At 45.6% G+C, this 71,735-nt stretch overlaps 1 protein-coding gene and 2 long non-coding RNA genes across 3 annotated transcripts; 1 reads left to right on the forward strand and 2 right to left on the reverse strand.

Moving 5' to 3' along the window:
- Window positions 1-540: 540 nt before the first annotated feature.
- Window positions 541-38,005, reverse strand: LOC140702307 (uncharacterized). The gene is made up of 3 exons (XR_012081428.2): window positions 36,964-38,005; window positions 9,651-9,839; window positions 541-9,535 (listed from the first exon to the last, which is right to left on the reverse strand). It is a non-coding gene; the product is annotated as an uncharacterized LOC140702307 (long non-coding RNA).
- A 7,286-nt stretch (window positions 38,006-45,291) lies between these two features.
- On the reverse strand, window positions 45,292-51,560 carry ZIC3 (Zic family zinc finger 3). The gene is made up of 3 exons (XM_072981154.2): window positions 49,585-51,560; window positions 47,874-48,037; window positions 45,292-46,692 (listed from the first exon to the last, which is right to left on the reverse strand). The coding sequence occupies exons 1-3, from the start codon at window positions 50,822-50,824 to the stop codon at window positions 46,501-46,503; spliced, it is 1,596 nt and encodes a 531-aa protein (XP_072837255.2). The 5' UTR covers window positions 50,825-51,560; the 3' UTR covers window positions 45,292-46,500.
- A 207-nt stretch (window positions 51,561-51,767) lies between these two features.
- On the forward strand, window positions 51,768-53,764 carry LOC144584491 (uncharacterized). Its single transcript, XR_013538767.1, has 2 exons — window positions 51,768-51,835; window positions 53,334-53,764. It is a non-coding gene; the product is annotated as an uncharacterized LOC144584491 (long non-coding RNA).
- The last annotated feature ends 17,971 nt before the right edge of the window (window positions 53,765-71,735 follow it).

Consider the following 71,735-nt stretch of genomic DNA (forward strand, 5'->3'; position numbering starts at 1 on the left):
TAATTCCATTTTTTTTGCTGCAGCAGACTTAGCACGGCCATCAAAGTTTCAAAGAAACTCTGAGAAAGCACATTTATAGGGATGAAAACTTTTGCTTTTTTAAATTTCTTAAGACCTAGGAACTGCTGGTTTCTTAGTTGTGTTTCGGAACTAAGTGTCAGTAGTGGTATAAAGACTGTTGTTTTAAGATTGATCGGGTTGCGGTGTTTTCTGTTGTACTGAAGAGGCCATCAACAATCATATGTATATTTTTATCCCTCTGCCGCTCAGCAACCGAGTGTGAAATCCTTCATCTTCACCTCTTGATCTACAATGCTCCAGAAGTCTCCCTGCATGCTCAGAATTATGCAATATGTTTTAGACAAGGGATCATTTCAGATTGTTAGCAGAGCTACTCTATCATTCCGATCTGTGCCACGAAACCAGGCCATTAACATATTCATGAAACTGTCTATTTATTCTCAACTAGGAGGATAATAGAAAAATAACACTAATTGTTTTGACAGCAGTGTGCTTAAGAGTTATCTGAGGCAGTAAATGTTTCTTTTCAAAGGGGTGAGATGTTCACTTGGGGGGGGGAGAGAGAGAGTTTATTTCAGAATTAAGCATATTGATAGCCCATGGCTGCAGAACAAACCTAAGGAGAAACTTCGGGGGAAGGCATTAAAAAGCAAATCAAATTTAACTTTAGGAGCTGGCTGAACATTTTGATTCATTTTGGCTCAGACAGATTCCTTTCCCCCCCCCCCCCAGAAAACCTTGCTTATGTTTAAAAGACTCCATTGTCATTTTGTATCAGTCTTGTAGTTAATTTATTTAGGGGGGGAAATCCAAAGATAACTGGGCACCAACCCAAATGCTATAAAAATATGCAAAGCTTCGAATACTATAGGATTCTTCATCAGGCTACCCTCTTGAGCTTGAACTGAAAAGCTTGCACATTTTTGTGTGTGTGAAAAAAATCAAAGCCACTTTGTAAGTTCAGAAGTATGTCTTTATAAAGGAGTGGATCTATCCTGCTTCATGATTTTACCTCTTTCCTTTTCAAGGCATCTATTCTAGTAACTACAGGTGTATCTTGTATCAGTGAGTTCCGTAAGACAATAATGCACTGGCTGAACTAATTTCCCCAGATAAAAATGTCATGTGCAACATAAACTAACATGTTCAACCAAAATGAAGCTAAAAGCCTTCTCTTCATTGCCATTATTGTTATATTCCCAACACTGTTTGACTCTAGCTAAGAAGAGCCAGCCTGTACAAGCTGCAAAGTCCCAGGGCACCTGGAGAAGAAGGGAATGGTAAACCTCTTCTGAGTACTTTCTATCCAGAAAACCCTGAAAAGGGTTTCCATAAGCCAGAATTGACTTGACAGCACACAACTACTATTATTATTAAGAAAAGAGGCAAAGCATTAAGCTTTTTAAAAGTAACTCATTCTCACTACTTGTTACTGTATCTAAAAAGTAACTAGTTTTGTAACTTGTGGCATTGTGCCATACTTTTGAAAGCTTTATTGAGTTTTAGGGGCTTTAGGCCTGATAAGAGGAGAAACAGTCTCTCTGTTTTGGGGGACAAGGCCTTCCTGCCTCCCGACATGTCTTCCAACCAGTAGAGAGCTATAGAGTCCACTCTGCCCATGTGCAGAGGAGGGAGTTGGGTAGAAAACTAAGATGTAGTTGACTTCGTCTCAGGTAACCCAACCCTCTCCCCCTTCCAGCTTCAACAAACTTCAGCCTCCACTGGAAGAGCAGGATAAAAATTAAAAATTTCAATTTCAATGCCTTTAAAATGCTTTCAAACAGTACCTTCAAGAAGTAACTGGAATATAACTGCGCAATATCTATGTGTTACTTTTAAAATGTAACTTTGTTATGCCTTCTTTACCTCCCTAAGACTAACTTGTTACAGGTTACTTGCTTGTAACTTCTAACTTCTAACAGAGATAAGCAAGAGGTACATCTGGTTCTACCAGTAGAATTTCCATCATGGGATTTTGGACTTGTAATTATCTAACAATAATGATAACTACTCCACCCCCTTCCTTAAACTATACAGTGGTGCCTTGCTAGACGATGTTAATTCGTTCCGTGAAAATCGCTGTTGTATGAAAACATTGTCTAGTGAAGCACAGTTCCCAATTGGAATGCATTGAAATCCATTTAATGTGTTCCAGTGGGAAAGAATCATTGTCGTTTTGCGAAGATCGCCCATAGGGAAACCAGTTTTGCGAACCGCCAATCAGCTGTCAAAATCGGCGTCTAGCAAAAAACGGTCCAGAAAACACCCGTTTAGCGAAGCGCCAATCAGCTGTCAAAATCGTCATATTGTGAAAAGCGGTCCCCAAAAAAACCGTCTTGCAAAGCATGGACCGAAACATCGTCCAGCGAAAATCGCCCATAGGGAAAGCCATTTTGCAAAGCGCTATAGCACTCGCAAAAAAATCGTCTAGTGATTTCCTCGTTCTGCGAGGCAATTTTCTAGTGAGGCACCACTGTATAAGCAAAAGTTGTTTTGGGGTAACCAGGTGCGTTTTTCTGCCCGGAAGAACTGTAAGCATCGTTCTATTCTGGCAAACGATGCAGATTTCTGTCTCACAAGACATTAATTCAATGCACTTATTTTTTGCAACAAGTTGTGGTGCTTTATTAAAGCAACAACATCAAAGGCTCTTATGGCATTCCTTTTAAGACTAAAACATTTCGTTTGCCATATGGTTGCGTGAACTGTTGCCCACTTCATCAGATACATGCGTTTCACACTGTAAAGTTATGCCAAAGATCAAGGTTTTTAAAAAATCCCGCAAAGAGAAAAGCCTTTCATTTAGAGCAAAAACAGCTTTGTTTGAAGCTCTACCCAACAAGTAAGGAAACACAGACCACGGATCAGCCCACCTGTCCCTCTGAACAGGGGTGCATGGATTCCTTCCTGTATTGCAACTTGAGTATAAACACCAGAAATGACAGCCACTCCTTGCTTCTCTAAAGGGGGGCACTAAACATGGTAAACTCTTTGCCCCCCCAAAATGGATCTGGAACTGTACATTTGTTCTTTATATATGTTGAAACTACCAAAGCCTGTACTCCATTTCAGCTTTTCCAGACGAGTGCTGTGTAATAGAAGAGCAGTGGTTTCCACCCTTGGGTCTCCACCAGATGGTCTTGGACTACAACTCCCAGAAGCCTTCACCACAAGCTGTCCTGGCCAGGACTTCTGGGAGTTGTAGTCCAAGAACATTTAGGAATCCAAGGTTGGGGATCACTTGTAGAAGGACCCTGCTGGCTGAATTAAGTATCTGGCTGAAGTGCCAGAGATTGGGAGTTCAGTTCTCCACTGTGCACCTCAGGAGAAAAGCCATCCTGCATCGCCATGGGTAAGATGCCAGCCCCAAAGGGCCCCAAGAAGAAGGGAATGCCAAACTACTGCCGAGCACTCTAGACGTGGGAAATCCTGCAAAGGGCTTCCAGACGTCAGCATTGACTTGATGGCACCATCATTTGTTGTTGTTGTTGTTTAGTCATTAAGTCGTGTCCGACTCTTCGTGACCCCATGGACCAGAGCACGCCAGGCCCTCCTGTCTTCCACTGCCTCCCGGAGTTGGGTCAAACTCATGTTCGTCAATTCAGGGACACTGTCCAACCATCTCGTCTTCTGTAGTCCCCTTCTCCTCTTGCCTTCACACTTTCCCAACATCAGCATCTTTTCCAATGAGTCTTCTCTTCTCATGAGATGGCCAAAGTACAGGAGCCTCAGCTTCAGGATCTGTCCTTCCAGTGAGCACTCAGGGTTGATTTCCTTTAGAATGGATAGGTTTGTTCTCTTTGCAGTCCAGGGGACTCTCAAGAGCCTCCTCCAGCACCACATCTTTATCATTATCAGATAGGACATGGAGTTCCTAGTGGCAGTATACTACAGGTGTTGCTTCAAGATTGTAAGAGTCCTTATCTTCTGTGTTTCCTCCTAGACTTCAACATCAGAGACTCTATCCTGACATTTGATGTTGAGAATTCTCCAAAGATGAAAACGACTGAGATTTCTTGCATGCACTGATAGACAAGTCTCTGTCTGAAAAGTAGAAAGGATAGAACAACAGCTTTGTACTTTTCCCCCTGAACAGAAAGATTGGTTCCATGTTGATTACACACAGAGGATCGAAAAAGTGATGGCTTTAGAGAGTCATGAGTTCACTCCATTGTCGATAAGAATGCAATGGGAGACAGTGCTGCCAGGATACGTGAACTTACCCGCTGCAGTAGAGGGTGTTCAAACAACTTCAGAACTGGTTTCTTACAAGGTGCATCAGAGGAGGCTGCTACATCACCACTGTATTATCAATATTGATCTTCAACATTATTACAGAAGAAGGACAATAGGTGAACTTCTTAGCTTCTCAGGAAGTGTGGTTACATTAGGAGCAGTCATTGGCAAATAAAAGCTCACACCCTGTGGAAGATGAGCTTTTATTAATGGTCTGTAGATGCCACTGATCAGTTTCATCATCAGTGTGATAGTGAAGCCCAACAGCAGTGTTTTCTTCCCTGTAAGCACCTCTGAATCTTGTGCAAACGTAAGACTGAAAAGACCTGGAGCAAGAGCATAGCCTTGTTACACCATTCCTAATGGGGAAGGGATCAGAGAGGATGCCATTGTTGATGACATGAGCTTGCATACCATCATGAAACTCTCATACGATATGTGTGACTTTCTCAGGACGTCCACATTTCTTCATGATTTTCCACAGACTCTCTCCTTTCAAAAGCTCTACTCAAATCGGTGAGAGTTGTGCAGGGGCTGACACGTTGCGCTTGACATTTTCCTTGTAGCTGTCAAACGGCAAGGATCACGTCGGCAGTCCCTCGCTCGTTCCAGAAGCCACATTGAGTTTCTTGGAGGAGGCTTCTCTCCAAGCGTCCTAGGAGGCGACTCAGAAGGAGTCTCGCCAGGAGAATCCCAACAGTATTTAGAAGTGAGACGCCCCAGTGGCTGTCACAAAGTTGACGGTTGCCTTCTCTTTGATGCAAGTAGACGATGGTTGCATCTTTGAAATCCTGGGGGATTTTGCCTTCTGTCCACATTTCTTGAAATAGGTGTGTCAGGTGGAGAAGTTTATCACCCCCTTTTTTATATACAGATCTCCACTGGAATAGCACCTGCCCCTAGGGGGTTTTCATTGGTTAATCGCCTTTCATGTTTCCTCTAGAGAGAGGGGGAGGTCCATGAGACTGTTGATTGGCACTCATGGTAGCCTATCAATTTCCTCCTCTCTAATTTCAGAGGGTCTGTTCAACACATTTTGAAAATGTTCAGCCCATCTTTGCAAAACCTGTGAATCCTCTGTGATCAGCACACAGCCGTCAGAGCTGAGGGGGTGACAAGCCCACAGCACGGGGGACATAGACAGTTTTGATGGCTTCAAAGCATTTATTACTTTCTCTACTGTCAGCAAAGTCCTGCATCTCCTCTGTCTTCCTGCTAAGCCACCTCTCACAATTTAAATTGCAACTCGTGACAAATATTGTTGAAAACAGCTGTATTGGCAAGTGATCTGTTGAGTTGATACACTCTATGTTGTTGAAGATTTTTGTTCGATACATTTCGTCATCAGCCTCATCAAACCCTGATGGACAAGGTTTGTAAATCTGAGACAGTGGCTCCCAATCTTGAGTCCCCAGATGTTCTTGGACTAAAACTCCCAGAAGACTTCATCACTAGCTGTGCTGGCCAAGATTTCTGGGAGTTGTAGTCCAAGAACATCTGGGGAACCCAAGGTTGGGAAGCATTGGTCTAAGAGCTTTGATGGCTGTGGTCGACACGGTGTTGCAGAGTAGCATATGTCTTTCCAAGGGTAGCCACTCCAGAAGAAGGTGTAGCCCTCACTCTCTTGTTCTAGTTGACCTAGAACACATTTCACTAAGGGTAACAATGTCAACATTATAGCGTCCAAGTTCTCCGGTCACATGTGCTGTTCTCTTCTCAAGTCTATGATTCCTGGTGTTGTCTAGACGGAAGTGACCAGTCACATCCCAATCATAACTAAGACAGACTCTCTTCTTTTATTTTGTGAGTTCCTGCCACAAGGTGTGAAATCCAGGTCACTAGCCAGAAAGTGATGAAAACAGACAATGCAGTGAGCATCCCGAAAAGGGCTTCTCTGTCCCTCAGGAGGCTGTTGAGTTCTGCTGCGGCTTTCATCCAGCTGAGACCGACCATACACCCTGAGCCCCCTGTATGCCAGTCCACAACGACAGCTTCCGGTTTGTCCACACCATTGCCACAGGGCTTTTTCAAACAGTAGGGTAGTAAGAGGTTGAGGCGAAGAGACTGCTGACTTGCCCCCAATTCCTGGAACTGCTGGAGAACTCAGGGGTTAAGGCCTCTGGCTGCAGAGTCAGAGGTTGGCGGTTCGATTCCCCACTGGGTCTCCTTGACAGGGGCTGGACCCAATGATCCAGAGGGGCCCCTTCCAACTCTGCCGTTCTAAGGCGTTAGGTATTATTACTTTACTTGTGCATGAGAAGTAAGCGAGGGGGACTTGTAGAGCATGGGCTGAGTGCCCAGTAAGATCGGTAATGGAAAGGGAGCTCATAAAGAGTCCAACAGATCAGTCATTAGGATTATTTTCCCCTCCACACACACATAGACACCCCATTGCTACAAAATTACTATAGAAAGCATTCAATCCAGTGATCAAGTCTGCAGTGGTGTTCTACTTCTTCCTGGCAGGCCAGCTTTCCACAGGAAAAGGTGTTACTGACGTAGAGAGGAGTCACACATGCCATTCTGATGGGCATCTTTTATATCGGTATATTTAATAGGGTCAGACTTGCAGATCTAAATTACGTTCCATTGGCGCAAGTAGTCCTGACTCCCGACGGCGTCTTGGTGCCGAGTTTTAGAGCGATCACACTGGAAAGATGCTCTGCCAAGCCTTGCTCAGACACACGCAACACAGACCCGTTTTCCTGCCTTTCCCAAACTAGCACCTCTCATCAATTTGGGAATTCGCTCTATTCTATTTTCACGGCTAAGCCATAAATCAGAAACTGTCTTCTGCCACATCCATAGTTACTGAGGAGGAAAAAGCAGAGACACCGGGGAGAGAGAGGCCGGCCAGTAAAGGTTCACAGAAGAGTGAACACGGGGTAGGAAAAGAGCAGGTTCCTCCTTAGAGAATGCAGTTACTCTTTCTGCCTGGCAAGGCCCTGGGAAACCTGGAGATTTCAAAAGCAAGCTTTTTTTCCCCATGATTTAGAAGAAAGAGGAGGAGGTAAAAGTGTGCGGGAGAAAAAAGGACATCTCCCAATATAACTAGCAGGCCATCTTAGTTTGCAGACAACACAGTGGCATGGCACTCCCGAATTTTGTCCTTTGAATGATCTGCTGGGTGAAAGAAAGAAAGAAAGAAAGAAAGAAAGAAAGAAAGAAAGAAAGATTATTTATTTATTTATTTATTTATTTATTTATTTATTTATTTATTTATTTATTTATTTATTTATTTATTTATTTGCAAAGTGGACCAAGTTTGAAGGGCAACAGGGTAGATCTTGGATGACCGTTGGACAATAAAATCAATTGACTGTTCATAATTGGGAGGCCAGAGGTTAAGAAACTGTCAGCCACAAGGCTTCACCAAAGAAGGACATGACAGGGACTGTAGGAATATATATATGGATATGAAGCATATATGCTACAGCCATGCAGTGAGGAACATAGCCTGTTAGGCAGAAAGTGTTAGACCTTGGGTATTAAACAGAATAATGTCTCTAGTCCTCGTTGTTCCGGTGAGAAAAATCCAGAAATAGGTTATTATTTGCTGCTGAGAGGTTAGATGCCAATGTCTCAGGAAGTAGACACTGATCCATGAAAGCTCATGCTATAATTGATCTCTTAACCTCCAAGATGACACGGGGATGTTTGTCATTCTCGTGGAGATGTCTAACGTTGTTACCTCTTTGAAAATAATCAGAGTAAAACCTAACATAATGACTTTCATCAGCCCTTCACACGATCCTCATTTCCTCCTGTTTTCATCACTAAGTTCAAGTTCATCAAGAAGGTTCCTCTGAAGGAGACCATTTTGCCCTGTTTCCACCTCACTCCAGCTTTGGTTCGGACATTGAAACACCCTTGGTTTGCTCAGCTGGAGTGGCTAGTGGAGAGAAAGAAACCACTTTTGATTCTATGGATGAGAGATTTACTCAGAATTTAGAAGCGACAGTCCCTTACGAAAGATGTTTAAGCCAGCACTGCAGGGTGGATGAGCAAGGTCAGACTGTTGCCTCCACCAGAGCAGGCAGAATAATGAGTTCTTTCTCAGGTTGGACCAGATTTGAACTTTCATACTGCTCAGCTCAGACTAGAGCAAGAGAAGGAGGAGATAATGCTGAAGACAGGTCAACAGGACATCTCCCTGCTCCCGAGAGTGACCAGGGCTGAGACACAAGTTCCTATGTGGGAATCCGTCCCTCCAAGATTTTCTGAAGTCCTTTAGCTTCTAGCATGCACCATCTTAATATATTCTGAGAGAGAGAGAGAGAACTCATTTCTACATTGAGTTTCCCTCTAACTTCACCGGAGATCATTCGGTACATTTGGTGGGCTACTGTTTACCCAAGCTCAGTGCTGCAGTAGAAGTGCTACTCTTCCACGTTTGATGGTTTTGTGACAGCAGACTAACCCAGCTGCCCCTTCAAAACATTCCTGCTATTTTAATTCTCAACCGTCCACAAAATCTTGTGCCAAATGAAACTCTGCTGGTTTTGTGCAACAGACCATACAGGCTAATCCAGCCCATGCCTCTAATAACTTTCGGGAGTCAATGATCTGATCACGTCTTGGTCATTTTCCTGGAGATCATTTCAAGCAATTCTTCTTCCTCAAAACTTCCAACGTATGGTTCTCAGGCTGCCCTACAGAACAATCTAGAACGAGTCTGCTCTACTATGAGCGTGGTTTTCAGACTGCTCACTGTCCTAGAACAATGAAAATGGTTTTCTACAGAGACAGGTTGATGGACCATCAAAACTAGGAGTTCTTCCCCAGCAGTTCTTATTTTTTGGTCCTCCAGATATTCTGGACTTCATTTCTCCGAAGCCAGTAACAAGTAATGCATGTAGCTGTAATGTGTTACCTTTTGGGGGGGGGGGGGGTGTCAACCAAGAACTTCCCAAAGTAACATAACTGGAGACAACATCTCTGTTGGTGTAAATAGTAACAATCTGAGTCATTTCTAAAGTTCCTTTTAAAAGGTATTTTTAGAGAAGTGTTCGCAATTTATACTCTTTTCAACCCAATTCTAAACGTTTCTTGAAATGACAAAATGCAATTTAAAAATAAAGAGCCACAAAACCGTACATAAGAAATGACATGCAGCAAAACGGTGAGTGTGATGAACCACATCCTTATACCCTCTTTCTGTAACCTACAATCAAGGAGACGCCTTACCTATGCTGTGTTGATCACTTTTTTGTTGTTTCCAGGTCATAATTGAAAGGTGCAAATTTGCCCAAATGGGCTGTGGTTGCTGATCCTCGGCCTATGAGAGATAAGAAGTTGATTTTGCATTGTGGAAGATATGCAAGAGAAGAAATGCAAATCACTGATTCAATGCTAAAAGACCCACACATGTTGGCAAACTAGCAAGATCTTACTGTGTTTTACTGAAAGACCAGGGTCTCCTGTTGCGCCTTCCATGTTTGTAATTTGTTTTTGCGGTATTTTTTTTTAAGTCCATGTTATGAATCTCTCTTTTTGGGGGGGAGGCACAGAGCCATCAGATGTTGCAAAGGAGATTTCTTGTCATTGTTATCCTTCTTCTGCTGCTTACATTGTTCCCAAACCTAAAATAAGAGACCCCAGAAAATGTAAACAAGTGCTTTGAATTGAGGATTTCCATCCCACCCTAATTCAGCTCAGTTTCCTCTTTCTAGTTAATCTTAAACATACAACAGACTTACCCTATCAGAAAGAGTCATTGTTTCTTGAATTTGCAGGAGACATTAAGGGAGAACAGCAAGAACGGTCTGCCCAAATATCAAATACCAGTTGAAATCACAACTCTAGGCTGAGTCTAATTGCTATTCACTGCTGGATTTTAGCCACGCACCCCAATCCTATACATTATTGCTGTTGTTTTGTGCTATCAAGTCGCCCTCGACTTACGGCAAACCCATAAATGCACAATCTCCAAAGTGTCCTCTCCTCAACTGCCCACCTCAGCTCTTGCAAACCCCAGTCTGTGGCATCCTTTAGCAAGTCAGGCCATCTTGCATTGGGCCTTCCTCTTTTCCTGCTGCTTCAGACTTTGCTAGCATTATTGTCTTTTCCAAAGAATCCTGCCTTCCCATGATGTGCCCAAAGTAGGACCAAGAAGTTGCTATCATATAAGAAGAAAGGACATCTTAGCCCCGTCATTGCCCAGAATAAACACACTCGTTTCAGTTTATCTATTACGTATTTCTGGCGGCCAGCTCCCAACATCCCCAACCAGCATGGCTGACAGCCAGGGATGATGGGAATTGGAATCCAATAACATCTGGAGAGTCTCAGACCCCCATCTTCTAAACTACACAGGAAGTATCAGGATTTTTTTAAAGGATGCTACAGAAACATCCTTTTATCATCCCAGTGATGCAGCTGGCCATGAAGGAGCCCTCCTTAGACCATAAGCATTCCTGCCTCGGCTTTCTGGCTGCTGTCAAGACTGGCCTGAGCCAAATTGCTTTGCCTGGATTCCCACTGCCTCCCGCCCATCACCCCAGGTAGCCCTGGGAAGAAGCCAGCATCCACCAGCGCATCAAGGGCCAGCTCCTCCACGGAAGGAAATGACATTTCAGTTTAATGAGCTGGCCGGGCAGTTGAAGCAGATAAACAGGAGTGAAAAGGGTTAAGTGCCTGTCACAATAAAAACCTCAAGGGCACTTGACCTTTTAACATCGCACTCCTCCATCCGACCCCCACCCCAACATGCCTCTCCTTGGGAATCGGCATTTTGTGGGGTTCTGTTTCCTTCCTGCAGCATCTCCAGGCCTATATGGGGGGGAAATCCTCTATTGGTTGCTTAAAGGACAAAAGGGGGGATTGGATATCCCTGGGAGACCCCTTGAGGTGCTGTTTCTTGCATGGAGAAATTTGGGGGTTGGGAAGGGAGAGAATACGAGCGAGGGAAACTTGGGCGCAAGCGTGCTTAACTCCCCGACTTCAGGCTTTCCCTACAACATCTGCCCCGGTCTGTTTTTTCCGCCAAGATTTGTGCAGAAAAAAATAAATATATTCACTCGGTGCCAGGCTGAAAATGATACTGGACCTTAATCTCAGGAGCATCAGATGCAACAATGTTCTGACAATCGTCTGAGGATACCGGTTGCGGGCAAAAAAAAAATGCCCAGGAAAAATGATACATGAACTAGGAAAGACATGCAATGGATGGGGGGCAATGCATTTAAAGATGCCCAAGAATTGTGGACATCTATCAGTACTACGGAATTAGATTTGTGAAGCTGGCTGGATAGCTCAAGGGTTTAGATCTCTGGCTGCAGGTTGAGAGTTTGATTCCCCACTGTCCCTCCTGGGAGAAAAGCCAGCCTGGGTGGCCTTGGGCAAGCTGCACAGTCCCAAGGTTGCCCCTAGAGGAAGGGAGTGGTAATACATTTTGGAGTATTCTCTCCCTGGAAAACCCTGAAAAGTGTGGCCATAAATCAGAATTGATTTGACTGCACACTATTATTATTGTTATTCTTACTATTTATTGGGATTAGATTTAAGAGAAGATGCTTTCATGGTTCTCCTTGATGCTTTTAAGTGAGTGCTCCCAATCACTGGGTCCTGTGAAAACAGCCCTTTAGATAAAGGTGCACTGGCAGGGAGTAATGGGAATTGAAGTCCTTCACAGTTGGAGGGCACTCTGCTTAGAGAAGACTGGCATAGAAGTTTGGCATCTATGAACTAGATTTTTCCCCTCTCTTTTCATGCTCTCTCACCCGGACTTAAAAAAAAATTAGATAGCAAAGCTTAATAAAAATTTACTCCGAAGAGATTTCTAATTTTTGCACCGAAAAATAAGGAGATGCAGGAAGGCAATGACCTTTGACTAGTTAATTTAGACCTGGTAGATTACAGCTGGCTTTATCAGTGTTCTACAAAGCCTGGGGAAAAGGAGCTGACCATAATTACAGCTACAGTTTGTTACTTTTGATTTTAAAAAGTTCAGTTGTAATAGAGATCATTTATCACTGAAAATATTAAACGACTCCAGAACAGAGTAAAACAGTTTCTGAGCACTCAGAATGGACCTTCAGCTTCCCCTTTTAAGAACCAGTGTAAAATCTGAAATCAAGGGACATGTCTTGGAACACTTTCTAGTTCCACGTGAAAACTTCTGCTGGAATAAACAACCATTTCTGGACCAAGTCTGGAGGAGATTTTCTCTGATTCAGACAAATAGGAAACTATGCTTAGAGGTCAGCTGTCAAACTTCCTTCCCTCAAAGCCAAAACCAAAACAGTAGACTATTTAATCACATCTCTCTAGTTTGTCTCTGGCTGCAGCTGTGGGCATGCTTCTCTGAACCAAGGGGACTGATATAAGTAAAAGCAACTCCTGCCCAACAGAAGCTGCTCAGGGTGAGAACCAGGAGCTGCAGCAAGAGTTATATACAGCCAACTCAATCCCTATTGGTTCTTCAAGTCAGGTGATCCACCTAGTCTACAGAGCTGCAATACCTCCTTTGTCCACTGCCATGAGTGGAGCTGTAGTGCGGGAAAACTTCAGAGTCCTGTGGATCTGAACCGTGTCCCATCCGAGTCCTTAAGCCCAACCGGAGTAAAGACCTTGCTTTCCACCCCAGGCAGTGGGCTGGATTCCATCATTTTAAATCCCCTCCGTGGAAAAACATGTACAAGATAAAAATGTAAAATAAATATGGGCGTAAAAAACTGAAGAGAATTTTAAAACAGACCAAGGGAAGTGAAAGGAAATACAGCACCTGCCCAGTTAAGAGCCCCCACCAAGGCAAGTGAGATCAGAAGCTCAGGATTTGCCCGTGGAAAGGACCACAGGGAGACAATCGGGGGAAGGCAACAGGAGTGCAAAATTTGCAAGTGGAGTAAAATGCCCACACAGATATCATAAAACATAAAAAAGGTTGGGTAGCAATACAGAAAACCCTACATAAAGAAGCTAATGGACATGTGGAATGAGATAAAAAGCCATAGTCCCTGTTCAAACCAAGGAAGATAGAACTGAACCTCTTGATGGATTCTTGTTCAGCATTTTTTAAACCTGGCAGTCTTCCTCAAGTTACTTAGAGCAACTACACATAAACAGATCTGCTGAACCCATCTAGAACTCAGTAGCACTAGGATGGTGCTCTTTGCTGCACAGCATCATCCTACCACTGCTCATTCATGTGGATGGCTTCAGCAGGTCATGGTATCCATCGATTTAGCTGGACTCTCCCTTTTTTTTGTAATTGCAACCCGTTGGCTCAGCTCTCACTCATCAAAACCAATTTTAGAAAGTACACAAGCATACTTTCCAACTTTCAACAATCATAAACATCTTTCCAAACCGCAGAGAATCATGTCTGTGCTCTGTACAAATTAATATTTAAAAGCCTTATGCATGTATTATCTCAACAATGGGGGGGGAGTCCAAAACAAAAATACGAGCACAGATTTTCCCATTGTTGTTGGTGGTGGGTATTGAATGCTGCTCTTGGTGAGTAATCTCGTCAACTTGAGTGGTTGCTTGTATACGTATTTATACAGTATCAATGCTGATACTGAATCAATCCAAACTGAAAGGTTCACTAAACAGGAACGTTTAGATGCTTATCTATGGTAGGATGTCCTTTCGCTGGTGCAGCTCGGTGGGGTGGAGCACCTGACCAACTGAGATCACCGAGATGGGGTGACGTGCCCCATGTACAGCCTTGGGCAGTGTGCATTGTTCCAGAGTAGAGAAGCTGGTAAACCACTGCTAAGTACTTTATGCTAGAAAACATTATCATGCAGCAGACATGACTTCTTGGTGCATCATCTTCACCACCACAATGATCAAGACCTCCTTGTCACCTCCCAACATCTGTTAAATACTAGCCATGGAGGCCCTCTGGGTATCTAAAGAAAATGCAGGCCACAGAAGCTTCTGCAGAACAGATCTGAGTCCTCCTTCAGGTCCCTCATTATGTGCTTCGTTGTTCTCATCCGTCCCAACCGGTCTTAACTTACAGGGTTGTTCAAACACTGCAAGGATGAACAGAGGAGAGCCAGCAGAAAGGAGATCCAGCAGAAAGGAACCTTGGGCCCAGCAGTTTGCCTAAGGGCAAAATAACTGAGCCAGTCTCTACTGAGTCCAAAAAAAAAGTCTGTGCAAGGTTGATGCCATCCTTCAAAAGAAATTGCCCGAAGTTTCTTACTAACATTTCTCCTTCCAATCTTGCAGAGGAGAGAAGCTACCAAATGGAAAAGCAGCATTCCTTAAGAGGATCTTAAATAAATGGGCCGTGTGTCACACATTATAAAGGGATTAAAAGGGAGCAATAAAAATCTCCTGTTTAGAAATGGAATCCTGCTTTAACACCTCTTAGACAAGTCATTTCCTCTCCCATAGGTTCCTCCCTCTGCTGGTAATCTTCCCCCTTTTGTTTCGGCTCCCAAGTCCTGATCGGCAATGCAGGCTTGCCCAAGTGGAAGCATTGTCATTCCAATGGCAGGAACAAATGGGAGAGAAGAGGAATGTCATCTCTTTTGTGTGGGTTCCATTAATTTTGATGGGCCCCGGGCCACAGAATTTCCTGCTGGCTTCTTTCCAGAATAAGCTTGTTTGCTAGCAAACTACCAGACTTCTTCTGTTTTGGGATGTCATTTATTAGAGAGAATATGTATTGATCTATGATTAACAGAAGTATCGTCTCCAGATCTCTTGAGCTATTAGTTCCCCTCTCTGTTCAGTACTGGTTTGGCCTCATCTAGAGGACTGTGTCCAGTTCTGGACACTGCACTTTAAGGAGAAGGCCAAAAAAACTGGAGCAAGTCCAGAGGAGGGCAACAAAGATAAACAGGGGACTAAAAACCAAGCCCTAGGAGGAAAGACGGAAAGAACTGGGCATGTCTAGCCTTGAGAAAAGACGGAAGGGAGATTGGACGGTCCTTTTCAAATACTTGAAAGGTAGCCCTACAGAACAGGGGCTGAACCTGGTGTGCCACTGAACTTTATATAGGAAAATACAGGACCCTTGTATTTATTTCAAAGGTTTAGGAACCTACTTTTTAGGGTCACAGCTGCCCATTCAGCACCTATGGATGAACTGCAGAAAACTGTGAGACACAGTAAAACACAAGAAGAAGAAGAAGAAGAAGAAGAAGAAGAAGAAGAAGAAGAAGAAGAAGAAGAAGAAGAAGAAGAAGAAGAAGAAGAAGAAGAAGAAGAAGAAGAAGAAGAGATGCTGATGCTGATGCTGATGCTGATGCTGATGCTGATGCTGATGCTGATGCTGATGATGATGCTGATGATGATTGATGATGATGATGATGAAGAAGAAAATCAAATAGCAACATACAGGTAACCAGCTGGGTCCAAACTTTGTGATAAGTCAAGGTAAGTATATTAGTCTTTGAGCTTTGATTGAAGCCCTCAATACTAATGAATTAACTAACTAACTAGAGTGGCTTGATAACTCAGTGGCTTAGGTCTCCGGCTGCGGAGCCAGAGGTTGGGGGTTCGATTCCCCACTGGGCCTCCTCAACAGGGGCTGGATTCATTGGTCCGTAGGGTCCCTTCCAACTCTGCAGTTCTAAGATTCGTATTGTAATCTTGCAAATCCTGGCACAGTATTTCTGGCTATTCTTGTTGCTACTCTCCTACTGGAAGCTGGATGTCATCATGACCATCATGACTTGAGATGCGGGAGCTTCAACCAAGGACCTTATATTGCATCCAGTCCAACCTCCCAGGTTCTTCAGTTGCTAAATTCTTCCTTCTGCATTTCTTTCCTCTCCATTTGTCAGTGCAACCCTGGTAATAAACACCACTGAACAGAGACATCAACATGCCACTTTTTGCTGGCCCAAATAATTACATGTCACGGATACATTAGACCTTGCTCCCAGGACACCACATGGGACCGTGCTGCTCATCTTGATACACATACACATTCCATTAACATTCATGATAGCTATTCACATTTGTGAAAAAGACAGGCAGCCTCCAGAGATTATGAGCGGAGAGAACTGTGTGAGTTTGCATATAAGATGAAACACAATCATGATTTTTTTTTCCTAGCATCCTTTTATCCTTCCAGGAAAAAAGACCTAAGATGGATCATTCTTCTTATTCTTCTCCTACCAGAGGTTGGGCATTATCATGGCTTGAATCTGGACGTGGAAGCTCTAAACTATGATACTGGGTTCCCAGGTTTCTCAGCCAAAAAAAAAAAAAAAGTTCTTCTTCCTGTACTTCTTGCTCCAATTATTTCACCTTGAATAATCAGCTGGTAACAATCTATACTTCTCATTATCAACATTTCTTGGCCCTTTGTTGCTCCCTTAGTATTCCTTCATTGGTCACTCCCTTGATCCAGGAAATCCAGCATCCTATGATCAATCCATATTTCCATCTTTTTGTTTCTCTAGCTGTCAGTGTTAAAGTACATGATTCCTTGATCTAAAGCAGAACAACAAGTAGCATAGCGCTGGATTATGCTATTCTCAAAGACAACCTTAAATTTGGATGCAGTTTTGGTACTCTGTTCCCAAATTCTGAAGATCTCAAGATGAGCACCTTTTCATAGAATCATGGGAAGATGGAGTTAGAAGGAACCTATAAGGCCATAGAGTCCACACACATCTCTATCCAATGCAGGAATCCAAATCAAAATATAGATATGATATGTATTCTCGAAGGCTTTCACGGCTGGGATCCGATGGTCGGTGTGAGTATTTCAGGCTCTTTGGCCGTGTTCTGAAGGTTGTTCTTCCTGACGTTTCGCCAGTCTCTGCGGCCGGCATCTTCAGAGGACTGGAGTAGGAACTCTGTCCATGCTCTGTTGCTGTTTGTTGGATAGCAAAGGCCAAGAAACGTTGATAATGAGAACTATAGATTGTTACAGATGATTATTCAAGGTGAAATAATTGGAGCAAGAAGTACAGAACCTGGCCAAAGAGCCGGAAAAACCCACAAAAACCAATAGATAAGAGATGTTTGCCTAATTTTCCCTTGAATGCCTTCACCACCTCCCAAAGCGATGGGTTCCATTGTTGTACTGCTCTAACAGTTAAGAAGTGTTTTTTTCCCCTGATAAGAAGTGTTTTTTTTCCCCTGATATTCAGCTGAAATCTAGCTTCTTGTGGATCCACCATCTTGCTTGTTTTGCCTCAGGCACAAAATGCATTGGGTTGGTCAGAGCGGATAGCCTTAGATGTTTCCCTCATAGGTTGTGGAACTCCCACCAAGAAAAGGCTGGATAGTTCTACTTTGAAAAGAAATAGTAATTTTAGCTCAGTACCAATGACCTTGTGCATATGCAAGTAAGAAATGTACACACAGTTTTGCAGTTCTGTCACTCCTGTATTTCTGTCTGGTATGGATTACTTCAGAATCTACAAACACCGACACAGTCTTTAGGACAGTTACTTTGAATATCTTTCCTTGGTGCCTTCAGCCAAATGTTCTTAATTCTTTCTTCTTTTTTAAAGCTCAAAATAAAAATAACAAATGCATTACCCCAAACATAAACATTCCAAAACAAAACAAAAATCAAGTTTTTCTAATTATTGTCATACTAAAAGGAAACAGAACCTCGTTTTTTATATACAAAGGGCCAAATCTCACAGAACTCCATGAACTCCAGCATTAAAGTCTCCGAGGAAGGAATCCTCCGGTCAATTCTCAGCAAGTCTTGAATGTTCTCTGACACACACACACACCCTGTGTGAGACCAAAGATGCAAACATTTGAGCTTTTTCATAGAGGTTCCTGCATTTGTATGAAGTAATATTGTGCAAAGTTGTCTTCTCAAAACTATTGTCTTTCCTCTTCCTCAAGGCAAACACACACACCACAAATTTGAAAGAAGAGGTGGCGGAGTGGAAAGACACAAATAACCCATCCTAGGCTAATACTTTTCCTGGTCCATGGCACTAGTTCTATCACATTTTGCACTTCTTACAGAAACACCGAAACCTGGTCTTGAAGATGTGCAAAACTGTCCACTTCTGACAAAAACTCTGTTGCATATCTCACGACCTCAGGCAGCGATCTCTGTGAATACCAGACTGGACTTCTGCTATACCAACATCATGATGCTAGAAAATCTCACCTAGAAAGTCAGTCTGGCTCCGTGCCTGTAGAGATCCAGGTGGGCAGCCAAAACTATAGTCCTCCAAAAGGGCCTTGGTCTACAAAAGTGGTTTCTGACTAGGCGTTAGGAAGAACTTCCCAACAGCAGTGACACAGGCTTCCTTGAATTGTGGTGGATTCTCCCATTTTGGAGATTTTGCAAACAGAGGCTGGACCATTATCTCTCATGAAAGCTTTAGCTATGGATTCCCTGCATTGGCTGGTGCTTGGAATCAATGACCGTTGAGTTTCCTTCCAACTCTCCAATTTATGATGCAACAAGAATTGTTTCAAAAAAAATTTTAAAAAAATTTAAATCGATCACTAAAGATTGTTTAGATCTCTCTCTTTTTTTCCCCCAGATTGCTTTCAGGCAGAAATGTGATCAACGTTATAAACAAAGAACTGAACATTTGTCAAGTCCTCGGCAGGCTGCTAAGCCAAGCCAAGGGACTTTCTTTGGCCCGAAGGGTCAAAAGTTGTCCGTCAAAACACTCACACAGAAGATGGCTTCCTAAATACAGCACTCATTGGGAACGGCTTGTCCATTTTTGGCACCAAGACGAGTAAGACAGAGCCGGCTAAACTTAGCCCTACGTACGTGCTAGGATTGTTCTCTTCCACTGAGCCACGGATATAGCTCCTGTGCCTATGTTTTCCCTTTAATCCCCCACTCGCACATACTTTGGCTTCTCCTTCACACCTGTCTTACTGCGGCCAAGGCTGCCGAGGCCGCGTCCCAGCGCTTCCAAACAGCTCTCCCCCACCCCACCCCATGGCTAATGTTGATGGAAAGGTTCAGTCAGCCAAGCAGCTCCAGAATGAAACCCAGGGCAGTGAACTCTGCGTGACTCGGCAGGACCTGCAGAACTTCAAATTGGAAATGACATAACGGCTCAGCAAGAGCCAATGGCCATCCCGGTCTTTTACTCAGCAGAACAGGGCTGTGAACCTCACCAGGAAAACACTTACTGATGTGAATCGAGGCAGTGAATTCCAGTGGCAAGCTCGGTATAACAAACATGCCACTTTCTTCCATCAGCCCCGATCCTTCTCCGTTGCCCCGATGAGATCTGATTATCTCAGCGCAGCTGTCATATCACTCTCCCCTGGCAGGGTGAGGCCCAAACCTAACTTGTTCCATGCATGCTTCCCTCAGAAATAAATTTTCGTGCGAGAAATATTGCCTTGAGAACCCCCCCCCATGTATATTTTTTCAAGCACTCAGGGTGACTGGCTCTGTTTATAGTGTTCTGATGCTGAGTGCTATGAAGAGTGCACAGAAGCATCCGCCTAATAGCTGCATGAAGCTAAATTCATGTTTCTGGCTTTGTGTGCTGACTTGGCAAGCCTGAGCATCCCCGGAAAATGTGGATTTTGTAAGGTCTCATCCATGGACATCATGCAAAGGACATCGCAGTTTCCGATGCGGTATAGTAATTTAAAAAATCCATATTGGCTTTGTAAATGAGCAAAGGCAAACTCTTTCCTTGTGGAGGCAATGTGGAGCACTCTCAAAAAGGAGAGCAAGGTATTATTTAATTGGGTAGGATCTTGACTAATGAAGAAATAGATCAGCGCCACTTAAATATCTCACATTGGGCACCACTGTGTCTCTGGACCAGCCCTGTATGGGATAAATATAATTGTTGTTGACCTTTTCCTTTGGGGCAAGGGGCAAGGCACATATACAACTTCCTAAAACAGTAATGTATTGGCAATTAATTAAAATGTGGATCATATGCAGGGCATGCCTTGGGGAAATGTCATGTCCCAACAAGACATCTTCAACTCAGACGCTGAGGCCAAGATGTGGTTGCACAAGGAGTAGCTTGGAACTTGACTAGGAGAGGCTCAAGAGAGGTGAAGGAAGATGGTGGCCGCCAGGCAAGCCTGAACATACATACCCAGGCTCATCTGATTCTAGAAGCTAATGAGGCTTACACCTCATGAGTCCTTGAATGGGAGACCTCCAGGGGCCACTAGGTAGAACTAGGAAAGAGACCTGCCTGAAACCCTGGGGAGACATTGCAACTGTAATTAGAAAGCATCATGAGAAATCAAGACCCACTGGAAAAGACAATAAGGCTCGGAAATGCTGAAAGCAGCAGATTTTCCATAAGCTGGGGAATTACTCCACCTTACGCCGAAAATATTGTAGCTCTACAGCTGAATCAAAACCACCCAGCTTGGACATGGATTGGGGTCAGGCTGGAGTGCATTTATCCAGATGTCATGTGACCGCTGAGAAAGAGACCGCACACAGGACCACTCCCCTGGCACCAAGCAATCTGAACAACCTAAAAATAATTCTTGGCAAGTGGAGGTGGTCAAAGGTACTTCACCATTTGCCATATTTGGTTCTCCTCCTTTGCAACTCCCCGTTCCCCAGAGTCTCATCCTAAGAATGACAGGGCCTTATCTATTCCCTCCTTCATTTCGTCAAGCAGATCTTTCCTCCGATGAGCTCAAGGAACCGAAACCAGTCCTCCTTGGCTCTCACAATAAACTGGCCACCACGGGGTCTTATCGCCCATTTCTGCTGCATTGTACTCCAACTTTATATGGGTTATAATGCAAAACATGTGTAAAAATCTGTCGTGGAAGAACTGGAAGACGCCCGTGTGGTTTGAGTTAGGGCATTTTAAAAACAGAGTCCACACACGCAAATATCTTATGCAAATGAACATAACAAAATGCTTTTCCTCTTTGCATTGGCTTTGTTTTTGGTGGGGGGGAACGGTGAAGGATTATCCCTCTAATATCCAAAGAGCTGTGGATGGAGTGCGAGGACACTGTCTGGAAAGCAGGATTTTATGTTATTATTTGAAATAAGCATAGCTAATGGTCCAGTAACAGACGATGGAGGGGTCCATTTCTCCTCTGATTGGTTTAAAAGAAGAATGATTAGGGAAAGCAATCCTTTTATTAAAAAAAAAGGTGCACCCTCTCTGTGCACCTTGTTTTGCAAAGAAAATGGAAGCTTTTTGGCCACCACTGTGAGACCAGATTCAGCAAGGATAATTTTTTTTAAAATGGTTTCAGGAGGCAAACAGAAAACAAATCCATTCATTGCTGCTTTAATCAGCAAGGCATTATGCTTCTCAGCTCCCAGAGATGTATAAGGTAATGATGCAACTGATTTCAGGCATTTTAGCAATAATTGTGCCAATCATTAAGAATGTGGAACACTTTGCTCATATTAAATGGGATATACACGACCTTAATCCAAAGTTTCTTGAGGGTGAGATCTTTCTGTCTGACCGTCTGCAGTTCTATAGTGCTTAAACTGTGCATGCTACTACTAGAGTTTCATGAGTAAGACTGGGAAAAGGAGGAATGAATGAAGCCAAGGGCATTCCACATTATGTTTTCTAGAGAAATCCAATTACTTGCAAACAGGAACACATTACATAACTTAACGTGCCAAAGGGAACAGCGTGGCAGGAAAATCCGATTGTAAACAGGGCATTCAATAGGTAGAATACGTGCTACACATTGCAGTGGAATAATATTCTTACTCTTAGAGCTGCTGAGCTGGAAGGGACCCTCTGGATCATCAAGTCCAGCACCTCTCAAGGAGACCCACTGGGGAATCGAACTCCCAACCTCTGGCTCCACGGTCAGATCCCTAAACCCCTGAGCTATCTAGCAGTTGTTAAGGGTATTGAGCAGTTCTTACTACTTTACTTTACTGAATAGCTCCCATCATCTACGGAGGGACAGCGTGAAGAAAAGGTGACAAGAGAATTAAGCCAGATTTGTGAAGAGTTAAATATTAGCTCTGACCTGGGACCTAAATATTAAGGTGGGGGTGCAGCCATTCTTGATTCTGTCTCTTAGCAGTGTTTGACGCAACCCCTCAGACCTCTTCAGCACCATGCATTCCCTGGAGAGCCAGCTCCCCCCCCCCACAATAACTTTCCTTTGCTCATGTGGGTCACATCCACCATCCGGCCCAAGATTCCTCGCTTTTGAGTCATCCAGTCAAGGCTGCACACCTCCCATCTCATAGACAGCGACCATGTGCAGAGTTTACGGGTTGATTACTATGTCTTCTTTCCCTTCCCCACTTCCTGAAATCCATTTTGGTTGCAATCCAGGCTGAACAAAACAACTCAGAAGCCCTCACAACTTTGTGATGTTGGAAGACGACCCCCATGCCCCATGGTTGAGGTTGTGATTATTTGCCAAGGGCAGACTCATCGTTTCTGCATATAGAGGAAGAGGCACCATCTGACCTTTTGCTTCAGACAGTGAAAAGTCTTGGGTGGCCTTTTCTCTTGTGTGTCAGATCAAATCAAAACCACCTAAAGGACCATATGCTGCTCAGGGTCTGAGATTTTGAAGGATGGTAATCCTGTCAGCCCCAAAACCATCACTGGTCCAGTGGGAAGAAGACATGAGACAGGGCCTTATCCACAGCTGCTCCCAAGTTGTGGAGCTCCTTGCCAAAGAAGGCTAGGCTGGCCCTCTGATGCTCTCTCCCTTTAACTGGCAAAATCCTTCTTTGCATGCAGGTTGACCGGCTGCTGAGAAAGGGCTTTTAATGAATTAAGTACTTTTAACTGATGTGTTTATTAATTAGTGGTCCTGTAGTGAACTGCTGGATAGCTCGGTGAGTTGGGTCTCTGGCTGCAGATCCAGAGTTTGAGAGTTCTATTCCTCACTGTGTTCCCTTGACAGGGGCTGGACTGGTTGATCTATAGGATCCCTTCTTGCTCTGTCGTTCTAAGATGATGAAGGTGATTATAATGCAGATCTGCCAAAGTGCTCCTTGCATCATTTTTGAAGGCAAATGGTCTCACGTTAAGAAGTCATTACAAACAACTGCATGCTCAGTAGTGTTGATCACAACACATAATGCCAGCGTTCATTTCTTAACTTGAGGAGTAATTCCCCATCAAACGTTACACTGTTAGTAGGACACCACCATGGGTTCGGAAGGATTCGGGCCATCAATTTATTCTGTTTGATATCTTTTTTGGATTTATCTATACCTGTATTTCAAGCTTGTTGTGAGCCACCATGAATCCAAATTCTGCGGAAAGAAAGAATTTAAACAAACAAACATGCAATTGTGTGCCTTCTTGGATCAGAGAAGCTAAAACACAGGAAGATGGGTTGCCAGAGAAGATTTCTTGCTCTTTTCTCCTAAGACATCAAACATACTACCTCCTGGGGAGAAAAATCCCATTCTATATTGTGAACCCGGGTCACTAACGTAGCAAAGTGAGCCTCTTGCATGAAGAATGGCATCATTCTTAAACTGCCTGGATTCATTCCCTGAAATGAGCGTACAGCTAAATCCACACCCATCCAGCACCCCCCCCCGCGCCTCATCCCAAGCCAGAATGTATCTCAGATCAAATTAACCTTTCAGAGGAGACTTTGCTGGCTTTTGATCTATTCACGGTGCCATCAAGGCCTCTTCACGGCAGAGCAAAATGGCTTAGAGAAGACCGAAGCCATCCCCAAAACAGAAAAGAAAAACCCTCCCCATTTTTGCACTTGTTCAAAAGAATAGGGGAGCAAGAGGGCTTCACATGCTGGCTGACAGATGGAAGACAAACGGGTCTTAAGATCCTTGATCTCTAGAGTAAGTGTCGTGGTCCTTTCAGAGAGGCGTACATCTCTGTTTTGATGTTGACCTCAAAAGGGAAGAGTCCTGAGTCAACAGAAAGGTCAAAGGGTAGAAAACAGACCATTCCAGGGAAAGGATGATGATACCCCTTTGAACTTGGGGGCAAAAACCTATCAGGTCCTCTGCTGTCTGATAGGCTTCCTGACATGACACGTCGTACAGAGAGGAAGTGAGGGCTAAGCTGCAGAATCCCCATCTTCAGGCGTGGGAGATGAGAGTCGGAGGCAGGGTGTCAGCCCAAAGCAAACACAGCTTCCATTCCCTCTTGGTCTCCCTTGTTTAGCTATATCGAGATCCAGAGAACAAGACACATGTATGATTTGTAAAGCACAAACAAACCACATGGGAGCACTCAACAAACAGAGACATGCCGCTGACTCTGAGTGCCTTTGGGAGCATCAAGTGTTCACACAATGCTTCTTCCACAAGTTCAGGTGCCCTTCATAAATCTCTTTTTAAAATATATGTATATGGGTGTTGGGGGTTTTTTTCTCCTCTTAAGATTTTACAACAGGATCAAGCTACATTCCAGCAGAGGGCGGGTTGATGGGAGCGGGCCACACCCCGGCTATGAATAGGGCCAGCAGAATGTCAGGTTGGGAAGGGCCAGTTTTAGCCACTGCTGCATTCATGGGACAAAGGGAATGTAGGCGGAGGGGGGGAGGCTGCCCTGGATTTATCTTGTCCAGAATTTCCAACAGGGACTAGCTGCAGGAACTGCCAAAAGTTTCAAGAAGTTTTTCATTTCCCCCCCCTCCCCGTGCACCCAGCCTCATCTGGATGTGCTGTTAGTTGAATTTCTCTGTGAAAAGCCAGTGTTCTGTAGTTCCTTGGGTTTGAAAAGATCTTGGCTGGATAAAGTTGTCTTTTGGACTAATACTCTCCAGCCAACTGGGCAAGCTGTCCTGTCTAAGGACTTCTCCCAAGTCAGTATTATAATCATTTTAGAACTGCAGAGTTGGAAGGGACCTTATAAATCATCAAGTCCAGCCCTTGTCATGGAGGCCCAGTGGGGAATCGAACTCCCAGCCATTGGCTCAGCAGCCAGAAGCCTAAACCATGGAACTATCCAGCAGTTCGGTTGTGACAGATCCCCTCTGGACCTAGAAGTACCAATGCGCAGAAGTCTTTTGGTGGGAAAAGATTGCCATAACTATGATTTCAAAATGATTTGTTACACAACCACATGGCAATTCACAGGTAAAATTACGACTTAGGGCTATAAGATGTTTTCGGGGTTCCTGTTTGGACAGGTTCTTTTTTTTTATTTGTGTGTCCTACCTTGAGAATGCAGCTAAAGTCCTCTGAGACAGACTGCCTTTACCTGTGTTCTGCGTTCTGGCTAGGAAAGCTTAACCAAAGATGGTCCAGCTAGTTGGGCTAATGTCACGGATAATGCCGTTCTTGGACTGGAACCACCGCGCCACAAAAAGTTATCGATCAGACCCTCCTTGGAACCAATCCTCACCTCACACGCACACTTGTATTTGAGACAGATTACCCTTTAGACCTATCTAGAACAGAGCTGTTGAAATCAACGGGACTTAATTTAGTTCTGACAAGACCCAGCCATTTCAACGAGTCTACTCAACCAAGGGCAAATGGTAGGTTTAGGGTTCCGTTTCTACTACAACTTCTAGACTCGCTTGTTTTGATCTACTGTGTGCTCCTCCAAAATGTTTGGTACTGAGCTGTTTACAAATTCAAGAAAAAGAAATAATATACTTCAGCATCAGGGCACTGCCCCTTTACGATCCCAGTTTATTGTGGATTGATATCATGCCTTCAAGCCTTCTTGCTGGCTGGCTCTGCTTGCATTTCTATGCTGCCTTTTCCCTGGCTAGGATATTCCAGGAATTCCAGCTCACAAATCATTGAAAAAAAAGAAGATCAATCTACTCTGGAAGAAGATTCAACTGATCTCAGCACCTTCTGATCTCAGCAATGTGTCTGTGTGTTGCTTTAAAGACCTTGGAGCTCTCCATGGTCCTGCACCTTGACTATGTCTATAGGTCCAGCAGTCCCACTTTTTTTGGTCTTCTGCCGAACAGTAAGGGATGATTCTCAACCAAACCAGGACAGTAATGCTGGCAGAAGCTTGCAACTTGTCCTTGTTTGTCTTTTCAAGGATCTACAGGTCAGCTTCCAGTTATTTTGCTGCCTTTGTAAGAACCTATGAGTCAGGTTCCTGGAAACATGAATGCCTATGGTGAGATCAACCAGCAAGAGCTGGAGATGCTGATGTTGTGGGGTTGGTGAAGCCAGTCTTGATCCGAATGTTACCAGAGCTCTCCAGAGTGCTGAACCACAACCCTCTGGTAAGGTTTGGATGAAAAGCCAGAATGCATTCACCCCCTCTATGAAATCTAAATCACCAGCATTCCATAACTCCAAGTCAACTAAAAGCTCTTAGTCTCACCCTCTGGGGTCTCTACAATCAAGAGAGGCCTCTCATCTGGGAATTGGGAGGACCTACTGCCAACATGAGCAATAGTGGACTTGATAGAAAAAGAGTGATGTGGCACTTTTAAGGCTTACAGATTTATTACAGCATGAAACCTTCATGGGTTGCAGTCTACTCCTTGAGATGCATGGACCTGCAGAAATGGATTATAGAATTTGAATGTCCATGTGCTAGGGGGAAAAAAACTATCTGTCTTTCTGGTTTTCTTTCACAGGGCTCTGTGACAGTGACAACAGATTGAGAACTCTGCCCTTTTGGAAATTCCTGCAATGGTGCTCATATCTTGGTGCACCACCTCTTTCTAAGCTTCTCTGAGAGGACTCTGAAGGTGACTTTAAGTCAAGGAATAGAGCTTCTCTGCAGATAAGTAGAAATTGCATTATAAAATGGGCAAATCATATTTTAAAGGTAAGAACTGGCCAATGGGAAAGGGGTGTGGTTTCGATAGCTTGGGACAACCAGTATCCACATTGGTTTTCCCCGTAAGACTTCGAAAGGTTTAATAGAATGAACTTGATCCAACTGAAATTCAGGTTTGCAGGCAATAGGAAATCCATGTCTTCCAATACAAAGAAAGGGAGCTTTAAAGGAAGACAAATTAAAGCGGCAGAAAAACGGTTGGGGAAAAAAACATTACAAAACAGTGTCCGTTCTGTGAAGCAGGCTGTCTGCAGGAGTTCTGGTTTCGACGCATGCCCAGATGGTTGCTTCCTTTCTTCTTTTTTCAGGCGTCCCGTGCCATTGGCAGAGTCCCATGCGCACAAACATCGTTGGAGGCTCGGCTGTGATCAAGGAGAGATACAACGCCACAACAGATGCTGCACTAGGTGCAAAGACAGACAAGAGAGTGTTTAATGTATCAAACGATGCTTCGTCTCTCAGACATGCCGTTTGATTGAAGGGCTGCCTAGGCTGGCATCAGATGTGGGAAATTGGATTGTCAGCAAAAGATAACACGGGGAGTCCTGCATAATAGCAATTGATGAGTCAATTAGAATGAGTGATACGACTTCCAGACAGATCTTCCATTTAATGTTATCAATGGCCAAAGATTAACCAAGGAACCAGCCTCCATGCTCTGGGGAGCTTTTCTCTTTCTGAGTCCTCTGGAGATGGAGCGGAATGATGTGAAATTGTCCGGGTTCTCCGTGGGGCTTGAAGGCTGTTCCAGCTTAAAGACTGGAGGGGGGGTAAGAACAGCTTGGGAAGGGCACCAACCAAGGGTACAGCCAAAAGAGAAACCTGTTAAGAAGCTGCTGGTTGTGATCAGCACTTTGAACCCCCAGAGCTCCGCTTTGAGGAGGACGGATCCATCATCAAGGTTGCAGCCTTCCATGGGGCACTGCCTGACCCTCCGTCACACCGGGGTGCCAAGATTGGACAAATATCCCCCGGTTGGCAAGCCTCCAATATTGTCCTAACTCTGTACATGGGGAGGGGGGAGGACTTCAAGAGTACAAGCAACTATTTTGCCCAGATACTCTGCTACGAAATTCAGTATTTATATCTAGTGGGGGGGAAAGTATAGGGCCTATGGCTTAGAAACAGGTTTTTGTGGGGGTTTGGGACAATCATTCCCAGAGTCCATCAACAGCATAGTAGCCAGAGGGGTTTCTGGAATCCAGAACTTTGGACTCCCCCCCCCAAAAAAAACCCTAAGATTTCTATGCACCAGAATGAGGATCAGCTGTGATCAGCTCTCTCGTTCTACACAATACAGGTTGGGCTTTGCACAATGCGTTGTTCTCCATCATTGTAAACTGCATTCCAATGGAAAGCAAACAGGGTAGGAAGAGATGAGGCCCTATAGGGCACAGGAGGGTTTTTACCTATTTGCCCCAGCATCTGAAAGCTGGGGGACTTGCCATTCTCAACAGAGAATAAAGATGCTAAAACTTAGCTGCATCATAAGAATGTATGCAGCTGAACATACTGTACAAAGTGAAACATTGGTGTTGTTAGTTCATTTTATCTCACCCTGCAGCCCACTAGACTGACTGATCCTCAGATCCTAGAACTGCTGGATAGCACGATGGTGCGAATTGAGGGAGGGTGCAGGAGCCTTCCAGGGCATCTGGAGTTGACAAGAGTTCTATGTTGCAATTACATTATTAGATAAAAGTTTGCCCATCTTTCTAAACCCATCATCACCACGTATCTATGTTGTGACCCATGGGTATGTTTAATACCCCTCTTCCCGCGGAGGACCTGGAGTCATGACAGTCCTCAAAAGCCCATGCTCAAAGACACCAAAGTTGTCACCAACCAAGAAGGATGACTGCCACTGGATAAGTGTGGTTTAGTAGCCAGATGGATGATAGGACCCTTGATGTAGTTACATATATCCTAGGACATGAGCAGGGTTGGTTGTACATGGGGAAGTGAGGCATCATCCGGAACAGTAAGACAGTGGAACTGATGCCCTCAAGAGGTGGTGAGGGCTCCAACACTGGAGGCATTCAAGGGAAACTTAGAAAACCACTTGGCAGATATCCTTTGATTTGTATTCCTGCATCGAGCAGGGGGACTTGATAGTCTTGTAGACCCCTTCCAACTTCACGATTCTATAATTCTAGAATCCACCTGATCCATAATACTCCTCCTGGCCAGAAGGGGCAAGGATGCAAGGTATTCTTAGACCATACATGGGAGGAGGTTGGGTAGTAGACTAGACGTAGTTGGCTGTCATTCTGGTGACCCCATCCTCTGCCCCACCAGATGGCCAAGACACCAGTCCCCATTGGACATCTCTCATTTTACCCCCACTCCATCCTCCAAACATCCTCCACTTCTTCCTCACGAGTCCTTGGAAACCCATGATCCGCAGACCTTCACATCCTCTTTGCCCTGTAGGTCAAGTTTTAGGCTTATGATCATATCCACGACAACGGACAATGGGTGAGAAGGACACTGAGTCCCACAGGAGAAATCCACTCAAAAAGCCATTATCGCTCACATTCATTTGCCTCATTGTTCCTTCTTCCTTTCTCTCATCATTCCCCCCCCCCTTTAAAACTAGAGGAACTGCATCCTGCCGACAGCTATTATCATTCCTAGGAATGAAAATGTTCATCGTGAGATAATGAAAAACAGACATTTAGCAACAGTTTCATTTTGCATGTTTAAATATTCATAACCCTCTTCATAAAATCACATGTTTGCATTCCTAACACACTAGCAATTGTGTTTATGAAATGTCATATTTCTTGCATGCTTTTTAATTATGTCACTTGCTTGGGGTAGAAACAAATCTGACTTTCACCATAACCAAAGCGTTGTGGGGTGTGCTTTTTTTGTATAAAAGATTGACCAGGACGAAGAGCAGAAAATGACGGGGAGGGGGTGACCACTCTGCCCAACTCAGGACATTGAAACAATTCCACAAATTCAGCTTTGACTTCACAGGAGGGATTGATCCAGAGATTCCATGCATCTTCAGAGACGTGATGCTGCTAGTATGAAGAGATCTCAAAGCTTAGATAACTTGCATTTTAAAAACCAAAACAGGAGTTCCTCCGCTGACATAGTCACACCACGACTTTGGAAACTGTAGTAAAAAAAAACCTAATGTAAATTTCCAAGCTCTGAGAAATACATTTGTGTAACCAAGGAGAAGTCCTTTTAAGGAGAAATGCAGGGCCACCTACGCCGGATTTGAGGTGTTGTGTTTTTAATTTCATTTTTTGTGTCCGTGCCATTTCACTGTTTTTCTATGTATGCCATCCAGAACAATGCTGTGCACTAATGGGGTGGGGGTGGGGTGGAAAGAAGGAAAATAAATAAATAAATAAATAAATAAATAAATAAATAAAGAAAGAAAGAAAGAAAGAAAGAAAGAAAGAAAGAAAGAAAGAAAGAAAGAAAGAAAGAAAGACAGAGCAAGCAAGCCTTCAAATAAATACTGCTCAGATCTTCCCTGCTTACCCTCTGCACATAACTATATCAGCCATTGCATATCCAGAAACATACTCACTGAAATCCAGTAGTAAGTTGCAAATAGAGTAGGCCCATTGAATCAATGGAGCTTATGGGGGAGCTGACTCACCAAATCAACACAATACAATGAGACTACTCTGGACTTACTACTGCAATTTATGCCTGCGTAGCTCATGTCATGGGCAGGAAGGTAGTTTTGGAATTTAAGGTTTGGAAGCTGTGGGAGCCGGAAGGAGGAAGTCTTTAATTATATATATAAAAAATCTCCCTTTGCTTGTAGTGTCCATCCCACAGCAGCAATTTTCAGTAGTTAAAGACTTCCTCCTTCCATCCCAGGGCTCCCACAGCTTCCAAATCATGCAATGAATTACACAGGACTCAGAAACGTTCAACAAAATTGAAGCACCACAAGCTTTTCACCAGTGGTATCACACAACTTCGCGAGGTAATTGTGTTCACCTTCTGTTTTGCTCCCCCTCATGCCTTGGTCAAGGAAATGACCACACATCGTCCTGCACACCCTGCAGTGCAAAAGATAACAAGAGCGGGGGGGGGGGATCAGTTGGGCAGTTGGCATGGCATGGGAGACTCAGAGCCTGGATACATTACGTGCTGGATTACAACTCCCAGAATCCACCCCAGCTACACACAGTGGTGGTTGGATTCCATGAGGTGGTGTCAAAAAACCTCACACTCCCAAAGCCAGTAACAAATGACGCATTGAATACCTTTCCCCCCTTGTTATTGTTGCTGATCAGGAACTTGAAATTACCGTGCAAAACACAAGCAGTTAATAAAAACAGATGAATCACATCAGAAATGCAATTTCATTTTTCCCCCAGCTAAAACAATACCATGAGGTCCCCCCTCCCTGTGGTATCATGCATCTAATTAAGATCTGAACGTAATAACCTCCCGGCCATGTGTTCATGTGCATGCCAAAAAAAATTTTTTTTAAAGGCTTTCCTATAATATACAGAGCAAAAAACCAAAGGTAACAAACTATGCCGTGTCCCCAAGCAAGGCACCCTACCCCTCGTGGCATAGAAAGAGTGAGAAATTTACTCTAGCTTAAATGTTTATTCATGGAAGCTAACCCATCCGGGGCAAAGCTGAAATAAAGCAAGAATTACATATGCAAGCACCTCGACAGCACACTCTCCTGGGGAATTCTTAATCACTTTGGGTCAGAACTACAGGTTACATTAAATATGTGCAGCTTTGTTTTTCCTTCTCTTTTACCCAGAGGTGGGTGGGGGGTGGGGGGCTGAATCAGATCATGACTGTGCTAAGTAGGAGGCAGGGCAAATCCTCCCCCTCCCAGCAAATTGCACGCACACACCCAGCACAGTGGTTGGCAGCACTAAAACGATCTCCATAACAATCATCATCTTAGAAGGGCAGAGCTAGAAGGGACCCTGTAGATCATCCGGTCCAGCCCCTGTCAAGGAGCCCCCCCCATGGGGGAATCGAACTCCCAACCTCTGGCTCAGCAACCAGAGACCTTAACCACTGAGCTATCCAGCAGTTCATGAGCACCAGTGCTTTGTTGCTGGTTTTTTACTCTTGGCAGCTGCTACACAGGAGGATAATAGAGGAAAGAGGGGTTGTACGTAGGCAGAAAAAGGCCACGCTTCCCCCATACTTATCCTTTGCAAGACAGAAAACAGGAAGAGATATCTAGCTGATCCTAGGCTCACAAGACAACTTTCTTACATTTGCTGAGAGATCGATTTACTGATGGAACTGTTCTGCTGGCTGAGATGGACATGCACACTCATCATTCGTCCTTCATCCCTCAAAAGACCCAGGATTCACATCAGCAACAACCACCTTCAAGAAAGAAGGCTAAAAGTGAACCTCCGAGTGGTTCAAGGCTTCTTACATTACCATGGAGTCATGGTTAGCAGCAATCCCGCTACAATTCCCAAGGTCACAGATTAATGACAATACCAAGTCCATCACTGTGCCACAGGAAAAGGTTTCTGTCACAAGCAAGAAGCGTCCACCGTTCATGTTCCAGACCAAATTTCACAGTTTAAAACAAACCCACGAGCAAGGAAAGAGTCAGCACCTTGGGGCTCTCTTGAGGAGAAAGGCTGGGTAGAAGTATTTGGAATGGATGGATGGATGGATGGATGGATGGATGGATGGATGGATGGATGGATGGATGGATGGATGGATGGATGGATGGATGGATGGATGGATGGATGGATGGATGGATGGATGGATGGATGGATGGATGGATGGATGCTTCAATTGCAGATTGATCATGGATTTTCAAATCACAAAGTTTAGCCCAGTAGAACCCTGTCTGAAACATCACTATGATACCTGCAAGTACAGTTGCACACAACGCCAAAACCTAGGTATATATATATATCTACATGGGTGATCTTGGAACCATCACTTCAAAAGTCTGGAGACCCCAAGTTCATAGAGGAGGCATCACTGAGCTAAGCATCACCATACTCCTCATCCAAAATTAGCCAAGCTTCCCATGGACGTCTGGCTGGTCATATCCTGTGAACACAGCCCTGGGCTTCTGAGCATGAAAACAGTCCCTGAGTAGCTTCACAGAGTAGTTCAGCTGCATAAATATCCAGACAGAAATAACAAAACCTAGAGTTGCACAAGAATCATACCATCCACCTCAAGGATCTACTGTGGCTCAGAACTTGGTCAGCATCAGCAATAAAAGTTATGCTTGTGATCTCAAATGCCTTCGTACAAAAATAACTGGACCAACAAACAGCAGATGTGCAGCAATAAGTCATGATAGCTCAACAGAACCTCTCAGTTAATAATGGGGCATAATTCTGTTCTAGACAGAGCTTGGAAAGCTACTCTCTTTTTTGAATTCCACAAAAGATCTACTAAATCAGTGGGAACATAGTTACTCAACACCTACACATACTCTGCAGATTCAGTGGGTTGTCTCTGGTTGGAACTTATTTAGGGCTTGGTGTGTAGAGGTATAGACCCCATAATATCTCTTCGGAACAGACTAGGTGGCCAGACCAGACACATGTTTCAGCCCCAAGTTCTTCTGGTCTCAGATTGTGGACCCAAAACATTAGGAAACTGGACATGGTTAAACTGGTAAGCCTGTGATTTAGAGTCTCATTCTCAAGGTTTCAGGATATATTCTTTAGACATGCTCAGAAGCACTCTTGTCTTTTTCACTATCTTGCATGTTCTGAATCTATTATTGGTGCCAATGCTGGTGGTGGTGCTACTGAGATCCACACACTGGGTTTGAAGTCATTCATAGGATCTCTTCCTTGTCTATCTGTCGGGCACACACACTACAGTATTTTGCAGTGGTTGCTGAAGGCATCGTCCCGCCTTGTGCCATCACATGACTCCATCCAAATGCCGGAATTTGGACCTGAAATTTTAGGAAACAGGACACCGTTGACCTGATCATGATCTGGAGAAATTCTTCTACAAAACCCCATGTCTTGAACACTGAAACCTTCCATATCTATAGTTCTTGTAGGTTTTTCAGGCTGTCTGGCCATGTTCTGGAGGTTTTTCTTTCTGATGTTTCCCCAAGTCTCTGTGGCTGGCATCTTCAGAGGACTGGAGTCAGAACTCTGTCTGTGTTCTGGTGCAGTGTGTGGGATAGTCTACTTTCTTAAAACAAGGAATGGCAACTCTTATAGCGCCAACAAGCAACATTAACATTGTCACAGGATTCATAGAACCTCCATGAAAATATATGCAGGTCCATACAGGGTGCCTAAATATTCCATGAAACCACACACAGTAACTCTCTAGTTTAGTCCAAACAGCTGCTCTTCCACAAAAGAGCACAGGCACAAGTACAACAACTGGAAATTGTCTAAGACAGACAATCCATCATCCCCATCAAGCTTAGGTCAGTTCGAACTCCGTAAATTTCAATCTGTACTCATGTACTCATCCATCTGGACAAAACTCCATCAAGGCAAAGAAAAGCAGCCTCCTTAGTCTGTTTTAGCAGAACCACCAAGTGACTCCAACCTCTTTGAGGACTCCTGTTATTTATTTTAGCAAGAATTTTCACTTTGCCATCCAGTGCACCAATCTCTGTTGTTTCTGCAAATCGATTCAGATCTTAAATCCCTCCCTAATGACACCTTCACAACCCCTAAATCCCCATAAAATAAATAGCCCAGCCAAATAATAATAATAATAATAATAATAATAATAATAATAATAATAATAATAATAATAATAATAATAATAATAATAATAATAATAATAATAATAATAATAATAATAATAATAAAAATCCCAAAATTGATTCATTTTTCTCATTTGCCATAAATGCAAGCCCAGTCATTTCAGTCTGTTAATAGCCTCCAGGGCTCCAACGTGCGTGAGAAGGCAAAGGGGCAGAGTCAGCCATAGAACCACTTCCTGAGTCTTCCAACCCAGATGACAGATTCGGTTGGAATTGGCCTTCCTACCGGCTCTGTCTCTTGCCATCTTGAAACAGGAGGAAGTAACCCCCTCTGCCGCCAACAAAGTCCAGGACTAGAGACAGGAGATGTCCATCAATGACCGTGGAAATCTCAGAGAAGGGACTCCTAACAGCCAGTATTTCCTTGCTTTAGACACGTCCAAAGGACACCCACTCTTCAACTTGAACTAAATATTAAATACAAGAAGTTGCCTTCAGTATTTGACATCTAAAACAACAAACATTTGCTTACAACCTGCGGGTCTCCCCAAAGAGGGCAGATATGAAGCAGTGCCTACCAGGAGGGGGGGGGGCTTGAGTTACGGGTCTCACTGTCAAGTCAGACTTAAGTCTTCTCTTAAATCACACTGGAGATTCAACTTGAACTCTTTTTTTTTCAATGACTCAGACTCGACTTGGAACCCATCCACCTCTCCCTTTTTTCAGGAGGGGCAGGGTGGAATTGTTTTTAATAGGGACTCAGACTTGGGACTTGAGGCCAAAGACTCGGCCTCTGGACTCAGACCGACCAACTTGCCAACATTCCAGCTTGCGACATCCTCAAAGAAAGGATGAGCCTTTAAAGTACTCACAGTGCAAAGAGGGGGTACATTCATTCATTCATTCATTCATTCATTCATTCATTCATTCATTCATTCATTCATTCATTCATTCATTCATTTACCCACCCCTACCTTTCTCCATTGACTCAAGGTAGCTGTAGACTTCCAGAGGTTCCCACACAGCTACTGCTGTTTTGTTTTTTCTTTACCCTTGGCTACACAGGTTAGAGGTGGTGGGAGATGTAGCCTAGAAGCATCAGGAGGGGTGCACTCACCCCGTCCCAACCATAAAATATCCCCCACCCAAATATAGTTGCCAGATCACGAGGCAGAGCAAGCTCCCACTGCGTGGATTACAAAGGAGAATGTCTCCAGGTTGAGCATTTCTTTAAAAAAAAAACTCCATGGAAAACGGAAGCTCTTTGTTCTGGCATGGTAGTGACTCGGATGCTCCACGTCTGTGGCCACAATCCAAGACAAGAGCACAAGCCATGCCCTTCACTCTTGGTTGCACCGCGGCCACCGTCTCCCCCTCCAAGCTCACTTGGTCTGCTCCGGTTTCTAGACCAAATCATTGATTCTCAGCTCAAACCGAACACCCTCTGTCTCCTTCCACAAGCTGTGTCCAGAGAATCCTCCCCCCCCCCCCCGAATCGGTCAATCCCACTGCATCGCTGATCAGCCCGGCTCAGCTCCAGTTGCCTTTTTTTTCCTTCCCCTCTCCTGGCTGTCTGCCAAAGGGGGAAAGCAGCTGCTTGAGAGGCCAGGCACAGCCAGAGGGAAAAACGGCTTCCCTTCCTCGGCCGCGCTGTGCGCCATGGGGTATCCCAACAAACCCAACCGCCATTTGGCTTGAGACTTTGCAAACTCTGTCCCTCCCTCCCTCCCTCCCTCTCCCTCCCTCCCTCCCTCTCTCTCTCTCTCTCTCTGAAATGTTATGGCTCTTACGTTGACCCAGGAACAGACAAAACAGCCAAGAAGAGAAGCTTTTGAGAACACCCTTTTTAAAAGAGGACGGTCCTGAATCTCTCTTCCCCCCCCCTTTTTTTTTCCACCTCTGGCAACCTGTCCACTTGGGATCCCTGTCTGGGTCCTATCGTGGCAGGCGTTCAACCCATCTCTTTTCAGCTGGGCCTCCAAAACTTTCCTTCTCCCCTAATCATTAAAGACTGTAGGGTAGAACAGTCCAAAACGGCAGCTCTTCCAGAGAGGTCTAATGCCAGGGAACCCGGGAGGGAAAAGTCCAGGGCAGACGTAGTCTCTCTTTATGGCCAGCTTTGGTGCCTTCCTGCTGCGTGCGGAAGAGAGGTGAGTTATATCAGGCACACGTGATTTTTAAGCTCTGTCGGTCTATAAATAAGCTGTCTTAGCAGAATCCTGAAGGAGACTTGTACGGGAGTCAAAGCCAATTCAGTCCGCCGTGGTTGGAGAAGACCAGGGAAGGGAGTATAGAGTTGGCTTGTTTTTTTTTTCCCTCTGCTTTTTGGGACAGCCGGGTGGATCTCTGCCTTTAATAGCAGCCTGAAGAACAGATAAGGATAAGGGGTGGAATGGTGCCAGAAGACCTTACCTAGAGATACCTGTGCATCACTGTTGTGTAAGGCACAACGTCAGGGCAAGCTTCGGGACCCAGTCCCCAATCCTCTTGTCTATTGGTAACCCTTGAAAGAAAACGAGAGCGAAGAAGACAAATTAAATTCCATCCTTAGAAAGGCTGAGATCCTCTATTCACTTCCATGGGAGCAAGCTGGCTTATTTCCAGAGCAAGACAAATACAGTAGCTTTCTTGAACTACAAGTCCCAGAATCCTCCTCAACCGGCAGGGTGGTGGTTTGCATCAGCGTTAAGCATCCACTACACCACAGCCTCAAAATCTCCCATCCTGAGCCCAGATGTGCCCAATCCTGATTGTGCTTCCTCGGATGGGAGTCTCCCTTGTTCGGTTGGGATTTACCTCCGGGCGAGAGTCCTGCAGCTGGCTTACTTCGCAGCATGGGATCACATTGGGGCTTACTCATGAGGAAACAGGCAGTTTGGCCAGGCTTGGAGACTGCAGCCGAAGATGGATTTATCAGGCAGAGCCTGATAGTATGATCCAAGGGGAAAAAACCACCCACAAACACCATGCTGGGGTCTTACAAATGATCTTCATACATTACCAGAGTCTCAAGAATGTACAGATGTGCTAGATGCCAATGGCCAAGGATACAAGCGTTTGTGGAAGGAAGGAAGGAAGGAAGGAAGGAAGGAAGGAAGGAAGGAAGGAAGGAAGGAAGGAAGGAAGGAAGGAAGGAAGGAAGGAAGGAAGGAAGGAAGGAAGGAAGGAGGGAGGGAGGGAGGGAGGGAGGAAGGAAGGAAGGAAGGAAGGAAGGAAGGAAGGAAGGAAGGAAGGAAGAAAGGAAGGAAGGAAGGAAGGAAGGAAGGAAGGAAGGAAGGAAGGAAGGAAGGAAGGAAGGAAGGAAGGAAGGAAGGAAGGAAGGAAGGGCATGTGCTGGCAATATTGCTATTAAGCCCTGAGATAGATTTTCTTAATATCAGAAAGCCCCCATCACATACATTAATGCACTGTTGTTTTATTCAGTTTATTTCTATTTTGGAAAGCTAAGTTGTTATCTTACATACCAGCCTTCCTGCAACCCAGTGTCCTCCAGATGTGTTTGGGTACAGGTCTCCTGAATGTCAGTCACCATGGCAGACCGCCCTGGCAGTTAACAGACATGGATAAGGGTGTTTGAGCATTTATTCATTTTACTACTTTTCAATGTTATTTATAGGGTGCTTTTCTTTTCCATAGCAGGCCTAAAATGGTTCCGAAACCATGCAAACCATACAAAGATGACAACTGAAAACGCCATAAGAACTATACTAAAATAAACAAATAAATAAATGGATGCACAAGTAAACATTTATCTATATTAGAGCCACCATTAAAAATTTTTGAAACCAAAATTAAAACATTTTAAAAGCATTTTAAAATCTTTACATTCAATAAATGCAACATCCTCTCTCTCTCACACACACACACACACACAAATACATGCACGTGTGCACACACATAACTGCATAAAAGGCTGCCTGAAAAGGAAGGGCAGGAGGGAGGCGGCCAACGTGCGTTCTCGGGCCACGCATTTCAAAGCCTGGGAGCAGCTACTCGGAAGACCCTCTTTTCTGTAAACATGAACCTGGTAAGGTGGAAGAAGCAAGAGAAGGGCCTTCTCAGAAGATCTTAAAAGCTCAGAAGGCTCAGGGGGTTTACGCGATCTTGGACCCAAGCCATCTATGGCTTTATATGAAATAACCAGCACTTCAGATCAGGTTCAGAAATAGACCCGCAGCCAGCGAAGCTGTTGTAATAAAGGAGCTATATGCTCCTTGTAACCAGCAATCTGACCCATTTTGAACCAGCTGAAGTTTCCAAACAGTCTTCAAAGGCAGCCCCACATGAAGCATGCTGCAGTAGTCCAAAGGGGGTACAGTGGTGCCTCGCTAGACAGTTACCCCGCATGACGGTTTTTTCACTAGACATTGACTTTTTGCGATCACTATAGCGATTCGCAAAACAGTGATTCCTATGGGGGAATTTCGCTGGACGATGTTTGGTCCCTGCTTCGCAAACCGATTTTCGCTAGACAACGATTTTGACAGCTCCCTCCGTGCTCACAAAACGGGTGTTTTTGGGGACCTAAGCTTCGCAAGACAGCGATTTAAACAGCTGATTGGCGGTTCGCAAAGCGGCTTTCCTACGGCCTATCTTCGCTAGACAACGACGATTCTTCCCCATTGGAACGCATTAAACAGATTTTAATGCATTCCAATAGGGAAATGCTTTTCGCTAGACAATGAATTCGCTAAACAGCAATTTCAGTGGAACAGATTATCATCGTCTAGCGAGGCACCACTGTATAATGTAGCCACGTGTCACCATGGCCAGATCAGACATCTTAAGGAACAGGTGCAGGTGGTGCACCAGCTTTAACCTGTGCAAATGCACTCGTGGCCACAGCTGAGACCTCTGAATCATGGACTGAATCCAGGAGCACACCCCAGTTCTGAACCTGATGTTTCAGGAGGAGTGTAACCCCATCAAGGCCAGATCTCTAACCCCTGATTTGGCTTTTGACTAACCAGGAGCACCTCTGTCTTGTGTGGGTTAAGTTTCTATTTATTCACCCTCATCCAGTCCATTACCAACACAAAATGCACTGGGTCTAGGCCTAGAAAAATCTCCCTTGGAATCAGATGGAAAGGAGCAGTAGAGTTAGGCGTCAACATACCGATGGCACTGCACCCCAAAACTCCAGACAACCTTTCCCAGTACGTTCATGCAGCTTTCTTACCCTCTCAGCCAGTTACCCCCCCCCCCACTGCCCCGGCTGTTCTTATAAGGCAGGACCCAAGGGTGATCCCAGCAAGACACCACAAGCCAACAGCCAGGGTGTTAAGCAGGATTCCACCAACATCATCTTCTACGTTCAGCCATCCAGGAAGGATTGGAACTACTATAAAACAGACCCATTCCAGAGAGATGACCCAGAAGGATACCATGGTCGATGGTATTGAAAGTCGTTAAGAGGTCCAGCAGAACCAACGGGGACACACTCCCCTTGTCCAGTTCCCGGCATAGGTCACCACCAAGGTGAAGCCAAACTGGAATGGATCTAGACCATCTGCTTCATCCATGACCCCCTGGAGCTGAGGCACTAGCACACATTCCAAAACTTCTCCCAGAAACGTAATATTGGAAACTGGCTGATAATTATCGAGTACAGTGGGTTTCAAGAAGAGCTCTTCCTACTCCCACCTGTGGTGCCCTCCCTTGCTCTAAGCAGGTGTGCCCCACTCCTCTTATCAACTCTGCCAGTCCCCCCCCCACTGGCTGTTTTTACAAGCCAGGAAGGGCAAGGGTCCAGCACTCACGTGGTGGCTTTCTCCTGTGCTCAAGACTAAGCCTTGTAGACTGTGGTACTACACCAATCTCCTGGAAAATTAGCCACCTTGGGCTCAACCTAAGTGCACAGAATTGCAACCTAAGTCTTCCAACTCAAGAAACTTCCAACATACACTTCTCACATCCACCCAGAACTTAGAAAAACCAGGCCCATCAGTTTCTGGGAGTTGTGGGCAGGCAGAGTTACATTCTCAAGTTCTGCATTGACTGACCAGCCTGTGAAGCAATGACCTCGTACACATAACAGGAGCTCCAAACAAGCAAAAAGAACATTTCTTCACCATAAAATCCCCCACCTACGCAGAAGAAGTTTGAAAAGAAGCTGACCCTTCCCAAATTCACATCTACACAACTGTGCTTTCCCCCCCCCCAAACCAGAAACAAAGACATCCACCAGTAAAGGCCAGGTTTGCATACACAACATCCCACCTACACCCAATCTCCCCCCCCCCTGCATATTACAAGTACAGCCTTCTCCATTTGCAATACAAAGCACCCCAGCCGAGACAAAATTAACTTCCTATCTCTGGATACAGATGGCTCGCCTGGAGGCCAGCCTTGAGAGGAGGCAAAGGAAATGGAACATTTAGGGGAAAAGCATAAACAGGCTTGTACCTAGAAGACAGGTAAACTAAAGATCTAGAGAGGCTTTCCAAGGGAAAGGAGTGCTGGTTGGTTTTGGAAGACTTTGCTTGCAGAACAGGCTAAGTGCCACAGAACATAGCGGGACTTCCTTCTGAGTAAGCACAAGTGGAATTAAACTACAGCCTGGAATTAAACTACAACCGAAGTATCCCCTTCCAGATTACACCTCCTAAGCAGCTGCTACCTTTGTTAGGATCATCCTTGATACAAGGATGGTATCAACAATAAGAGATAACAAAAGAGTGGAAGACGAGAATAACAATGACAAAGTTATGGTTTGTCACTCCTGACACCAGGTCCAAGCCACATTTAAAGTCCCAAAACATTGTCTCTTCCTCTTTCTTTCTCAGTTTTGGTTGCCCTACAGAAAAAGAATCATCCTAACATGGATCCTTCCTTCCTTCCTTCCTTCCTTCCTTCCTTCCTTCCTTCCTTCCTTCCTTCCTTCCTTTCTTGAGCAAGACACCTGGCTTTGCTTTAATGGAAGTTTTCCATGGCCAATGGAAGTTTTCCATGCAGACCATCCTGTACACATTTACTCAAAATAATAATAATAATAATAATAATACAAAACCAAGGAGTTCAGAAGGGCTTAGTCCCCAAGAAGTGGGTGGGTTTAGGGTCGCTTGAAAGACATATACAGCATGCAATTAATTCTGGATAAACATGGTTGGGACTCAGCATGAGGTGGGTTGTGCTAATGATTATCATCCTAAGCAAGTGGGAGAGGGGAGAATGTTTTCACACCAAAACGTTTTAAGACATTTTAATTTATAGATATTCCTGCTGCTACTTGTATCCACAGGAGTGCTATGTTACATACATCGCAGCGAAAACAATGGAGAGTCCGTGGGACTTTTAAGGTCTGCCTCCATTCGTGGGAGAAAGGTATACAGTACTATAAATTGAGTGGGTAAAAATAAATGAATACAAGTATGGGGTAAACTTTTTCACTTTTTCCTAAGTACTGTATCTCCAAAGTTGGTGCCTTGCAAGTTAAACTGTTTATAAAATAAGGATGTCCTTTCCCCCTCCCCACCTTTCCTCTTCTACATTTTGGCTACAATGAACAGTTTCTGCATATGGAGCAAAGGACCTTCAGATCAGATTGAAAAAGCACAAAAAAAACCCCAAGCAAATTCAAATTAAAAGGCAATCTAGTGTGACCAGCTAATTATTTTTTTAGACCACTCACCTTCTTCTTCAGAAAATAAGAAAACTTCTAGAATGGATGTCTTCAGGAAAAGACCAAAGATCTCACCTACTTGTGATTTCCCCCATTTTCAGAGCACAAACTTCCTTTCTGAGTTGCGAAGGTGGTAACTTTAAATAAATAAAAAAATCCTACATGAATACACATCCACAGTTCTGCAAGGGACCAGGTTGACCTTTGTCTTCCACTGGCGCTGTTCTCTATATAGAAAAGGAAATATTTAGCTGGGAAGATAGGCAGAAGATAGTAAAGGCAGCAATTCTGCAATTTTGTGGGGGGTTTTTTAATTATTTTTTTAAGGGGGAAAGAATGGTGAGACCTTCTCCAAATGCTGAGCAGGAACCACATCTGTTTAGATCCAGCTTATTTGTCATCATTCATAAACATTTGGCTGGCATTGCTAACTAAAATCTAGAGGAACTTTTTCCAGAGTCATTATCAGAATTTTCTCCCTAAAATTAGCTCAGAGCCATCCTGCCATCCTCACGGAAAGCAGATCACAGCTGTGCTGCTAGATCCCATCCCCTAAATGTCTTTCCTGAGCTTCGCACAACTTACTCCCAAGTAAGCCCAAAGAGGAAATAAGAACCCAAATCCGGAGTGGCGAAGCAGCCTTCCTCTCCCCGATACAAAGCATGGCTTTCTTTAGAGTTAAACCTTCTTTTTAAGAAAACCAACCCAGAGCCTTGTAATGCCTGGAAAACTCCAAAATGTAGCTTTTGTGAACTTCCCCATTCTCTTTTCTCTTACCCTTTGGAGATTTTTTTTTGTATTTTTTAGGTTACATTGCACCTTCTCTGCCCTAGATCTTTCTAATTCTTTTTCCTCTTCTCCTCGCCCAAGACTTGACCAAGGGAAAAAGCCTGGGCTGAGAAGGCCGGGAGACCCCCTGGCTGTCACCCAGTGTCAAGTTCAAACTGCAGCTGCCTCCTTCTGCAAAGCCGAGGAGGAAAACAAAAACAAAAAAACACAGCTTTATCTGAAAAGCAGATGATTTTTTAAAAAAACACCCCAATTTTCTCTTGCAATTTGTGGCTCTGTGGGAAGACCTCGCCTCTCAAAACTGGGTATCCAGACTTTTGATTTATCTGACTGGACACACACACACACACACCCATTAAAGCAAAAACCAGAAAATTCACAACATGGGGAGAGAGGGAGAACTAGCTCTACACAGTTGCCTACGGCAGGATACAAACAGCAAGGGGGGGTCCCCTCTTGTTCACCTCCATTTCTCGGCCTCCCCCCAGCACATTTTGGGGGGGATCCCCCAAGTCAAAAATGTCTACCCTTCCAAACCAAATGGTTTTGGATTCAGAATACAAAGAAACTTATTGTTTTAATTTTTTTTTAAAAAAAAAGCCAAGTCCCCCAAAGGGGACTGTTTTGATTCAGTTCTTTTGATGTCTTTTTTTTTTCCCCGGAGGGGGTGGATCATCAGACTCCTCTCCTGAACTCCATTCTTCTTAGCGGAAAGGCAGAGACGCCCACTGGATTCAAACAGCATGGAGCTTGCACGTCTGAATCTATTTCTAACCTGCTTTTACTTGATTCCTTCCAACTGGAGCTAGCTAGATACAAAGGTGGGAGTGGTTATATTCGGCGAGGGGGGCGAACCAGGGATTCGACCACATCAATCTGATTGAACATGGGGGGGGGCTGTCTTTTAATAACTTTCAAGAGGTTCACGCATACACACAAACCAGGGAGGAAAAGTTAAGCATCATGCAAAAAAGGAGGCATAAAACAAATGCACACAATTTAAGCCAGAATGTGGACATTTTTTCACAGCACAATCTATACCCATGGCCTACTCACGGGCAATCCCCACAGTGTTCCATGGAACTGACTCCCAGGTCAAAGCTGAACATCAAACAACTTTTCAAAGTCTGTGGTTTCAAGTTTAGCAAATCGCTTCAAGTCTACAGGCCTCCTTATAAATTCCAATATTTCCTTTCTGCATGTTTTCTTAAAAGATGGGGATTGATTTACATGGTCCCCCCCCCCCCAGAATGAATAATAATATTTTTAAACACAGGACAAAGTTGTTGACAAGTATCTCAAATCCCCTACTCACTGATACCTCTAGATTATTCTGGATGTTTAGGACATTTTAAATGGCAGCTCTATAGGGGGGGAAATGGGGTGAAGGAAGAAGAACCCTCTGGATCACAGTTCTTTTTAAACCCATTTTCCAATCTACACAAAGAAGGCATCTATTACAGGGAGTCCTTCCAATGTTGTACATTTTAACAATAAAGAAAGACGATGCTGTATATAGAAACACACACAAAAGGAATTCAGCTGCCAGCTATAGAAACAATCCTTCACAACAAACACAAACACAACACTTTTTAGCTCTGTACGGTATTTCCAAGACTTTTTTTTTTAATGGCTTGGCAATTTTGTTAAAATCGTGCATTTCACCTATTTCACACCCTTCCAGCGACCACTCGCTTGCATGCAAATTCCACTCCGATTAAGGAGACTAACTGCCAATTAATCTTATTTAGGATCGAGGTTAAAACAAGACACATAAAGATGGATGTTTAATTCATGGAGAGCAACTTTGTCAGAGGAAGTATACACGTACACAGAGAGAGAGAGATGTACGAGTCTCACGTATACACACATACATACATTCATACTCAGAAAGCTAGTTAAATTTACCTTTTGAAGTTCACTGAAGCAGTCGTCACTTCTCTTCAAGTTCAAGGTATCCAGACGGTGGTGATTTGAATCGTGAAACCCAATTGCAAAGTGGCACAGAATCCAGAAAGCAATGGTGTGGAGTTGTGTGCAGAAGGGACACACAGTCCTCTAAAATGGGGAGGGACCCTATACATTTCAGGATTCTTTCTTCCACATAGTAAAAGACCCCCAGGCACCTTAAAGGAGGGGGGGATGAGATTACTCCATAAAAGACACAGGCATCGCGAACCAAGAATCCAGCAACAAGCCAAATTTGGAAGACATTTTCCGAAGTTCTCTGCCTGGTTATTTTGTTTTGAGGCAGAGTGATCTAAAACCCGACAGAATGAATGAAAAAGTGGAAGGAAAAGAAGATCTGGAAAGAAAATGATTCTGCTGTGTTCTTTCCAAAACAATAAACTTTTAATGCTAAAGCAGTTATATAACCAAAAGCTGTACAGAGTTTTCTGAATTTTTTTTCTTTTGTTAGAAAACAACAAAAAAAATCTTTTTGTGGGTTTCTTTTTTCTTTTCTTTTCTTTTCTTTTTTTTCATAAATATGGTTCAGTTCCCGGCACTTGTCTCAATAATTAAATTACAAATGATAAATATGGCATCATGGATATGTATTTACAAAAAAGAAAAAAGAAAGTTACTACAAAAAGGCAACAGTTTATACTAAACTGCCAGGAGCCCAGGCCAGATTAATATCACATTTCCACCCACCCGCCCTCGTCCTTAAAAATATACTGAATGACACTCCTTCCCATTTCCCAAGCACACAAAATACATTCACAAATGTAATGTTTTTTAAGAGTGAAAGAAGAGGAACAGAGAGAGGAAAAGAGGGGTGGAGAGAAGGAAGTAAGGACGGAAGGACGGAAGGACGGAAGGACGGAAGGACGGAAGGAAGGAAGGAAGGAAGGAAGGAAGAAAGAAAGAACGAAAGAAAGAAAGAAAGAAAGAAAGAAAGAAAGAAAGAAAGAAAGAAAGAAAGAAAGAAAGAAAGAAAGAAAGAAAGAAAGAAAGAAAGAAAGAAAGAAACTTCAAGACAATACAGGACTTTGGCAAGTTTTAAGACTGTGGTTTTTTGTTTCTGTTTATCTTATTTTGAATACTTACAACTAAGGCCAAGGGGAAACGTCAGTTTGCTCATTTGATCTTTTTTTGAAAAAAAAATCCTGCTAGAGGAGAAGGTGGGAGAAGTAAAGACTATCCACCGAAGTCAACTAACAAAGCACAGAAATGAAAAACCAAACAGTGGGTGGTGAATTGGAAGAGGGAGTTTTTTAAAAAAAAATTATTGGAAATAATTTTGATCGGGGAATTTAAAAAAAAATCTAATCCTGAGAAAAACAGACATGATTAAATTCAGTGTCCAGCTCTTGGGGGAACGGATGGAATAACAACCCTTCCCATATACAAGCACCCCACTTTTTTTAAAAAAATTATAAACCAAAACTCCTCTTGCGATGTTTTGTCCTGTAAACTCCAGTCGTAGGCCAGGTGATACATTTGGTGTCCTTTTGAGGCCACTTGGGAGGTACTTTTGGCCCAGTCTGGGTCCAACCGGTTTGGGGGGGGGGAAGCGTGGGGCTTGTCCTCCTCAGTCAGACGTACCACTCGTTAAAGTTAGGGGGGAGTCCGGGGTTGTGACTGGGATTCGTCGTCTGAACCGTGGGGGGAGCTGCTTTGGCCAAGGAAGCGTCCTTGCTCGTGGCTGCAGAGATGGCTGGGGGGGTGGACGATTCGTAACCAGAGCTGGCTGCCGGGGAGGATTCTGACCCCTGGGTTTCATGAACCTGAAAAGAAAGAGGGAGAGAGAGAGAATCATACAAGACCCAGAGCGAAGAGGGCTGGTTGAACCTTTTGGGGATGCCGGGCAGATGAGTTTGCTGGAAGCAAAAAAAAAGTAAGGAGTCAATGAGCCTAAAACAGCCCCACGCTTAAGGTTATTTACCATTTATTCACTTATGCGTGTAGCTCTGTATTGATAACGTGTGTTTTTTTTTCAGAAGTCAGAAATGAAGAAACAGAAAATGAAGCCCAATTAAAGTCGGATGAATCTGGGGTCTCTCTTAATCTAGAATTGAAAACAACACATTTTCAAAGAAAAAAAAAAGATTATAATGCATCACATAGACACAGGTCTCGCTGAGATCAGAATAAATCTTACTCCAAGATTTACCACCACATGAAGGGTTTTTTTCAAAAAAATGTTTGTTCTGTGTCTATATTTGCATCCATGTGTCTCAAAAATGCCTTACTGCACGGACACAGGCTTTCTAAACTACCTTCTCCAAGCAGAATGGATTCATTCCCAGACTTAGCAAAAGGCAACAAGGATGAAAATTTATTTTAAAAGGAGGAACAAATTTGAACCAAGCAGCTGTAGTCTGAAACAAAGCCTCCTATTTGACCAGAATCATGTGGAAAATATTTGTTATGATTTCCTAAATGCATAGATGTCTCTTAAAGGACAGCTCTCCAAGGCAAAAAGTTACTTAAATGATCCAAGTGGAGCGATTTCATGCACAGAGCGTTCCATTTTCTAACTTCCAATTACAGGTGCCTACATGTAACGAGTCTGCACAAAAATGCATACATGTGTGCCTATGCAAAATGTGATGCACATTTAACAACACAGGCACACAAATAAATATTCATATATAACTATATAGAATTGTTTGGCAGTGTTTCACTAGCTACACATATTATTTGATGGCACACATACAGAGAATCATGTAACTATGTAAACTGATCTGTAAATGACTGTGCAAATGTGTCCAAAATTAATGAATACATGTATAACCCTGTAAATTGCTACAACTGTATAGAACACACACTGGTCTAAAGAGGCAGGAATATAGACTCATAAACGTGCTTGGAGAGAAACGTCCCCAGCAGAGCGTGGACAGATGGACAGAGCTCGCAAAAACTGAAAGAGGGAACGGAAAGAGAACTCTACGGCATCCTTCCTTACCTTCATGTGCTTCCTTAAGGAACTGGGGTGGGTGTAGGACTTGTCGCAAACTTTACAGATGTAGGGTTTGTCTGACGTGTGGACATGCATGTGCTTCTTTCTGTCACTGCTGTTTGCAAAGCGGCGGTCGCAGCCTTCAAATTCGCACTTAAAGGGCTTCTCACCTGCAAGTGGGAAAAAAAGAAAAGAAAATCAGAAATGGCTTTGAAGAAGGGACCCCCAGCTGCCACCCCTGAGGACCACTGAGAAGCATGTGAATTATTCTTCAGCTTCTCTTTCCCCCCCCCGCCCCCCCAGCAGTCCACAACAGGCTTTCTTTTCTGCCTGCAAGCCAACTTTCTTCCCAGTTTACAACTTGAGGTCTCTCTTCCCCCCCCTCTCACTCCCCCTCTTTCTCAACTTCCTTTTGATGCACCCAAATGTTTCTGCAATGAGCTAAAAGGCTGGGTAGGGCGATCCGGTCCCAAACGACGTGCGAATAAACAGGTAGAGGATCTTCAATGCTAGCTTTCAGCTCCATCAAAACTGGGCTGTTTATGGCTTTAAATGTATGGCTTTCGAATGCAAGGGTTAGAAAGAAAAGAGGGGGGACAGATATGAGCGATTTGGGCAGGGGGGGGTGGAAAGTGGGAGGGTGGGGGAGAAGGAACAATTAGGAAAAGAAAGAAACTCCCCTGAAGGTAAAATCTGGCCCTCGGAGGCAGTTGATTTGCTGTTTCCCTTAAGTTGTTTGTTACTTTTGCTAGAGAAACTGGCTTGAACGGGGAACAATTTAAAAAAATAAAGGGGGGTAGAATTAGGTAGAACAAAAAGTATCACAGATTTAATTAGAAGATGTGCCAATCAAGACATTAAAAGGGGAAGGAGAAAGAGAAAGGAGAGCGGAAGTAAGCGAAAATTAGGCGCTATTTGCATTTCTATAGTTTCCTCCGCAGAATGTCTACGGAAAGCTAAGTCTTTGGTGAAAAGCGACCCACACCCGTACAGGGAACCCAATGATTTTTGGGTGTTTTTTTTCCCCTATTAAGCCTAGGGGACAAGGAGGGGGAGGGCGGGGGGTAGGAGAGTTAACTGGATGGTGGGGTTTGTGGGGGAGGGGAGGCAGAGAATTGTGGGGGGGAGGGAAGCAGGCATCCGGGGATGCTCGGAGGAACTTTGGAACGAAATGGGGAACAGAATCAGACCCAGGCCAGCGCCACATCCCAGAAAAGGGAATACTTTGCTTCCCCCCCCCCTTTCAACTCGGCTTCTCAGGCGATATTGACATGCCTTCCTCCCCCACTGAAGCCCGCGGTAACTGACCAGCGCGGGGAAAATTAATTTCGAAAGGCAAACACGAAAGGCTCCGTTTCTTTCGGAGCATCCTGGGGTCTTCGTAGCTTTTTTTTTTAAACTCAGCCCGGATCCTTCAATCGCCATCGCACTCCAAACCACACACCACACACCCCTTCGCCTTCGTTTCCCATACACATAAACACACACACAGCAGAGAGATCTCCAGTTCCGACGACTTTTTCCTCTACTTTCCCCTTCTTTTTCCCGGTTGTCTCGACCCCACGTCGCTTTGAAACCGAAAGGGGGGCCAAAATAAAAAAAGATCTGAATCGTCCGAAAGGCTGTGATGTGTTGGCTGGGGTCCAGGGTAGAGAGGGTGGAAACTGGGGCGGTTGGGGTGTCCCCCCCCCCGCCCTCCCCGCTCCCCTGCCCTTACCTGTGTGCGTCCGTTTGTGGATCTTGAGGTTCTCGGAGCGGGCGAAGATCTTGCCACATCCCGGGAACGGGCAAGGAAACGGCTTCTCGCCCGTGTGGACTCGGATGTGGTTGACCAGCTTGTATTTCGCCTTGAAGGACTTCCCTTCGCGCGGACAGTCCTCCCAGTAGCAGATGTGGTTGTTCTGCTCGGGGCCTCCGACGTGCTCCATGGTGACGTGGGTCACCAGCTCGTGCATGGTGCTGAAAGTCCGCTCGCAGCTTTTCTTGGGCCGGCCGGCCGGCTGCGGCGGAGCCACCCCCGGCGGCGGCGGCGGCGGCGCGGCGGCGGCGGCGGCTGCGCTTTCGTCGATCCACTTGCAAGACAGCTCCTGCTTGATGGGCTGCCGCATGTAGCGGAAAAAGGCCCCGGCGCCGGGATGATGATGGTGGTGATGATGGTGGTGGTGGTGGGCCGCCGCGGCCGCCGCCGCCACGTTCACGCCCCCGACGTTCACATTCATGGGGTTGTAGTTGTGGAACTGGGGGGGCCCGCCGTAAGGATCCGCCCGGGGGCTGGAGACCCCCCGGTAAGTCTCGGGCCGGCCGAAAAGATCCCCCCGCAAGCCCAACGCCATCTGCCCGCTCTCCACGTGGCCGGCCGTCGGGGAAGGATGATTCGGATTCTGCTCGTGCAAGCCGGGGAAGAGCAGGTAGCCGGAGCTGTCGGGCATCCCCGGGGGCGGGTGCAAGCCCCCCGCCGCCGGGTTGCCGCCGAAGAGGCCGTGCTGGGCCGCCGCCGCGGAGCTCCCGGGCCCCCCGCCTCCCGGCGGCGAGTCTCCGAGCGCGGAGCCTCCGCGGTTGCGGAAGAGAAAGTCCCGCGTGGAGCTGAAGGCGGCGGCGGCCGCGGCCGCGGCGTAGGAGGAAGGCACCTGGCCCGGGTGAGGCGTCGGGGGGTGGGGGTGATGCGTGGCCGGGTGGGGATGATGGTGGTGCGGGTGGGGCGGGTGGGGCGGGTAGCCCGACGCCTGCGGGGTGAAGGCCGAGCCTTGCCCCGACGCCAGCTCGTGGGCCGACGGGCTGATCTTGAAGGACGAGTCCCCGAAGGGGTGGTTAAGGCCCATGGCGGCGGCGGCTGCGGCGGCGGCGGCGGCGGCCGCGGCGTCTCGGTTCGCCACGTCGTGCGGATGATGGCGGGGCGCTCCGAAGCCGCCGACTCCCAGCGCCGGGAACTGCGGCCCGCCGTCTAACAACATGGTCATGGCCCGCCTCGGGGGAGAGAGGAAGCCGAAGAGGAGGAGGAAGAGGAGGAGGAGGAGGCGAGAAGGGGGCCGAGGGAGAGGACCGGGCAGCGCAGACCCCCCACCGACGGCGATCTTCGCCCCCCGTCCCCTCCACGGCTCTCAAACGGCAGCCACCGCGACCGCCGCCGCCGCCACCTCCAGGCGAGCCACGGAGCGTTTCGTCCCCTTCCGTGCCCGTCTCAGCGCTGGCTCCCTCTCTCTCGGTCTCGGTCTCTTTCTCCCCCCCCTCCAGATCAGCCCCACACAATGGAGAGCCAGGCAGGAGGGCTCCCTCGCTGCCGCAGTCACACGCGCGCCGAACCTCTGTTGCCCCCACCCCCGCAGGAGGAAAGGGAAAAAGAAAGAGCTGTGAGTAAACGGGTGAGAGGGAGAGAGAGAGAGCGCGATGGGGGGAAAACAGAGACGGGGGGGTCAAAAAGAAACCCCCAAACATCAACAACAACAGCAGCAACCACCACCGACCCCCCTCCCAAACCCCTCCCCCTCTGGCCCTGGAGGGCCAAGGACCGAGGCGCCCCCGGTGCCCCCCACGCGCGCAAAGGGGCACGGGCACCGCACCCCCCGGGAATCCCCGCTGTCTCTGCCTTCTCCTGCCTGCCAGGAGGGCGCCCCTCCGCTCCCACTGAACGGCGTCCTTGCTCTGGCTCAAGTCAGCCGTTCCTCCCTTCCTAACACATATGGAGCGGGGAAGGGGCCAGAGAGGGGGGGGATTGATGATGGAAGGGGGGGTGAGAGAGAGAGAGAGAGAGATGGTTGGGGGGGGCGAAAGAGAGAGACAGAAAATGCCCAACTCCTGGAGGCAGCCTCTCCCCAAGCCAATGGGGAGCCGCCTGGCGAGCCGTCACCTGACCCCCAGCCCGCCTGCCCATTGGCCCCGAGCCGGGTGATTGACAGCGTTTCACATTGAATATGGCAGCTCACTTTAAGCCCCGCGCGCTGATTGGCCGGGATGGGTTTAGTGAGGCGCAGGTAAGGTTAAAGGGTGTCCGTCGATGGCCCCCCCCTTCCCAAAAAAATGTTTTTGTTTACGGGAGATGCGCAGTTGGGGACGGGGGGGCGGAGGAGAAATGGAGGGGGCTTTTACTTTGTTGGGGGGGGCAAGGACAGATTGGGGGGGGACTGTTACTTTCTTTGCCCAGAGGAGGGGGAATTGCGCCTTGAATTCCAATCCCCCCCCCCCCGGCCTGGTGTTTTAAACAGAAAACTTCCCCGGTCCTTTGATGCTACTCCTGCTCCCCACTCCAGATAGGACCGTCTCATTTCCCGTCCGAATGGCTTTCTTTTGCCTCTCCCTCTCGCTTTCTCTCTCTCTCTTTCCAGTTTGGAAAGAAAAGTCTCCCTCCGATTTCAGGATCAAAACGGGGTGCAAGAAAAACAGGGGTCTGGGGGGGGAGGCTCAGGGTTGCAAGAGAGGAGAAACTTAAAAGGCAAGGCGAGACCTCGGAGCGGCAGCCGATCGCGCCCCCTCCCCATCCCGCGGCTCTCCAGCGGGAGCTCTCGCCTCTTTTCGCCGGCCTTTTCCTTCTTCGGGAGAGCCCCCGCGAGAGGAACCCACCCACCCCCGTCACCGTGTTAATTTTTTTTCAAAAAAAAAAATAGGAAAGAAAAAAAAGTCGCGGGTTTCAAAAAGCGAGTAAAGGCGGGTTGTTGTTTTTTTTAAAAAGCAAATAAAATCAGAATTTTAAAAAAAGGAATAATAAAGAGGCAAGAACGCTGTCGGACTCGGAGAAATGTGATGCTCAACGTTTCTTAGGAACATGGATTCGAAGGGGGAGCGGTTCTTTTTTCCGTCCTCCGTCCTCCGGGCCCAAAATCTCCTAGTGACCACGAGTAAAACACCCACAAGAAGTGCGGTGTCGCCTCGTCCTCCCTCCGTCACCCCGCCTTTCCACGGGTTGTCTAATTTGAGCGCCGGGCGGGAGGGAGAGCAAGCCGGTGCCTATCCTGGCCTACTCAAGAGTAGGTCCACTGAGTTCGGAGGAGGGCATTCCTTCCAGGAAAGCGTGCGTAGGGTTGCAATCTTGCGCGCGATCTCCCTCCCTCCATCCCTCCTCTCTCTCTCTCTCTCTCTCTCTCTCTCTCTCTCTCTCTCTCTCTCTCTCTCTCTGTTCTTCTGGGGGCCGGTTTACCTGGTGCTCACCCCCCCGTTGAACTCGACCGGGCTTACTCTCGAGAAACGCCTTCCTCCTCGGGCAACGGAGCTCACGAAGTAACAAGGACTTCTTGGTAACTCCCAAGATTTCTCCGCAGTTCGAGGCCAAAAAGATCAAAGGCATTTGGGTCTTTAAAATAGTGAACATTCCTTTCACCCTTTAAAAAAAAAGATTCAAACGTTTAATGCGAGCGATAAATATCCTAAATTGTAATCCTGAGTCCCCCTTCTTTCTTTCTCTTTCTCTCTCTCTCGCCCCCTCTTCCCCCCCCCCCGCGTTGCCTATAAATCCACTCATTTTCTCGTTCTGGAAAGCATTTGCAAAGAACGATGCGGGGGGGAAAGAACCCGGTGTCGGAAAGAAAAGGACTCCGCCAGAAAGATGCCCAGCGATTGTAATATCTGGAGCTCGGCGGAGCCCCCGAAGGCTCGCTCCATTGAAGGCTTCTCACAGGATTTGCCGCCATGTCTCGGCAGGAAACATACCATCTGATCAGGTTCAGACGCGCGGGGAGGAAAAGAGGGCTTCAAACGGCGCTGTGTTTTAAAGAAAAGAAAAGAAATAGAAAAATACTGCCCCCCTTTTTTTTTCACGTCCTCCAGCCCACCCACCCCCCCCTCAGCCCCCAGGAAAAACAAAAGACGGCATGTTCTTTATTTTTAGGGTCTGGCCCAAAAGGAGAAAGAGAGGGACAGCAGAGTTAAGAGACACAGAGGGGAAAATTTTATGTATTTATATTTTTTTTTATAAAAATATAAAAAAAATTATTTTTATAAAATACATAATTTTATGTACTTATTTATATATGCTGTATACAGAGAGAGAGACATTATATACACACACATATGTATGATGTCTGTGTTTGTGTGTGTGTATACACACATACTGTATGAAAAAAGAATGAAAAATACCATGTGGCGCACACACACACACACACAGAGAGAGAGAGAGAGAGAGAGAGAGAGAGAGAGAGAGAGAGAGAAATACTGCGATATTTAGCTATATAGATATGTTCCATACCCCTCTCTCTCTCTATGTGGAACTGAGTTTCCGTATTTCCCATCCTCCCCGTTTTAGGCACACGCCCCTCCCTCCAAGATCATGGCCCTGGTTGCCACAAAGGTGAATCTTGAACTTCGAGTGCAGGGTTGTTTGCTGCCTTTTCTTCACCTCGCCTCTCCCCTCTGCTGGCACGGGGGGTGGGTGGGTCGGATGGTTGGTGGCCTTGCGGGGGGCGCTTATACCTCCCGTTGAGGGGGGATAGAGAGAGAGAGAGAAGTTTGGCATCTTCCCCAGGGCCACAGACCCGAAGGTCCACTTTGGAGGGTGGGGGGGACAGAGAGAGAGATTTGGGGAGGGCTGCGTTTCAGGAAGAGGCCTGGGTTACGTGGATGGTCCTTTTCCCCCCGAGGTGCCTCACTTGAGTGTCTGGAAGATTTCCTTGTTGCGAGGCGAGAAAACGGGAGGAGCAGCCCCTAAGGATGATGCCCTGGAAGGCCATGGGGGCCAGACGTAGGTTTCCTCCCTAGGGCGATAAAATGAGGGCTTGGGGCAAAATCAGTGAATGCCTTTGGGGTTTGCTCTAGGGAATTCACCTCTCCGGGGATTTTGGGGAGGGGGAGGCACTCAAAGGCCATGGGGTGGGGTGGGGGGAATGGCAAACCAAGACATGCCCAGACTTAGAACTTCAAGTCTTACTTCGCTGGACCCCTCCCCTTACTTTTTAATAAGTCTTTCTTTTTTTCTTTTTTCTTTTTTTCCTTTCTTTTTCTGTCTGTCTGTCTGTCCTCCCAGCCTGGGCTTCCCTCCAGCCACCTTTCTCTCTCTACCTGGGCCCTGGAGTCCACACCTCCTCAAGAGGACCAGATAACTAATTACCTCCAGCGCGTGTTCCGTTGTCTCTGTAACAAAACAACGCAGGAGGGGGAAAGAAAAGGGCGTAATTCAATTAGATCATCAGCGGAGCCTTGGGTGAAGGGGGCGCCCGTGAAGCCGCGGCTTGGGGCAAGCCGGGGTGACTGACCTTTGGTAGGGCGAAAAGGCCTCACGTACCGTCCTCTCCTCCATTGTCTCGGGGATGGAGCGCTCCGCAAGGGGAGAAACCACGTTTGCGGAGCCACCGTAGAGAACAACTCCCATCAACTCGAGGGTGCCTTTCCTTCTTTTCCCCCCTCCCGCCTTCTTCCATCCTTGGCCGAGGCAAAAGCAAAATACACAAAATTCTGTGTCTCTGTTTTAACGCCGGCCCATAGAGACCCACATGTATCTATGTATACGCGTGGGCTTATGTACCTGAATCTATGTGTATCTACGTTGGCTCACATTTTGCCGGTGGTTCTTAACAACCCCCCTTGCGAGGGATTAACGGCATCTTTCTAAAATCCAGGACAGACCTTCCCCGGAGTGTCTGATGCTTTAAAACCGTAAGGCTAGGCGCGCGTCTGGTTTTTTGTAGATACACAGAGGCGTAAGAAAGGTATCACCCTCTGGGTTGCCTAAGTACCCGCCCACCATTCCGGAAACTACTTCCCATTCCGACGTGTTGTGGATGAGGGCCAACGCCTTCCAGCATTTTTAACCACCAAATTTTAGGGGAAACAGACAGAAAAGCTGCTCCGTCCTTGAAGCCCCCATGCCAAATATTATAGCGGTGAGGTTTGCTGTTTTTTTTATTTATTTATTTTCCAAAAGGTGTTTAGGGGTAGCAAGGCGAATTAAAACCTCACGGAGAAGAGGCTTCTGTATACTTTTTTATATATAATATATATATGCAATATATATAAATACATACATTCTAGGGGTTCATATATATATATGAACCCCTAGAATGTATTTATGTGGCGGAGTGGGGAAAGAGAGAATACAAAGAAACAATGGTTCCTTTTGGGTTTGGCAGGGTAGGCGTTCTCCAGAGTTGTTTTAAATTGCAGGGGAGATGGCGGAAATAAATTGCTGCTTTAAAACAAGGGATCGCCGTAGCTTGGAACTGTTTTATGGCTCGGGAGGGGAGGAGAGGGAGGGGAACTTGACATAGCGGGATCTACTTGTAGATTAGACGGCATAAATTAACCTATAAATCTTTTTTATACATCTCTCTCCCCACCCCACCCCACGCCGCCTCTGTTGCGTCGAGAACTTCTTCGTGTCGGCTGCGGAAATAATATATGGGAACACAAGGAAGAGTCAGGGCTGGTTGCATAGTGGGCGCACCTCCTTCCGTCTCCTGACCACCCTTTTTCCAGAGCCGTGCTCAATGGCTTCGCCAATTCCTCCATGAAGATGGGTTTTAAACACACCAACACGCAAAACCTTAAATCCACGTAGGTTGACTCAGAAAGAAAGAAAGAAAGAAAGAAAGAAAGAAAGAAAGAAAGAAAGAAAGAAAGAAAGAAAGAAAGAAAGAAAGAAAGAAAGAAAGAAAGAAAGAAAGAAAGAAAGAAAGAAAGAAAAACCTCCGCCGGGTGTGATTAACAACCCCGATGTGGCTTATGCCCGGAACAAATATAGTCATCTTTACGCTTCTGTGGGTCTTCCTCTCTCAATCCCTCTTCTCGAGCGCGATCCGGCGCGAATAAAGCTCCTGTTAAGTCCCCTCGGTGTCAACGAGAAAGCACCTGCTTAAACTCTCTCTACGGCTGAAATCCCTGGGAAGCCAACACGCTTCCCTTCCCCCCCTGCTGGATCGGGCCCCAGCCTTATTTAGATGGGTAATGCTTTCATATTTAGCTAATTCGTTAGTAAGTTTCGTTGCTGCTGGTAGCTGTTGGCAATCTCTGTTTCCCCTCTTTGTATACGTCTGCAGTGTGTTTGCGTGACTGCCGGAGTGGTATCTGTGTTTCTCTTTTTTTCCCGGCAACAAAACCAAGGATTTTTTTAAAAACTTAAAAAATCAAACAAAGCACACAAGACCATACGTTAAAACAAAATTGAAAAGTCGAAGGCTCAGAAAACACTGGCTTTACGGAGGAAGTCTAAGAAAAAATATTGGATAGGACAGTCGTATGTGGTTCTTTGCTAACTGCCGATCAGAGGATCTGCGGGCAACTCTGATCGCGAAGGCCAGCTTTTCTTTCTTCCTGATTTCGCTCCAGAAAAATCTTATATTTCAAATTTAGAGGCCGGAAGGAGGAGAGAGATCTGCCTCGTGGCTTCTCTCTGGAGGGCCGCTGCTGTTTCTCTCGGAAACCGGACTTCATCGTTAGCAATGTAATTTACTTCGCTTCTGCCCGAGCAAAGCAAAACCACCTACCCCCGCAACCATTATCCTCCCCACCACCACCACCAAGCCACCAGGCATAGGTGCACCCTATGGGAAACTTGTAGAGTAATTTAACAACAATACAGTAGCATTAATAAAGCCTCATCTCGGCCGATGGATGCAAAGGCGATCCGTTCTAGTCAATGTCACTACTCGCTAACCTCCGTCTTCTGATCAATTTCGTTTCCGGCCTTCTGCTGGTGACGTTCCCCGTTACTTTGAACCTTAGTTCCTGCATAGCCGTTCCAAGCCACAAGTTGCTTTCCTGCCACCATAAACAACGGGGAAAGGCTTCAAAAGTCAAGTGGATTGAAACCGCAGCAAAGCCCCAAATAATAATCTCGGCCCAAATCTATGAGCCGCAGTGTTTTTCAATCAGCTGGCGCAGGCCAAAGAAAGGTGGCTTCCAAGAAATTAAGTTTATTCGCCTGCCCTGAGCCTGCTCGGCTATTCCGGGGTCATTAAATGCAACCCACAAAGCGAACGAGACGTTTTTGCATTGAAGCGCTCCACGAGAGCAAAAAAAAAAAAAAAAAAAAAAAAAAAGGAATCACGTGTACATTTGAACTTCAGAGATCCGAACTGGGGTAAACAAGTCTGGACTCCCGACAAGGGGAAAAGAGGGTGGGGGAGGAAGGAGGTAAGATATCAAAGCAGGACGAGAAGAGAGTAGAGCGCTCGGGAATGGGAGGACGGAGGACGGGGACAATAATAATAATAATAATAATAATAATAATAATAATAATAATAATAATAATAATAATAATAATAATAATAATAATAATAATAATAATAATAATAATAATAATAATAATAATAGGTCCCAGGCCTCCTGCAACAGACCACAGAAAACACGGATTATACAATTAAAAGCGGAGCGCATCAGGGAGATATCCTGTAGCCAACAATCTTGGGGAGGCTGGAGAGAGTGCAAAACATTGCGGGGCTGGGATGTCCTTAAGAACGAGTGGGGGGCGGGCAGCAAACTTGGGAAGGGGTTTTGTGCGTGTGGGACTAGACCTTCAACCGACCGTTAATTCAGGTGCAAGTTCGCCATCTAGACTGGGGGGGGGGGGAAGGGAGACGGGGCGCGTTAGAATTATTTATTGGTGTTGATTTTTTTTTAAGGGTTCAGAGAGACTTCCACCCAGACATTGAGGGAATTTTCGCTCTTGATGATCCGGCACCTTGATGGCTAACTTGCTTGCAACAATTCAAGCGATGTTCTTCACCCTCCTCTAGATCACTCTTTATGGGTCCATCTACACACGGGCGCATGTAACCGAAACAAGTACGTAAGCCCCTTTTCCCTTGATTCTCACCAGGCCTCTAAACATTCCCCACGTTTATACGATATATTTAGGTTCTGGACAGATCCAACAACCATATTTACAGGCACGCACATCGCTCCCTACACAAATGCTGGCTCCTTCAGTCCCTCTATAGAATTATCCTCCAGGGTCGACGCTCCTGCCACCAGTCTCAGGAAGGATATTTTTAAAATCAAGTCCACAAATTAAATGATTTGATCGGGAAGGCAGAACACACAATCATGTGTCTGTATTTTAATTTCAGTGGGCTGCACGGCTATAAAGTGGCTCAAAGGCGAGCAGACAGACAGGCGGACGGATATATATATATATAAATTTTGAAATTAACGTATGACTTATTAATTCCTCTCTCCTTGTTCTGTTAACCAGCCCTGCTGAAAAGTCTGATGTTTGCAAACGCGCTGGATCGGGAAAGGAGATAATTTTTTTAACCTCCTAGAATGAGAACCAGGGGGGGAGGGATGATGAATATGTTGGACGAGGGATCTGAACATGACCTTTTTCCTAACCGTGCCCTGCTGAGGTGGGTGTTTTCCCTTCTTCAAAGCTAAACTTCTAAGCCGCGAGTTCAGACGTTCTGGGAACTTAAGTTTGGCCAGTGGCCTCAGGGTTAGTTAAGGCTAGTTAGTTTAAGAGCCCGAATCTCAACATGTGTGTATGTGTGTGTGTGTGTGACCCTCGGAAGGGCGGGGGACTGGAAACCAGCAAACCCAGCATAATATTGTGTGTGTTCGAAATAACATCCTTTACTCAAATATATACTGTATGAGTATATATATTTCGCAGCTTTAGAAAGACAGAGTCGCGAAAGTACATCCTGTTCTCAAATCTTTGTGGGAGGGCAAGTTAATGGATTTATGGGGAAAGGGCTGAGCTGGTATTGTAATGAGAGAGGGGGGGTAAAAATAAGGCCAAACCCATAAAGCGAGAGTTGTACCCCAACCATCCTTAAAGTGCTTGAGCGTTCCCCTGGGAACGGCCAACGACTGGATTTCATAATGAGAGTAATAAAACGATTCAAAATGACATTTTATTTTATGGTGATGATTGATAATCACTGATGACTAAGACTGAGCAGAAGCGTAAACCATTTTTGGGAGACGGGTTTATTTATTAGCATCCTTTCCCGTCTAGAAGGACGAGAATTTTAAATGCATTCGGAGAAGAACGGGCTCCCAATATTTGCTCATGTATGCCCGCCACATATGAGCAGTCGATTGATCTACGCTTATGGTCTGTGTGTCTAGATATTCCCCCTTTTTTGGGGGGTTTGAGAACTTTGAGGTTCCCTCAATTCCAGAAAAAGAGGAGGGATTTAAATTCCATCCGAGTCCTGCCTACTCACACACACACATGAAGGCATTCAATGCCCGTTAGATCTGACCAGTTTTAAAGCATATTTTAAAATACATTATATTTTATTATTTCTCCAGCCTTGTCTTCCTAAATAATCAAAACAGGAAGGGAAGCGGAACTGGAGAATTGAGCCCAGTTCAGGGCAAATCCGTTTATTGTGCCTGAAAATAACAGCCCCAGTTCCCTCCGAATAATCCTACATATATATATAGCCACATGCACGCACGCATGCACACACCTCTGCATAGATCTTATAGGCATATGGATATAGAAATAATTCTTCAGGGAAAACCCGTTTTAAGGACAAAATATAGGACTCCCAGAACCCACTCGCCTCGGTTTCTCAGAATGACGCACTTCAAGACAAATTCTAATTTTCAAAATATCATGAGAAGTAATCAATCGATCGATTGATTCATAGCATCTCAAAATCCTATTCCACGTCCATTAGAAACTGGGGGGGGGGGAATTGTGGGTTTCCCCCGTGATCTGAGAGCGCAATCTCATGTAGGTTTACTTGGGTGTAGTCTGTCTAGTTAACTTGTTAGCGGCCAGCTTTCTGTCTTTTTTCCCCCATGGTCTGTTATTCTGCCTAGATCTATCTAAATGTCATTACTTAAAAAAGACTGAAACACGCATGTTTTACCCAGCGGACTCCCCCCGTCCTTCTCAGCGCGTGTGTGTCCCTCTAACCTAACCGCGTGGTGTTTTTAGGTGTACGCATCTCCCCTTGCATAAGAAACAACGCTGGTGTACTGCTTTAAAACTGAACACCTCTATGGTGTTACCTTGGACCAGTGAAATCCGTCAACGTTTATCCGTCTTTCTTTCATCTTTCCTTGTGGGGGGGGGGAAGCGTGTGAGTAAAAGGGGGGGGGGAAGAGGAGATGACACACTTGTCCTTATCTTTTCAATATGCATTTATTTTAGGCTAGATTTCTGCAAATCTACCCAAGCCGAACGCTTCCCCCCCCCCCAAAAAAAGACCCTGGACTAGGTGGCTCCTTTCCTTCGGAGCTAACTTGAGGGGGGGGCGCCGAGGAGGAGGAAGGAGAGGCGACTGGAAAAGAGGTGGAGAGAAGAGGAAGGAAAGAGAGTTGCGAATATCTCAATCAGGGACGGGGCTGACCTGTGACCCGGAGGGTGGCTTCATTGTCCTCCTGCTTTTGCGTGGGACATACCCTGTATTGACCCTTTCTGCCTGATTGAACCCTGAGGGGCAACGGGAGCAAACAAACCCTCCGAAAGCATGCGAAGGTTTTCAAGGGGAAAGTCGCCAGCCTTCCTCCCGGATCAGCTGGGAAGAAAAAAGGGGGCGATTTCTCCTCTGTCTGGACAGGAAGGCTCCCTCCACAAACAACACCCACCCTCCCTTCCTAAGAGGCCGTTTCCCGGAAAGACCCGGTTGCTTTTGAAAGAGGTTTCTTAAAACCTGCGTGTTTGCGGTTCGGAGGAGAAGGGCATCGAAGCGGAAAGAAGATGCCGAGGCGGCGGCGTGGGGGGGGGGGGGTTGGAGGTTCGTGGGGGGAGTAAGGAAGGGAGAAAGGGGGGGAGTCTGAAATCGCGAGTCTCTCATCTCAAACACATACATCAGTCCCGTCCCGTCCCAAATTAAGTGAATGGCAGGTATCCTTTCCACATGCCAGGGCTGGTCCCCTTAACTCTGCCCCAGCCACGCCCCGCGCCGAACGTTGCAAATTGGAACGTCGCGTGTCTCCCTTTGCGCTCTTTTGTTCCGCCGAAACTTTCGCTTTCTGGAAGACAACTTTCGGTTTCTCTCTCTCTCGGTTAACGGGAAACAAGATTGGAGATTCTTGTTATTGTCAGTAGTGGTGGCGGTGATTTCTCCTTTTGTTTTGCTTTTTAAAGGGGGGTTTGTCTTCGGGTTGCTTAAGGGATGGTGGGAGAGAGGCCGGAAGATATTGAAAATGGCCTGTGGGATGCAGACAAGGGGGGCTGCAATTATTGCTTCTTGCCTCTTGCTTTTTTTAGCCTATCCGTGAGAACATTGATAGGCTGAGAATATCTCTTAGGGGAAGTCCCAAATCTATCATCTCCCAAAAGTGTTGTCCAAAGCGAGGACGGGGCGGGAAACTGGGAGAGATAAACACTAGAAGACTTGATTCCAATCCTAAAGTCTTCCTCCATCATCGCTTGAGGCTTGAAAGCCAGACAGAAAAGAGGAACGATCTGGTTTGACTAGCAAATGAAAGATGGAAACTTTAATAAAAGCCAAAGAACCAGTTCTCTGAAATTTTAACCCATGCTTGCTGCCCTCCTTACTCGAGGGGACGAAAAGGTAAAAGAAATAAATGCACTGAAAACTAAGGGAGGACCTTCTTTCCCACACACACCTTGTCATTCAAGAACCTGGAGCCATTTCAGAGAACAGAAGGTGCTGGGTTTTAACCTCTAGTAGGAAGCGGAGGCTCCAATCCTTTGGCCATCTCATGAGAAGAGAAGACTCCCTGGAAAAGACGCTGATGTTGGGAAAGTGTGAAGGCAAGAGGAGAAGGGGACGACAGAGGACGAGATGGTTGGACGGTGTCATCGAAGCAACCAACATGAATTGGACCCAACTCTGGGAGGCAGTAGAAGACAGGAGGGCCTGGCATGCTCTGGTCCGTGGGGTCACAAAGAGTCAGACACGACTAAAAACAACAACAAAACAGGCCCAAACTGGGAGTCAACCATGCTGTTGGCTGTCAGGTGCAGTAGCGGCCTGGAGCTGGCTAGGGTTTCCACCAGAGCCATGCTGAAACTGAAGACCCCCAGGGTTATGCACCGTACAATAATAATTACCTATCATCAACTCAACTCTGACCTAGGAGGGACCCCTTTCAGAGTGTGCTAGGTAGAGAAAACTCAGAAGTGCCATAACGCCACCGAAAGTGTATCTCTACTTCTTTGCTTACGTCAGAAGCACCACAGTAGAATTGATAAATACACCAGGAAGTTTTTGCCCAATAACAGGTAACACTGAGGGCATTGGGAGCTGCTAACATCAAATCTTCCCTAGTTCTCATTGAGGGGTCCAGAAAACCCTGATATCGATGAGAAACTGCTTGTTCTTTGCACGTGGCCGTATTGGTGAAAAAACTTCATTTTCTTAGGTTCCCTTTGGTTCTGCCAGCTTCAGCCCTAAAAGTTCGACAAAACATGAGATTCAGTTTTGCTCTGCATGTGTGTTTTTAAAAATGAGCAGCCCCTCATAACCTGAGCCCCACGCCCAGTAGCTTATGGAGCTTGGATATAACCCTGGACCTTGTTTTCACTGATTCTTCATCCCTTAAAATGTAAACCCTGTAGATCAGGGCGGAAATGCCTGGATGCTTCTGGATTCACTTTAAAACAAACCACCCATTCTGTGATCTTGGTTTATTGCTGGTCTCTCTGCTTGTATACACACCCTCTGCCGATTCCCAGCACCTCTGAAGGGGAATCGTCTGCAGTCCAACACCTACTTTATTATCCTCCACTAGAGGTATAAGATTTGTGGTTGTGGACTATCATTCCCATAGCTTCCTGGGGAATCCTGGGAACTGTAGTCCAAACTCCACAATGCTGCAAACCTCAACCCAGATGTACTTAGTGTGTTTGGAGAAAGAGGTGCATTTTATGGAGCAAGTGTATCCTTTAACCCCATACATTTTGCCCACATTCTGGGGTATCTCAGGTTCACAGCCCAAGTTGTGTTGTGGCCTGAAGCACAGCCGCTGACGTTTCCAAAAGCCAACACAAAATGCATTGAATCCTGGATTAGACACAGTCTTCTCGCAGCTGTTATAGCCAGTCCTCTAAATGTCTCTCTCCACCTCTCCAGCATTAAAAGTAAAATAATAACAAGTGGCAGAGGAAGACACTGAAAAAAAAATCCTGAAAACAACAATGTGGTAAAACACTTATTTTTTTTCCCTTAGGTGTCATCTAATGGCTTCAAATTTGTGGCAACTTCAAAGTACAGTACTGTATAGGAAATGTTCTGGGTGTGGTTGACCAGGCCCCACAGCCAAGTGGGGATTTGAACTCAGTTCGGCAGAGTCCTAGTCCCACATTGTATCCACGAATCCACACCGACTCATGGCCATAGAGGCAAATGCCCCGGATGGCTCACAGTTCTAGGACCTTCAATTTCAAAGTCTGGGAAGCACCTAGAATGGCTTACTACAGTTTGGGAATGGGGTGTGTGCGTATGAGTTTGGGGTATAGGATTTGAATACTAGATACAAAAACAGAGCCAACAATTCAATAACAAAAAGTCTGGCATAACCTTTAAAATGATCCAGACCAGCCCACGCTTTTGTGGGTTGCAAGCTACATCTTCAAACACACAGAGTATAAAGTTCCTGGGCGGCTGAGGATGCTGACCTGGAGGGAGGCCCAGAAAGTCAAGACAAGGAACGAGGCCTTCTCGGTGGTCACTCCTATGCTGTGGAATGAACTGCCACCCGAGATTCGTCTGGCCCTCTGCTTGGAGAGCTTTAACACGTCTCTAAAAACATCCTTATTCCGGCAGGCTTTCTCAATCATGCCACGCCTAGTAGTTCTGCTAAAAGAGAGGGATTACATCTAGAAGCTACCCAAACAATTAAAAAAAATGTTAAATTAACATTCATTTGTTCATTATTTAATTTGACATATGTTTGAACGTTGTTTTAGGGTTTTGCACCACCCAAAGCGACCACCGGTCAGATGGTCAGTTCAGAAGTCAGCCCAAATCCTATGAATGAATGAATGAATGAATGAATGAATGAATGAATGAATGAATGAATGAATGAATGAATGAATACCACAGAACCTCAAGCTATAATAAATCTAATTGTTTGAAAGGGGCCACAAAACTTGTTAATTATTTGGCTATACCAGACTGACTCAGTTTCATCTGAGAGCTGAAACAAAACAGTCTTAGTTCAGTTGCTGAAATCACACCCATGTAAGAAAACGTTATTTCATTCAGTTCTGGGGTTGCAATTTTGAACAGACTTGCTGGGATGGAAATCCTGATTTTTCTGAGCATTTAGGGCTTAATTCTGAGTTTGTTTGTTTAGGGTTGCATGGGATGTAACTGACGGCACGATTTTTATGCCTGTCTGCTCAGTCCTGTTGGTTTCAATGGGAAATTCCAGCCCTCTCCTGCTAAGGTTTCACATCTGGACTAGGTTAAGAATCTGGCATTTAAGACCCTTTTGGCTGGGCTGGAACCAAAGGCAGCTGTTTCACAGACTTGACAATTTAGGGGTGCATTTCTGCGTATGTAATTCTGCTAGTTTGGAAACGCACCCCCCAAGGAAACCAAAGGGTGCTTCCCAACATCAAGACAGCTTTCATTGCAAGTGGACCAGAAACCACAAAACTCCCATTTCCCATTTGGCATGCACAAAATTTCTCCAACACATGCATCCAAATGTGCAAGGACCACTGCTGGATCCTAAATTGGGAGCTGCTGTAATTAGTCCTGTGTCCTGAACATAAACACACACAAAAATGGAACTTTCAACCACGCTGTAGTACAGGGAAGAAGCCCATGAGAGAGGAATAAGAAAAGGGTGTGCTTCTGTTAATTGCAGGGTTGGGGGCGGTGGGGGGGGAATAAATCCTCCCCTTTCCAAACACTTTCACTGTGCAACACATAAAAGCCTGTAAATCTCTATTAAAACTTGAGCAGCATCTAAAAACGCCCATATGGGGATGTCATGCTCAGCTGGTCCCATCGCTGGAATCTTAGCCGCCAACCCCTTTTGTTGCTGTGTTCAACTTCCTCTTTGTCTCCGAGGAATTCTGGGAAGTGCATATAATGTTTATCCTCCTCCTGTTATCTTCCTAACAACCTTGTCAGGTAGGCAGGCGGGGAGAGTTTTCTCTCTGTAATAGAGCATCTGCTTTCCCTTCAAAACATCCCAGCCTCAATCCTCCTAGGTTTAGAGTTAAAAAGACAGTAGGGCCCATCCAGGATCCAAGAGCTGGATAGCACAATGGCTAAGGTCTCTGGCTGCAGAGCCAGAGGTTGGGAGTTTGATTCCTCATTCAGCCTCCTGGACAGGAGCTGGACTGGATGGATCCACAGGCTCCCCTCTATCTCTGCAGTGTTAAGACTCTTATTATTTAATACCTGCCCAGAATTTTCAAGGTACGCGGTATGTATACTGAAAGGGTTTGCCATTCCCTGCTTTTGGGGCGCTCTAGAGCTGTGTGGTTTACCCACAACCACAGAGACTGAATTTTCTCACGGCTTAGTACCTGGAAACGGGTGCTTTAGACTAGAATTTGCAAACATTTGGGATACCTGCCCATTTAACTTGAGTTAAAGCCCTAAGAACCTTTTTGACACAGTATTCGATTCTCAACCTGAGCGAGGTTCTATGTTCCTTAGACAAAGGGTATTTCTAGAGGAACAATCCTGCTTCCTAGAAATCCATCCCAAGAACATGAAGCCAAAAATCCTCTGTCTACATTGCCATTATGCTCCACCAATTTGTATTAGCATCATTTCGCAAACAGGTTTGGTGAAAGGATACCATACAGCAGTGGTGCCCAAGCTTAGGTGCCCAGATGTTCTTCAACTACAACTCCCAGGAATCCTGGCCAGTAGAGCTACTGGCAAAGGCTTCTGGGAGTTGCAGTCCAAGAGCATCTGGGGACCCAAGCTATTGTGAAAGGTCAAACTGTTGATAAACCAATACTCCTCATCTTCTAACTTTCCATAGATTTTGTCTTCTTTCCTTTGGAAAATGCATCTCATCCAACAGCCATCTCTACTTCTGGCTGAAGCAAGTCCCAGTGTAATGTACTTGTGCAACTGTTGGTGTTCTCTTACGACAGATATTCCTTCCACCACAAAAACTTGAACCCAGTTATTTCTCCTGTTGTCCAAACACCTTGCTGGCGTCCCACCTAATCTCCTGCCTTCCTTCACCTTGCGAATTCCTGCAACCATCCTACACAAATCCTTTTTTAAAAGATGAGTGGGAAAAAATCACTCTTACAGAAGAAGCCTGCCATGAAGTCACTGTTCTGGCTTCAGCATAAATTATTGGAGCATACAGATCACATCCTGAGCTGCATCTACAGTTCAATGGATGCAATTTTACTGCTGCTAGTGGAGAAGTAAAATTTTACTTACAGGTGACTTCTCTACTTTTTAAGAAGTAGCCAAATTAGTACCTTAATTTTTAAAATAATATAATGTCTTGTAATTCACCAGTCAGTGCAACCTCACTATATAAATCAACCTTTAAAAACACGAGATCATTCATTCAGCATGAATTTTCTCATGAGCATCCCCTGGCATCAAATTGCAAACATCAAACTGTAGGAAAAAGCCTTCCAGCTAGTATATAAAGGTCTTATCTAGTGATGAACGCTAGCAAGATTTACCTTGGGAATGAATGTCAAAATAGGTCTGTCATGACACTGAATGCCTTTAACTTTCGTGGATATGAGAAAGGAAGGGTGTGCTAGAAATTATCTCAGGATTCACAGGTATGTAACTAAATTAACCGGGCAGTTAATTTCCTTCACAATCAGTATTGCTGAATTTCATGTGATAGGAACACGTTCTTCTTCTTCTTCTTCTTCTTCTTCTTCTTCTTCTTCTTCTTCTTCTTCTTCTTCTTCTTCTTCTTCTTCTTCTTCTTCTTCTTCTTCTTCTTCTTCTTCTTCTTCTTCTTCTTCTTCTTCTTCTTCTTCTTCTTCTTTTGCCTGATTTCAAATGCCTAAAAATCATCCTCTGTGCTTCTGCTTAGAAAATTCCAGTGCTAGACTACTTACAGAGAACGTGCCTGGGGCTTTCCTTGTTGACTTTACAGAATGAGGCTTCTGTAATAATCAGCTTGTAGGGTGAATGGGGATCCTTGACCGGAACTGGACTCAATGGTCTATAGGATCCCTTCCTGCTCTGGAGTTCTAAGATTATTATAATATTATTATTATTCTGTGGAACTTCCAGGTAAACATGAAGATGAACCTGATTAGGCTACAGCTCTACATGTGTTAAAGAAAAATCTACCCTTCTTCTACTTCAGTTATAGAAGCTAAGCTTCTGCGCTAAAAATCAAGAATTGCTTCATCTGAATCTCCCTTCTGCCGTGAACTCATTAGATTGTATTGGATAAACTATTCTCTTTCATCTTGGTCTCACAATCTATAGTACGGGGGTAGGAATTAATATTGATTGATTATATTGATTACTGATTGCAAGGCTGTGCAAGGATTACAGTTAGATCCCTTAGAAACATTACTTTTTTGGACTACATTGCCCAAAAACTCTTCTCCGGCATGGGCCATGATTATGCTGGCTGGAGGATTATGGGTCTTGTAGTCCAGAAAAAGAAACTTTCCATCCTCTGGAACAGGTGATGTATGGAATATGTTTTCGAACACTTGGAACATTGCAGCATTATTGTATGAGATCTCCTGCACAACCATTTAGACAAGAAGCTAGGGTAGAGACGCTATTCCATGCCAAACATGCTTGAGCGTATTTGGTTTCAGAGGCTAAACTGGGTCTGGGTTGGTTCATTTATGGACAGGAGACCACCAGCTATCAAGCAGGGATGAGACAGAAACTTGAACTTGAGACTCTGCCAGTCAGAGCTGAAAATGCAAAGCCAGACAGATCTCTGTCTGACTCGGGATAAACCAGCTTCTGATTAAAGACGGGTTTTTCAGATTGATCCCACAGCCCTCTGGAACTCCTTCCTCAGAGAATCACTAGGTCAGGTTTACTCTGGGGTAACAAAGCCAGCTGTTTCCTTAGCTGACTTGATTTTGACATGTGCATAAAGTCACTGGGACACGAATATATTTTAGCATTTTCATAGGTCTTCAATGGCTGTGATCAGATCCATGGCTTTACTCCTTCAGGGTACTTTGACATGAGCTGGTTAGAACATGAAATAGTGTTAAATTAAAGAAGTGCATGGGAAAAAAAGAAGTGGCACAGTCTGAATCCAGTTCTAGTTCATTTATACGGTACCCCCTTGGAAATCTCTAGGACTTCCATAAGTGAAGAACAGAAGTCCTAGTCATTTCAGCTGGTCGGTTATCGTTGAGACTAAAACCAGATTTTGCCCTAAATGCTTTGGATCAGCAGATTTTGCCTGTTTAACCGATGCCGAGAAATGGGGTTCAGTGATTAAACTAAACGAAAGGTGTTTTATTTTGTGGCACAGTTTTTCCTCTAAGGTGCTCAAGGCAGAGTCCGCAGCCCTCCTTCGCCCCTTTTTCCTCCTAACAGCCCTGCAAGGTGGGTGAAGCTGAGAGGCAGAGTTTGACACTCTCAGGGAGGTTCACACAATCCCAATGAGTTTTATTACCGACTGGGGGCTCTTCACCACCCAAGAGTAGACCATGTCTAGATGGGCAGCATATAAATGCAATAAATAAATAAATAAAATAAAATAAAGGCTTTAACCACATTTTCTCTTCTGGCTTGGAAATAAAATAAAACTAACGTGCTCGTGCTTCATTAATGACAGCCCATCCCTCCCTCTTCCCCTCTGCTCTTCTCCTCCCTCTCTCCCCCTTTCCATCCCTTTCACATAGTCTTTGCTACAGTTGTTCTGTGGCCCCTAGTCATCTCTGACTTAGGAAAGAGTGATCCTCCATCCTATCCTCTTCTCAACAGTTCCTGCTCAGCTCTTGCCAACTCAAGCTTGGGGCTTCCTTTAGAGTGCCAGTCCATCTCGTATTTCGCCTTCCTCTTTTCCTGCTGCCTTCCACTTTTCCCCAGCATCCTCATCTTTTGCAGGAAACCCTGTCTTCTCACGACCTGCCCAAAGTAGAACAACCTCCGTTTCAACATTTTTTGCCTCCAGAGATATTTCAGGCTTTGGTTTGATCTGGGACCAGCCAGCACGAAAGGCCTGCTAGAAACCAGAAGCTAGCGAACGCGCAAGGACTCCCCGCATCCCTTCGGCTTCCACAGGACCAGGGCCGTGTTGAGGATTTCCGCGCGCGCAGCTCAGACAAGCAAAGGGGCGCGCGATTTGAGCGAGGCGATTGGTTGTCAACCCTGATGGTGGGTCCCGTGGCGCCCCCAGCGGCGCAGCAAGCACACCTCCCAACAGCGCCAGCCTTTGCGCAAGCTGCAGTGGCGCCCCCCACCGGAAGATCCATCAACCTGCTTGCTTAGAAACCGGCGCAAATCATAATGGTTTTTCCCGGGGGTCCCCGATGGTTAGAATTGTATGGAGAAAGGTTAGATCCATTGGCATGGGTCCTGCGTGCCTAACAGAGGTGGAGAAAGAAAACAAAATGGATTGGATTGCATTTCTCAGAGCAGGAAGATCCTAAGACCCCAGAATAGGGATCCTGACTCTCTCCGGGAAGGTGTTGCGCGTGAGATGATTTCCTGCTCCTTCACACGTGCAGACTGCCAGTTGCTAAACCGATTCTCAGAGCTTGCATGCGTTTGTGTAACCGGGGGTCCAAGAAAGCGGGGGATGAGCGCCTTCCTAACACCGCTAGAACTTTGTACAAGCTCAGACATCCTCTCACACCCACGCTCAACTGTCCCAAGTCCAAAGAAAGAGGGCGCAAGGCAGCTATAGCCAGTGGCTGAGGCGTCCGAGGCTGGGAGTTCGATTCCCCGCTGGAGTCGATGATCCAGCGGGCCCCTTCCAGCTCTGGAGTTCAAAGATGATGGTTAAGATTAATTTAATGGCAGGGCAGCGTTTTGTACTCAGAAAGTCCCAGGTTCAGCCTGTGCCATCTCCCGACAAGGTTGTGAAAACTGGATTTACCTTAATTACATTTCTATCCCTAAGGAACGGAGCTCCAGACTGATTGAAAGCAGATTGAAAAAGTCACTAAAACAGACCTGAGAACGAGTTAAAATAAATTAAAAGGAAACCGAGCTACGGAACGGTGGGAAACATCTTCTTAACGATCAGCTAGCTTCAATTAGAACAATAGTCTTTATTGCCATATTGGATCCAATATCTGGTTTGGGATAAAACCCCTGCCGAAATCCACAGCTTTCTATGGTCAAATTTAAATCTGCCCCTTTTACTTTGGGGTTCTAGCTTTATTTCTAGCGGACGTTACGTGGGTAGGTGTACAGGTCGATCCTATGTTTGTCCCGGAGATTGGAAACAATATTTTGCATGCCGCCTTTCAGACTCCCCATCCATGCTGGCTTGGGGGATTTTGGGTAGTGTAGTCCAGTAAAAGATCCAGACTCTGCTTCCTACCCGGTAGGTTCTGAGGCTTTCGGCCCCTAAATGGGGCGGGTTTCTGAAATCCTACGAAGTTTTCCCCCCCCCCAAGTCTGCATAAACCGTAGGGGAGCCGGATAGACCGGGGGGGGGGCTCTGATGGTTCCTCAGCAGCTTTTTTATGGTCATCCAGTTACTTGGGAGTAATGAGATCAAAGCCGAGGAAAGCAAGGTGCCTCCAGTTTTAGGGATGAGCCTTAAAGGGCCGCCTTTAAAACCGAGATTTCCTGGCGAATGCACACAAACACACACACACCCATCCAAGGCGTTGGCCATGGCCACCTGGCGAGAGGCAAGCACTTTGCCCATGCTCAGAGACCCGGCACCCGCATGACTTTCCGAGCTGACACTGGAAAGAGGGTCGAGGGGGCCTCGCCAAAGCAAGCTGGAAAGCCAGTTTTGCTGTTTCTCAGTCACCAGAATCTGATCGCCACCTGGTGAATTTGTATTCCTTGGTAAACATGGTTGGGAGACACTACAGGGCTTTTTTTGGGGAGGGAGGGGGGAAGGACATCAACACCAACATCAATAAAGCCCTGCAATTACATGTGAAAT

Source organism: Pogona vitticeps, chromosome 11 (assembly GCF_051106095.1).
Source record: "Pogona vitticeps strain Pit_001003342236 chromosome 11, PviZW2.1, whole genome shotgun sequence".
Taxonomy (NCBI): Eukaryota; Metazoa; Chordata; class Lepidosauria; order Squamata; family Agamidae; genus Pogona; species Pogona vitticeps.

Excerpts from the sequence above, each read along its gene's own strand:
- ZIC3 (XM_072981154.2), bottom strand. The coding sequence starts at position 50,824 with ATGACCATGTTGTTAGACGGCGGGCCGCAGTTCCCGGCGCTGGGAGTC. Across the intron at positions 48,038-49,584 it reads CCACAAACGGACGCACACAG|GTGAGAAGCCCTTTAAGTGC; the intron begins GTAAGGGCAGGG and ends TCCCACTTGCAG. Across the intron at positions 46,693-47,873 it reads CCTTAAGGAAGCACATGAAG|GTTCATGAAACCCAGGGGTC; the intron begins GTAAGGAAGGAT and ends CTTTCTTTTCAG.